This window comes from Prunus persica, chromosome G7, assembly GCF_000346465.2.
Source record: "Prunus persica cultivar Lovell chromosome G7, Prunus_persica_NCBIv2, whole genome shotgun sequence".
NCBI lineage: Eukaryota > Viridiplantae > Streptophyta > Magnoliopsida > Rosales > Rosaceae > Prunus > Prunus persica.
Window position 1 is genome coordinate 5,408,295 of NC_034015.1, and position 63,305 is coordinate 5,471,599.

Sequence of the window (63,305 nt, forward strand, 5' to 3'; positions counted from 1 at the left end):
TGAATGATATTACCACGTCGAAAATTTTTTAAAAACGTCGTTAACGGTCTAAATAGGAATCACTACTCTGTTATCTTTAATTATAGCATAAGACGTCGGTTGTTTATTCATTTCGTCGTTTTAAATAAATAACCACGTCGGTATAACTACCGTCGTGATAAGTTATAATAACGTCGGTTTATACGTTATTGCGTCGTGTGAAATTATATAATACGTCGTTTGTACATAAATAACCGTCGTGTGTTTTTTTGTTTATCTTTTTTTAGGATGAATTGCAGAAACAAGTCTCGGAAGGCAAAGTCAGAGTAGATGGCAGCAATGATGTGCTGACCATGGCTTTGGGCCCCGAGCATCCAGGCAGACTGAGGGGAGTTGGTGCTGGTGTTTCCCCAAGGCAATATTTCAATTTGCCCAAACCACAGAGGGTGAGCTTTGACGACCGTTTGAAGGACAGTTTAAGAGTTCTCCTTCAAGAAGAGACTAAAAAGATGGAGGCTAAGGCAAGGGAAGAGGCCTTAAGGATGGAGGCTAGGACAAAACAATTGGTAGAGGCTGAGAGGGAGCATTTCCTGAGTCAGCTTTCCCAATTAATTCCCAATTTTGATCCAAGCATGCTTAAACCAAGAATTAGCCAAAGCCCCAAAAATCCAATGTCTGACAAAGCTAGCTGCTCTGGAGGTGATGTGAGATCCCTACATTTGGAGGATGATACTGCCAAAATGGGGAAACATCAGCCAGATGAAGAGAAGGAAGAAGAAAAAAGAGATGAAGAGAAGGAAGAAGAAAAGGAGAAAGAAGATGAAGAAAAGCATGACGACAAGGTATGTTCACATAACTTTGCCTTTTTTATTTGTTTTTCAAAATTTCAGACGTCGATATTTTTATTTAATCCGTCGTTTGTTTAAAACTTAGACGGCGGAATTTTTTTAAGACGTAATAAAATATTTAAACGACGGTTTTTGCACCGTCGTTTAAATGGTTTCAGACGACGCTTTATTCATAAAACCGTCGTCTTTATTGAATTACCACGACAGTTTTTTCACCGTCGTTTAAATACTTTTAAGACGACGTTTTATTACTTAAACCGTCGTCTTTATTGAATTACCACGTCATTTTTTTAATTTCTTTAAACAGGTTATTGAAGTTGGTGCTTATTCAAAAATGGAGGCGCCATCTTCTTTAAAAACCCTTTGTCGTTTTGTGGAAACGACACTCCTGCCTGAGGATAAGACAGTCCAATTTACAATTGATAAGGAGGTGTTTGGTGGTGAGCGCGATACCTTCCTCCTGCCTGAAGATATTACACAATTTGCAGGCATGGAAGAAATTGGAGCTACTGTATTGGCTGTATATATGAGGTTTGTACTTCTAAAATAATAACTCGTTGGTTTATATATGGCGTCGTCTTAACTAACTAACCACGTCGTCTTAACTAACAACCGTCGTGATAAATATATTATAACGTCCTCATCTATTTCAGTACGTCGTGTGAAATATTATAATACGTCGTTTTTTTATACATAACCGTCGTGTTTTGTGTGCTGACTTGTTTATATTATTTTATTTGTTTAGGTACTTACACGATGTTTTGAAAAAAGCCAATATGTGCAGTATGGTTGGCTTTATCGACCCTGCTACAGTTAGTGCCAACTCTGGCACAATAACTGAAAGATCACGACTCGTAGCAGCTCGACTTCAGAAGACAGACGGTGAACAGATTTTCATGATGCCTTACAATCCAGGGTTAGTCTCCTTAGGATTTTGTTTTTATGATTTTCAATAAATGACAGCTTATAAACTAACCACGTCGGTGTTTTATTTTATTTAGTCGTTTGAAACTACTAACCACGTCGGTATTTATTTATCGTCGTGATAAATATATAATGTCGTCGTTAGCTACTTTACTTCGTCGTGTGAAATACTATAATACGTCGTTTTTGTAAATAACCGTCGTTTTTATATTAATTTTGTGCAGCCGTCATTGGATTTTGCTGATTGTAAGAGCAAAGAGAGAAACCGTCTATTTTCTGGATCCTCTGCCAGGAAATCGTGTGGTCGATAAAGAGGCCAAAAACATCGTGAACAGTGCTTTAAAAATATATAATACCCACATAGCCCGAGCAGGACGTAAAAATGTAATTTGGAAAACTCTCTCAGGCACACCAAAGCAACCCAGCAATGTCGAATGCGGGTATTATGTAATGCGCTTCATGAGGGACATCATCATGGATCCTTCCTTGGGGTTTGAGAATAAGGTAAGAAGAAATTACCTTCATACATTTCACGTCGTTTTTTGTATTATCAACGACGGTCGTGTAAAATTAACGTCGTTGAATGGATATACTACGTCGGTTATGAAAAATATCGTCGTCTGTGATTGAATTTCTTTTTATTTATAAACCCTAATAGTCATTGTTTATGCAGTATGCCAAGGGAAACCAGGAAGCTTCATACCCCCAAGAAGCCATTGATGAAGTCCGGAATGAATGGGCAGAGTTTGTTTTCCAAATTATTAAACAGGGCAATTATTGAACACTTGATATTTATGTATAATGTACCAATTTTCTCTATAATATGTAATGTAAAAATTTGTTGAGGTTTTCTTAAATTAAAAAAAAAACAAACATACAAATTGCTTAACCGACGTGTAATACTTTTCCAACGACCTAATAAAGTCAATAACCGTCGTATTTTGTTGTTGCGTGTTTTAAACAAATACGACGTAAAAAAATAGTTAGACGACGTTCTTTGAACAATTGAGTCGTTAATGGTTTACAATATCTTCAATTTCTTAAGGGTTCAGGGTATAATCGACGACGTTTATGTAACGACTGCGGTTAAGTCGTAAAATATATATTTTACGTCGTATAGTTAAATAGCCGCCATGGTTTCTCATTTTAACGACGTCATTTTAACGACTTAGTAGTCTATTACAATTTACAACGTCTACAATTTATTTAACACCGACGTGGTTTGTTGTATGGTAAGAATATTTTATTATTTTTATATCAAAATATTCAAAATAAATATAAAATAAATCAGAAAATTGAAAAGTCAACTCCTATGAAGTCATTGATATATTTTCTTCCACATAAACCTTGAAAAAATTCATTTTGAATAACAAAAATTTAAAATGACCATCCAAAACAAAATTGTTTTGATGAGTCATAAAATCACTTCTAGTTTTATGGTTTAGGGTTTAGAGTCTAGGGTTTAGAGATTAGGGTTGTTATTTATTGGGGTTTATTTTTAAAGTATAATTTTTGGGTAGTCTAGGGTATATGTTAGGCTTTAAAACCATAAAACCTTTTATAAACTTAATTTTTTAAATTGTATAATTTAATTTTATGGGTTTAGTGTATTAATTTTTAACGACGGTGGTTGGGTCGTGGAATACATATTTTACGTCGTACAGTAAAACATACGACATGGTTTACGCTTTAAACGACGTCATTTTAATATGTAAGTCGGTTTATATAATTTACAACGTTTTTAATTTCTTAACACCGACGTGGTTTCTCATTTTAACGACGTCATTTTAACGACTTAGTAGTCTATTACAATTTACAACGTCTACAATTTATTTAACACCGACGTGGTTTGTTGTATGGTAAGAATATTTTATTATTTTTATATCAAAATATTCAAAATAAATATAAAATAAATCAGAAAATTGAAAAGTCAACTCCTATGAAGTCATTGATATATTTTCTTCCACATAAACCTTGAAAAAATTCATTTTGAATAACAAAAATTTAAAATGACCATCCAAAACAAAATTGTTTTGATGAGTCATAAAATCACTTCTAGTTTTATGGTTTAGGGTTTAGAGTCTAGGGTTTAGAGATTAGGGTTGTTATTTATTGGGGTTTATTTTTAAAGTATAATTTTTGGGTCGTCTATGTTATATGTTAGGCTTTAAAACCATAAAACCTTTTATAAACTTAATTTTTTAAATTGTATAATTTAATTTTATGGGTTTAGTGTATTAATTTTTAACGACGGTGGTTGGGTCGTGGAATACATATTTTACGTCGTACAGTAAAACATACGACATGGTTTACGCTTTAAACGACGTTATTTTAATATGTAAGTCGGTTTATATAATTTACAACGTCTTTAATTTCTTAACACCGACGTGGTTTTTCAGTCGTCGTTATATAAAAAATTCAAAATAAATTTAAAATTAATCCGAAAAATGAACGGCCTTACGTTCTTAATCCGAAAAATGAAGTTTCCGTCGTGGAATATTAAATTTACGTCGGTACTTGTAGAACTTTCGCCTTGGTTTTTCTTTCGACGTTTTATAACGCGCGCGCTCTAAAAATTTTCGCGCGACCTAAATTTTTTTAGATTTGGCTCTTATTCTTATACTTTGATCCCTGAAACCTAAAATTTCAGATTTCACGCGACATAACATTTCGCTCTCTCACTTCTGCTCTAATTAAAAGTTGCACTCTCCAGGCTCGTCGAATCTGTGAGCTCGTCCAACCTGTAAGTACAAACCCTATCTTCCCCTTGTAAATTCATTGAATGATATTAGGTTGTTTTGTTAAAGGGTTTTAGGTATATGCTTTGCGATCTGTTAATAATGTGCTTATAGGTATGGGTTCATGGATTTTCTGTTTAATGGGTTCATGACAAGATCAAATAAAGGTGTACTTTTGCTGGAAATCAACACAAAAAGACACATCACCAACTTCCAAATGATTTCCAGCAAAAGGACACCTTTATTTGATCTTGTCATTTTCCGCTCTGGAGAAGGTGCAAAGTGCACCAATGCTTATAGGTATGGGTTCATGGATTTTCTGTTTAATGGGTTCATGGATTACATTATCTGTTATGTTGAATTGGGAATGGATTTAATTTTGTCGTATCTTTTAATCACCCTATGTTATGTTGAATTGGGAATGGATTTATTGTTTTCATGCTTGGTTTCATGTATATGTTGGTTTCTTGCTTGGTTTCATATATATGTTGTGTTCTTAATGGGTTTTGTGTTCTTGAAAATAAACTGAGACACGACGAATTTTAAGGCGTACGACGACGATTACACGACGGTGTTTTTAAACTACCGTCGTTGTATTACTTATACACGACGGTTTTTTCATAAACCGTCGTTTGTATTACGTATAATAGACGACGTCTGTTGAAAATCCGTCGTCTATATATGCCAAATACGTCTGTTTTTGATTAAAACCCGTCGTCTCTGTTGTTTATTACTTGCGATTAGATCATTGTATAATCTGCTATAGTGATGGTCATTGCCTGTATTTTCACTTTATTATAGATAATAGGTTATAGTGTCGGAGATGGATAAGTCATGGATGCACTCGGATAGAAGATCGAAGGCATATGAGTTTGGGGTGGAAGCATTTTTGAACTTTGCTGTAGAAAATCTTCTAACTACAACACATATCCGTTGTCCATGTGTTAAATGTGTTAATTTGAAGTTGTTTGGGGTTGGAATTATAAGGGATCACTTATACTTTAATGGAATTGACCAAAGCTATAAGAATTGGACATTTCACGGAGAACCTTGGGAAGCAACTACTAATGCTAGCAGAAATGTTGAAGAAGATGATGGCCATAGTAGGTACAGTTTTGTGTCTGAAGAAATTGATATGGATGATAATGATTTTGGTGATTTTGGTTCGGATCCGTATGAGTTTGCCAATGTGATTGGGGATGGAGATCAACCAGTGTACCCTGGTTGTAGAAAGTACACGAAGTTATCGGCATTAGTGAAGTTGTATAATTTGAAGGCAAAACATGGGATGAGTGATGTCTGTTTTACAGAATTATTGATACTTCAAGGCGATTTGCTTCCAGAAGGAAATACAATACCAACCTCCATGTATGAGGCTAAAAAGACTTTGTGTGCATTGGGGCTGAGTTATGAGAAAATGTACGCATGCCCCAATGATTGCATCTTGTATAGGAAGGAGTATGAGGATTCAACTAATTGTCCTACTTGTGGTATTTCAAGGTGGAAGGAAGGCAAAGATGCAATCTTGAAAGAGGGTGTGCCAGCGAAGGTGGTGTGGTATTTTCCCCCAATTCCAAGGTTTAAAAGGATGTTTCAATCACATGAGACAGCTAAGAGTTTGACTTGGTGGCATGTTGCTAGAAAATCAATTGACGGTCAGATGTCTCATCCGGCGGATTCCCCGTCTTGGAAACTTCTTGATGATAAATGGCCTGAGTTTGGTAATGAGCCGAGAAACTTGAGATTGGCTCTTTCATCTGATGGATTCAATCCCCACAGTTCTCTAAGTAGCAGATATAGTTGTTGGCCGGTTATCTTAGTTACATATAATCTCCCTCCATGGCTGTGCATGAAACGAAAGTTCATGATGTTAACCTTATTGATTTCCGGTCCTAAACAACCCGGAAATGATATAGACGTCTACTTGGAGCCTTTGATTGATGATTTAAAATCCTTGTGGGTTGGGATTAGAGGAGTGTATGATGCACATAATGGAGAATACTTTACACTCAGAGCTGCATTAATGTGGACAATTAATGATTTCCCCGCCTATGGAAACTTATCTGGTTGTGTTGTTAAAGGATATAAAGCTTGTCCAATATGCGGCGATGATACACCTAGTCACAGGTTGAAAAATGGCCACAAAATTTGTTACATTGGGCATAGAAAATGGTTACCAATCAATCATCCATATAGGAGGCAACGTGCAGCTTTTAATGGGAAACCTGAATATGGCATACCTCCAGAGCCATTAACCGGAGAAGAAGTGCTGCATATGGTTGAAAATGGTGACAGAGTTTGTTGGAAGAAGAAATCAATATTCTTTGATCTCGAGTATTGGAAATACCTTCCTGTGAGGCATGCCCTAGATGTTATGCACATTGAGAAGAATGTTTGCGATAGTATCATTGGTACATTGCTGGAGATCCCTGGAAAAAATAAAGATGGGATTGCTGCTCGATTAGATTTATTGAACATGGGGGTCAAAACTGATTTGCAACCCGAGTATGGAGAAAGACGTACTCGTTTGCCTCCTGGGCCTTGGAATTTGTCAAGAGCAGAGAAGAGAGAGGTTTGCAATTCTTTCTATGGTATGAAGGTCCCTGAAGGTTATTCTTCAAATATTAAAAATCTTGTATCTGTACAAGATTCAAGACTTCTTGGCCTTAAATCACATGATTGTCATACCTTAATGCAACAATTGCTCCCTGTGGCAATTCGTTCTGTTTTGGAGAAGCCTGCAAGGTATGCAATAACTCGTTTGTGCTTCTTCTTCAGTGCTATATGTGCAAAGACTGTTGATGTTTCCAAGCTAGATAAGTTGGAAGAAGATGTAGTAGTTACTCTGTGTTTGCTTGAGAAGTACTTTCCCCCTTCATTCTTTGATATCATGGTTCATCTAGTAGTACATCTTGTCAGAGAAGTTCGTCTATGTGGGCCAGTATATTTTAGGTGGATGTATCCGTTTGAAAGATATATGAAAGTGCTGAAGGGGTATGTTCAGAATCGTACTCGTCCCGAAGGTTGCATTGCTGAGCGGTATATAGCTGAAGAAGCGGTAGAGTTTTGTACTCAGCATTTATCTGATGTTAGTACAGTTGGAGTGCCTTCAAGCCAAAAGATGGGAGTTTCAAAGCCATTATCAGGTTGCACAGTGAGCGTAGTTGATCAGGACCTGTTGAATCAAGCACATCTATATGTCTTGGAGAATACGGAGGAAGTCCTACCTTATATCGAGTACGTATGAGTTTTATTCTTTAAGTTTCCATTTAAAATTATTTCTTATGTTTATCTTATATATTTGGGACCGTAATGCTTGAATTTTTCGTGTCATGTAGGCAACATATGATCCACATCAAGACTGCTTATCCAAAATTTAGAAAGAGAACAAAGTGGCTGCAGGATAAGCACAATAGCACTTTCATTCAATGGCTACGCTTCAAGGTATATGTTGTTGAATAACGTATTTCTCTTTTAATTTTCTTCTTATTTATATGTTAGGATGAATTAAGATATGATTAATTTGCAGGTTCAAAGTGAAGTTGAGGAAGACAATCATGGCGTATCAGAAAATTTAAGGTGGCTAGCAGCTGGTCCAAACATGTCAGTGCCATTATATAGGAGCTATCTTATTAAAGGTATTAAATTCAATATCAAGGCACAAGATGATGTGCGGACAACTCAAAATAGTGGAGTTTATTTACTTGCACATACCATGCAAGTTGCTAGTGCCAAGGATAAAAACCCAATTCTCTCAAATATGGGTTTCTATGGTGTCATTCAAGAAATTTGGGACCTTGACTACCAAAAGTTTACAATCCCAGTCTTTAGGTGTGATTGGATAGATAGTTCTGGTCTTGTAGTCGACGAACTTGGATTTACCCTTGTAGATTTGAGTAAAATTGGACATAGGAATGACCAATTTGTTTTGGCTTCTCAAGTCAAACAAATATTTTTTGTTGACGACCCGATGCATCGTGGTTGGTCGGTAGTGTTATCAATGCCTAGTAGAGAATATAATGATGTTATTGGTGATGAAGTATTAGGTGATGTGATAATTGAGTGTGAGCCATTTACTAGAGGGATGCCAAATGTTGACACATTTGATGAACTGGTAGGTGAGTTAGGCGGTCAAAATATTCGAGATGGGTGTGAAGATATATGGATTGAATGATGCTTATGTAATTGGCAGTGTATGACATTAATTTTGTAATATATTGTAATGTGATTTCTTCACTTTCTACGTTCAAATAAAACACGACGTTATTGTGAATCAGTTATTCAGCATATTTACCGACGTCTTAAAGCAACGTAACAATGAAGAACCACGACGCTATTGTGAAGCAATTATTCAGGATATCACGTCGGTGAAGGATAAAGAACCGCCATGTAATTCAAAATAACACGACTCCAATCCCATAATACCGACGTCTAAAAAACGAGATATGTAATCTGAACGTTAAAAAATACGACGTCATCATACATTTTCCACGTCGCAAGTTCTTTTATAAACGAAGAGGAACGAAATTAATTCCGACGGAAATTCATTATAACCGCCGTCTAATAACAATTAAACAACGTTATTTGTAATACGGCTCCCATCATAATCTACGCCGTCTATATGTTCTGTAATACGGCTCTCATTTATTTGGAACCGACGTTGTTTAGACGTTCAACGTCGTCTATATTATTAAGTGCGTCGTGAGTAATGAATACATATAAATACAACGTCGACTATATAAATGTCTACGTCGTAAATAATGACACTGACAACTATTTCCACGTCATCTTTTTTAGAAAAATCGAAGTGGAAAATTTATTTCACGACGGTTTTTTGTAAATAAGAGACGTTGTAGAACTTTAGCAGACTAAACACGTCTGTTTTTATTGTTTTCCGACGTTGTTGTATTTAACAACGTCTAATATTTATGGTCGTTGTTTGTTTCTGAAAATAGGACGTATAAATTTTTTAATACGACTCTCATATATTTGTAACTGACGTTGTTTAGTTTTTCAACGTCTACTATAGAAACACATACGTCGTAAATAATGACACTGACAACTATTTCCACGTCATCTTTTATCGAAAAATCGAAGTGGAAAATTAATTGTACGACGGTTGTGTTTATATGTGCGACGTAGTAGGTATCAATAACGTCGTCTTCTAATGTATTTAAAGACGTCATATTTTTTATTGTCGTGAAAATTATATTTAACGTCGGCGTATTTTTATTGTCGTCGTTGTATGTCTATCTTGCGGCTTTGTTCTCTTAATATGTGTCATATTTTCCCTTTTTAACGACGGTGTTTTTAGAGAATTGGTCGTCTATTATCATCCTCGATTGCTTTTTTTAGATCTTTTTGCAGTACAAAGACGTCGTTTTGTATTTTTTGATGACGTTGTATTGTTTAACAACGACGGTTATTTAGCGTCGTGGTTTATGAGGGAAAAGATGACGGTGGATTCCACGACCATTGAAAAACCAAATACACGACGGTGATTTACCGTCGTCTTTTTGCTTTTTTGTAGTAGTGTGCTTATGCATAATCTCTCTACTTCGCAGGAGTTTTTTATTTTACTTTTATCTTTAGAGCAATGATGCAAGTCTAGGTGCTCAGGCGAGCATCTCAAGGTTGCCTGAGAAGAATGATGATGATGAGGAGGTTATGAGGTACAAGGGAAATGATAGATTTCAAAGATGAGAAGATATGAGGAATTGCATGAGGAGGCGATAGTTGTTGGATGTTGCAGGTGGAGAATGGATGAATGTAGAAAAATATGCTTCCAGCACCTCTTATTTTATTTTTTATTTTTCACCAGTACCTCTCCAGTGTCTGTATCTTTTTCAGACTTGATTTGTTAGGAACTTGACAACGTGAAGGTGAGTTTCGGTTGCTTACACCTTGACTTGCAGTATGAATGCTTCTGGAGGATTTGAATTGCTTGACCAGGGAGACTTTGGGTGAGACAGAGAACAAGCTAGTTGTTGAGGTCACTTTGAGTGTTCTTTTAGAGAAGCAATGAGTTTGTTTAATTGTTGTAAGGATGGATTGAGTTCTTGAGGTTATGAAGAACAGACACTGGTAACATGTTTGAAATCGGGCATGTGCTAGAAGGATGTTTGAAATAGCGCAGGTGCTAGAAATTCTTTGCTTGTGGAGTAGGTATTGGAAGAATGTAACTTGGCTTGGAATGATATAGCTTAGACTTGCTCTTAGGATGTAGATAATCTAATCAAGACTTAGCTTGTTTTGGCATGAGAATGAAATGAAGTTGAGACATACAATTCCTTGGAATCAAGGCATAGCCTGGTATGACATGAGAAAATTTGAAGTTTCCTGAAATTTATGTGCTAGATGCTTGAGTTGGTTTTTCTTTTCTTTTCATATAAATTTGGCTTGATTGATTTGCTTGGCATGTTGCAGAGGTCCTGTTTCATCACTTATAGCACGAGGTTGCATGAGTCTGAAATGGCAGCATGTTTTAACATGGGTAAGCCTATTTGGGCCTAATTTGGCAAACCAATCCAAAATCAAAAAGCCCACAAAACAGAAAAAGAATGGGCCTTGATTCCAGAAAAGCAACCCAAACCAAATAAAAGAGACCAATGTCTTCTGCAAAATGGCAGAGGTGTAAAAAACACAAAATAGGTCAATAAAATTGTCAATTAATGGCAATTCATCACCAAAACATATCGATAGATTTCTAAAGAAAAATTGGATTAGGCCTAGCTTCTAAATTCTCACCATTTATCTAAAAAAACCCATAGTGCAAGTTAGCATATCTTTTTGGAAGGCCTATTCTTAAAACCCACGTGAACTACCTGACTTTGAAAAGTCAGCAATTTCAACTATCACAAGGGAGTTGATTGGGAATTAATGAAAGCAGGTCATTAGCAGAAAGATTTCTCTGAAACTCTGCAGCTAAAAGATCAGAATCCTTTTTTATATAATTCTGCATCAGAGCAAGTGATCTTTCCAAGAGATAAGCAAACTACAATCTCAAAGGATAAGTGGGAAGCATGGGAGTTGTTCAAACAAGAAAAGCAAACTAACCATCACGTCAGATTGTGTTCTTTCTCCTTACTAAGAACAAACAGAGAACAAAGAAGAGTTGGTTTTTCTTTCAGAAAAGCAATGAAAAGACCTCTATGAAAACTGACTACTGATGGTTCTTCTCTGCCAGAATAGATAACTTCCTTTTTTCTCTGCATTTTAAAATAAAAGATCTCGTTTTTGGAAAATCTGCCGCCCATTATTAAAAGATTAGAAGCCCAACTCCAGCATTTTCTATAAACATGAGAGGAGATGAACAGATCAAAGGACAGCCAAAAATCAATCAAAAACAAAAACTCAGAATGATCACTTGATCTCAAAAAGCCTTCAAACAAACTGAAGCAACCAAAAGCTCATTGTGCCACAAGAAAGAAGCCAACTACAAATCAAAACCTCCAGTTTCATTTCAGACTTAGAGAAATAAGTCATTCAAAACGAGATTTCTTTCGTTACAAAAGCCAAATCAAACAGAGTTCAGGATTTTACAAATATGAAAACCTCAACAAATTTATGGAGAGCCCTGATCAAGCAGAACAGGTACCACAGTGCAGTTCCAGCTCAGTAGTCCTCAAGTCCAGCCACTTCTGTCCCTTTCAGACTGAAGAGACTGCAATTCTACCCGTTCAAAAAGCCTTCCAGGGCTTGAAATAGATTAAAGCTCTACCAAACTACCAAACTCGAACGTTGGTATCTATTTACAACTGAAGCTTAGCAATTGAAGTTGTTGACAGTCCAATCCAGCACATGCATACCCAGTCCAGCCCGGATCAGAAGCTTTTACTCAGGCATAAATGGAAGTCCAGCCTTCTTTTTGTCTTTCTAGAGTTGGTTTTTTCCTTTTGAGTCTTGTAAAAGGCAGTTCTGCCTAAAAATAGTTCGTTTTCTTATCATTTCTTCTGGCCAGAACTACTAGTTTTATATTGTGAAAAATTGTGAAGTCCTCACCGGTCTAAGGTAACAAAAGAACTTACTTGGGAGATATTCCTCACCCAAATTCACAATTGCTTATTTAGAGATTGGTGACTTGGGGCGCAAGTTATTTATTTTTAAGAAGTTTGCTAGGATTTTTTGCTAGCAGTGGCACGCTTGCACACTAAGGAAAGTTGACTTGTTGACCAGTCAATGGTTTTCAAGGAAATAGGGAACTTTGCCCTACCATCACAGGAACAAACATAAAACGGGTGAACAATTTGGCACTCCCAGTGGGACTTCTCAGTATACATATTCCTAGGAAAATCTTCTGAAGTATATGAATATTGGAAGTTCTAGCCAGAATCCACGCTGTGCCGCAGAAAGAGATCAGGCAACTCTCCGAGAATGGCTTGAGTCAGAAGAAAGTGATGCTAGGCAATCAACCCATGGCAGTACCAGGAGTAGACGTTCCAGGTTTATTTCTAGAAGGCTAAACCAAATACAGGAGGCTGTGTTCCGTCAAAAGGCCACAACATAAAGGAGCCAAGATACTCTAAACAACATGACATCCATGATGCAATGGCAAGTTAACAGGCAGTTCAGGAAGGACCATGAGGCTGCTATTGCCAGAATTCCAAATCTAGATGTTGTGGTCCAGTAGCTAGACCTCCCTTATGGACCTCCACCAGGACTGGTATGGCCATACCAAGAGAACCCTCTCATCACACAGATATTTGGAATACCAGGACGTGGAGAAATCCAAGCTGGACAGAGGGGAGGAGTCCTTCCCATCCAAGAACATGAGGCTCCAGTTCGTCCAGAAGGCCCTGTATTAGTTTAGGTCATCTAGAATCAGCTGGAATCTCCACCTATTCACAACCTATGGCCCTGCGTGATCAACCCTTAGCACTTCTGCCTGAGGCACTGGCTATGTTGCCCTACAGTCCCAGAAGGATGGACCCCAATCCATTCCCTCCACTAGGAAGAGGCAGAAGAGGCAGATGGGGAATTAACCCCTTTGCCAACAATGATAGGAACAGACCAGGGGCAAACTGCAAGAACCATCCGAACTTCAAAGAAGAGGAAGAACACAGGAAGGAAGTTCTACCCAGGCCATTCAAAATGGAGCATAGGATTGAGAACAACCAGCCAGAACATGAGCTAAATCTGCATCCTATCAATGCTTTGAATGACATGAGGGCACTTCAAAGAATGATCAGGGAGATGACGGAGCCTGAAGCCAGAAGAGGAGAAAGGCCCACCTACAGAAAGCCATATCCGACTTACATTGATTAGATACCTCTATCCCTAGGTTTTAAAGTACTAAACTTCACCTTGTTCAATGGAGAAGACCCCCATGCTTCATCCGTTGAGCATGTAGGCAGATTCTCTGTCCAGTGCATAGCCATAGAAAATAATCCTCTGTTAAAACTAAGGCTTTTTGGAAATTCTCTCTTTGGACAAGCCTTCACCTGGTATACTAGCTTGCCAGCCAATTTTGTTCAGACAGAGTGATCTTGTATATTACTATTTCAGGATCCAGCCAAAGGTCACCATCAGTGATCTTGCTGCCCTCAAACAGAGTGAAGATGAGCCTGCTCAAGACTTCATCACCAGAGTCAAAAAGCTCAAGATGAAATTTCGGATCCCTATGGAAGAAAGGCACTTCATTCAGATGGCTCAAACCGCCCTTAAAATATCTATGAGGAAGAGATTTGATGGGATGCTGTTTGGAGATTTGGCAGAACTGGCAGACAAAGCATCTAAATATGACGAGCTGCTCAGGGAAGAACAACAGAAGTGGAACTCTTCCAAAGACACGTATTACAAAACCCCTTCTTCTTCGGTGCATCTGGTTGAGGTAGAATCAGAAGAATGCACAGAAGGCTCGGAAGAAAGAGAAGTTGCAATGGCAGAGATGACAAAATTAAAACATCACATCAGTTGCAAAGCTCTTACAAAGCCACCAAAGGACCAGAAGCCACCACCGTTCACAGGAGGGTTTGTTCCAAACAAACCAACACAGAACAAGGTATATTCCTTCGATCTAACCAAGGTTGATGTTTGGTTTGATGAGATGCTGCTACAGAAGGCAATAGAGACACCCCACAGATTGCTCAAGCCAGAAGAACTCAAGGGCAGACAGTATTGCAGATGGCACAACTCTTGGAACCACTCCACCAACAGTTGCGTTGTTTTCAGAGATGTCATATAGGAAGGAATAACAGCAGGAAGGTTAAAACTGGCAGAGAAACCTCCCTCAGTTACAACAGATCCCTTTCCCCAACCTCAGGTCAACATGGTCAACTTAAATTAGCCAGAACAGAAAAGAGGCAAACTAGCAACAGAAGCTAGCTCCAGCAGAGGCAGAAGAGTCACAAGGGAGACTAATCAAAAGCCAAAGGCAACCATCTCGGCTGTGGTAGTTCTGTGCAGCGAGTGCAAATATGAAAGTGAGTTAGAAGTAACCCTGGGTAGGCAAAATCAATCCACACCTAGCATTTTTTACAGGATTGGAACATCATACCAGCAGAGCCCAGTTCCGGCTCCATCTAAAGACATAGCTAGATAGAAGGACTTTCTAGGGTTTGCCCAGCGCAGCAGAAGAGTGATAGAGCAGCCAAAGAAGGAGATACCAATTAAAATGCCCATAAATGACAAACCCTTGGCAACTATCATAGAAGGCAGATGGTATTCTGTTGTAAAAAGCGGTAGACCAACTCTAGAGCTAACCAGAACTCAGAAGAGGAGAGTTCAAAGGCAATACTGCATCTTCCTTAAAAACAAGGGTGACACACAGGTACTTCCAGAGACTAATTCTGCCAGAAGAGGGAAAGTAGAAAACTATTTGTCACCATAATGTAGGATTGTCTAGGCTTGTTATAATCAAAGAGATGATTTATACTGTATGGAAAAAAAAGGTGGATGGGTTTGCTAGTTTGGATGGCATGGTGTCCTTTGAATTTGCTTGGCATGAAGCCCCCAAGTTAGCTTGTTGGGCTCAACAATTGGTTACAGAGTTGGGTTATGTTCTCTTTAACTTACTCGAGGTGGAGAAACAGAGTAGAGGTCTGCTTTTTTTTTTTTGGTTCTTGTGCAACTTACTTCCAAGAAGATCTCTGGAAGTTGCAAATTGAAGATGAGTAGGAAGAGGTGAAGCGAGTTGCTGGAAGACATACATACAACTAGTTTTCCTCCAGATAAGTAACAAATAGTTTGTTTCTTATGGATTCTTGTCTCTCTGTTTTGCTTGACATTTAGCCCCCAAGTCATTTGGAGTTTGCATGTGCAGTTTGCTATGATGGATTTGCCTAAGCCCCCATAGGCCTTTCTAAAGATGTTTTGTCTGAGAAGATATATCTATTACATAAAAGAATATTAGAAATGCTTTTGCATCCTTTTTTTTTTTAAAGAACAATTGAACAAAGAAAAATCGAAGAGAATGCTCTTATCTTTAAATTTTGTTATAGTGCAGTTGCATGAATACTAATTTTAAAGCTTGTGATTTTTCAGGAGCCACTACAAGACTAATGGCATAGTCCCCAGCAGAGTCACCATTTATGTTGGGGTCTTTTTTTGTCGGAAGGCTCGTCTGACCTTGTTGATTCTTGGACCGTCACAGAGTGGTGAATCAAGCTTTCGTTGCCCCTTTTTTCTGAGTTAGCCAGAACTAGGCCCAAAACATCCCGAGAGAGAAGCAAGTCCCGGGGAAGTACTTTGTTCTTCTTCCAGTGGCTGTATGTTTTGTGCTGATGTTTCTAGCAGCTAGACAAAGAGTTGGAGACGGTGCATTGATGTTGCACAAGCTTGGCATGAGAGTTTACTTTAGTGAATCAAGATACTACTAGGCTTGGTATGAGAGGCTTGTGGTGTGAGAGCTAAGAGAAAATGAGCATAAAGAAAGGATTAAGGCTTGAGATTTTGGGTGTTTTCGGTAGCTTGGCGAAGAGCTTACGATGTCCGCATTTTCTTACCAAAGGTAATGACTATGGTTTCAAAGCTTGAGAGGATGGGTGTTTCAGATTTGGGATGAAGCTTTTTGTGTGTGAGAGAGAGAGAGAGAGAGAGAGATCTATATATATATATGGAGATAAAGGATGAGTGGATTGAGTAGATTTCCAGCAGCTTAACGAATGCTTGGTCTTGCTTTTGCATGGTTGAAGATGACTTCAAGATATTGAACCGAGATTGTACGAGCTTGGCATGAGAGTTGGAGTATGGGAGCTAAAGACCCGCAAGTTTAGCAAATGAGAATGCATGTGCTTAGCTTGGTGTGGATAGGCTTGAGTTTAGGTGTTGAGAACTTGTTATTTGTGGCTATGGCTATGGTGATTTAAGAGTTTCAAGAGAAGGATGATGGAAGGAAAAGCTTGAGGCTTGAAAGCTATGGTGTTTATAGCTTGGAAGGGTATGAGGAGGAAGGAAAAGCTTAGAGTTATGCTTGGTAAGGCTTTATATGGAAGATAGAGGATTTCAAGTCAAAGAAAGTAGAAGAAATGGTTGTGATAGTTGAGGAATGGCTGGAATGGCTGCTGAAATACTTGCAGCAACCGAAGGGAGGAAGGAAGGTGGTCTGATGATTGTTGGGGTGCTTGCAGCAGCCGAAGGGAAGAAGGATGGTGGTCTGATGATTGCTGGGCAGCAGCCAAAGGATGAAGGTTGATGGCTCAGGAATAACTGTGATGGCTGCTGGAATGCTTGCAATAGCTGAAGAAAAGATGAGTTCTTAGGGTTGCTTAGAGGCTTGCAGCAACCAAGAGGAGTTGGTCTTTCCTAGGCAATGTCTTCCAATTTATAGAAGGTGAAGGCTCTCTTTAGTTTCTAATGAGTAAAATGAAGTGTTGGAGCTAGTCTATTTCCAACAGGTAAAAGGGTGCATTGGGACATTCTTATTTCCAGCAGGTAAAGCTCGGCATTGGAAAATGACTATTTCCTATGAGTAAAAGGAGGTGCCGGAATTGGCTTGTTCCCAGATGATAATAGGGAGTGCTTGAAGGATATCTCATTTGCTCACCCACATTGGAGAACTTCAAGCAATGGACTTGGACTTTGGTGCTTCCAAGTAACTAGCTCAAGTCTCCATTATCCAAGAGCTTCCGTGGGCCTTGTGGACCTCCGTAACTTTCCACACCACAATCCCTCGTGCAAGCCCCATAAACTACATGACTTGGGTTCATGTGAGCTTGGTAAGTGATTGACATTTGAAAAATGTATTATTGGCATGGCATGCACACTATTTCTATATTTATTTAATGAATTAATTCCCAAAATACAACTTGAATTAACACATAATCAACATTATATGTTATATTGGGCTTTAAATGTCTTTGGGCTTCTCGTGACTTTTTGGGCCTCAACAATATCAAAAAGTAAAGGTAATGAATGTAATGGTGGTCATCTACATTCTCTCTATTTATAATACACATACAAAATTTATGAATAATCTCCTCAATAATAGTGTACAAATTCCAGTCAACATTTGCCTACAAAACAAGTTTGTGTACACATGTAGGGAGGGTGATTTTTATTTTATTTTATATCTTGGCCTGACGTGGGGAGGATGATTGATATTAATAAAATCTCTCCCCATAATCTCGAAGTTCCTAAAAAACAAAATGTTTGTTTGAATATTTTCTTTGTTAATAACCAAATAACTGGAAAAAAAAAACAAAATCCAATAGGATATAGTAAATATATAAATATCCTATTGGCTTGATTTTGCAAAGTCGTTATTAATTAAGACCTAATATATATATATGGCCATATATAATATGTAGAGAACCTAACTTCATTAACGTCACCCTTTGACTGCATGCAAACCAATAGGCGGGGCATTGCTCTTAATTAAACTGTTCTAAGATCAGCAAAACACCAATAATAAAACTCTAATGGATAGATCCAAAAGAGCCGTCGAGAAATTATTAGAATCAGATTTGCCACTAAAGAATCCAATAGCTCACTCGCTCTTGGGAACCTATAGCCTTTCCTTTTATACAACATACAAATATATATATATATATATATATATATGCGAGCATGACGGATTTAGGATTTTAAAATGGGGTGGGTTAGATTTTAGGTTCGGATAAATCTTATAGGGAAGCTTATGAAATTGATCATAATATTATACTAACCTCTCCGCACGCGCTTCCGCACATGCGAGAGGCTTTTTTTTAAAAAAAAACTTTAAATTTATTTGAAAAAAAGATAATGGGTAGTTGTTTTCCATGAAAATAGGATCAATTATCTGATTATTCTTTTAATTTTAATTTTTTTTTCTAATATGAGAAGTGTGAATTTACCATATTATTCTCATTTAATTAATAATTTCCAATTCTTAATGTTTGCATTATCCAAGGGTATTTTCTGGTATTTTAATGTTTCACAATTCTCTACCTTTTGCTTTATATATATATATATATATAGATAAACTTAATTTAAGAACATATCATTTTTATTTTATTTATTTAAAGAGTCCAATTTTACACCAACAATGCCAGCAACAATTGATTATATATGCTTAAAAATTAACATTAATTGAGAACGCACAACTTATATTGCAGCTTATTTAGTATATGTCATTTATACTAACAATAAGAGAAGAAAAACACTCGACTGGGCTATAGCCCAGTTTGTACATACTGCAGGTCCGTCCCAGTGTGTGAGAAGCACCCAAATCTTGCACCAAAGTTGTAGATTTTGATTAATTGTCCAGAAGGGAATACATGATTTCCTCATCAATAGGCTTCTCTAATTTGTTCAAGTGTGGTCCGAATTAACCACAAAAACTTTTACGAATCATGAGACACCTTTGAAAAACTGACTCCTTGAAATCTGTAGGATAATATTTGTTTGATAAAATTGTCCTTACAACTCCTGAACTGCCAAAAGACTTGGTTTTGAACTTTTGTTATATATTAACATATAATTGAAACTTCAGGTTCGAGTACATATATCAAATTTAAAAAGAATATTTGGTTTGGAACTTCATATCCAAATTTGTGTTAATATGATATTGTTAAAGTTAATAAAATAAAACGATAATAATTCAAAAATAAAAAATAAAAAACATGAAATCCAAATAATGTTGAAACTTTAGATTCGTAACATGATGTATATTTTTCAGCCCAAAATCATAATACATATGCACTTGTTGAAATATCAATTTGGAGGTTGACACAGTTAGAGGTTCTATAATTTACCTATTTTAATGCATATGTGGTCGAAACTTATAGTTTAGATTATACATAATTAGAACTTTGGGTTCTAAGATTTTTGAACTTCGGTTCATATTAGGAACTTCAGGTCCTTAAATGTAAATTATTGAACTGAAAACAAATAACTGAATATAACAAGAAAAATAAATTAATAATTAAAATATTAAAATAAAATAAATTGTTGGAACTTCTGTTTCCAATTAAAGAAAAATCAAAGAACTCCAAGTCTTGATTTTCTTTCTGAGAATTGCATAATTCCAAGTCCTTGTATAGATATTATATGGATTGAGAACTATGAGACTTTAGGTCTTTATTTAATTATATAAGAATAATTTAGGGAGTTCGGGTCCTTGCATAAAATAAAAATGAAACAAAGAAAATAACTAAGTAAAAATAAAATACAACAAAAATTAAAATACATCAATAAAATAAATTGTTGAAACTTCTAGTTCCAATGAAAAATGAATCAAAGAGTTTCAGGGCTTCATTTGCCTTTTAAGAATTGGGGAACTTCAAGTCCACAAATATTTATATTATAAGGATTGAAATATAAGGATCTTCTAGCCCTTACATGATTGAATAAGAACTGAGGAACTTCTAGTCCTCCATTAGTTGTATAAGAATTGAGATTCTTGAGTCTCTTACTTTGCCCCTGAATGAAAATCTTTGATTTTCGACAAATAACAAAATACAATTGAAATCTTGTAAGTAGACACACAAGATAGATATCTATAATAAAAACACAAATTCATCATAACTCATGCATATGTAAATGAGAAATATAATAAAACAATTCTCTATTTGGAATCTTGTCATTCAACTTCTTTCCATTTGATAAGCCTATGTAACAAGAGCTTTTATACTTGAGACGAAACTATGCTATCTCACGTGGTTAGAGATTCGTGCTGATAATGTGTTATGTAACTAAAGGAATTTGTAGAGAAAAATGAGGAGTAGAGGAAGACAATAGAAATTAGTCTCTAGAACTTGTCATCTTCTTCTTTGATAATCATCTATTTATAGGCTTACAATGATAGGAAGCTAACCTACAAATTATGAGTTAAAGGCCACTAATTACATAAGTTACAATATATCAAAAAGTAAAGGTAATGGATGTAATGGTGGTCATCCAAATTATCTATTTATAATACACATAATTTTTTTTATGAATTATCTCTTCTATAATAGTGTACAAATTCCAGTCAACATTTGCCTGCAAAACAAGTTTGTGTACACATGTAGGGAGGGTGAATTATTTATTTATTTTTATTTAGGCCTGAAGTAGGGAGGATGATAATATTAAGGGTTAATTACAGTTTAGTACCCTGAACTTACAACATTAAGGCATGTTAGTCCTTGCCTTTTTAATTTTTACAATCGCATACCCCGAGCTTGTAAATTTGTTACAATCCGATTCCACCGTTAGGGTTTCCTTTAGTTGTACCGTTAGTTGCTGATCTGGCACTGATGGGGCCCACTTGTCTGCTAGTTTCGAAGTCCTTCCGAGGGCATTTTCGAACTTGAATTTTTCTTTTTCCCGCCCTCACGCCCTCCAACCCTTGTCTTCAGATTAAGCCCACGTGGCATGCGGTGATTGGCTTGCAACTCATAAATTTTTAAAATTTCTATTTCAACTCGTCGTCCATATAGCTCGATAGGAACAAGAACCCTAAGTTCCCAAATTCTCTCACACCAAATATCTCCAAGTCCTCAAATTTTCTTCATGAAGTTATGAGAGCTAGAATGAGTGAGACGTGTCTATGCTTTTGTAGTGGGTTTGCTCGACTGGAAACCTCTTGGACCAAAGATAATCCAGGGAGAAGATTCTAGACATGCTGCCGCAAGGTAATTTCAGTAAATTCTTTGTTATTTGGGTGTAAGGGTTTGAAATTGTAAGAATTTTTGAATTGGGCGATTATTTAAGTTATTTACCTCATGTTAAGCAGAAAGGGTGTGGGTATTTCGACTGGTTTGATCCTTAAATGTGTGCCCAATCAAAGATGTAATTCTTGGGTTGTTGAAGAGGATAGATAAGGCTAATGATGAATTGAAGAGTTCGCGCAGGAGAGAGAAGCTATGTTGGTTTTTGATTGTTATTGGCGTCCTTGTTGCTATGCTCTCAGCAAATGCAACTCAACATAACGGTTCAAGTGGAACAAAGACAGTACTGGAACTTGCTTGATGGTTTCAATTGCTTTTTGTGTACTGTAGGTTTTTGTAAGACCATCAACTGGTTGTAATGAAATGGGTTGTATGAAATGTGAAATTGGAAATTCACGTTCCTTTTGCAAATTGGCATATCACATTCGTTTTGCAAATTTTTCAAAATGAGTGCATTGATCTTAGCCTGCCAACAATATCCCTAATGATACAAAAGAAGAGAAATAAAGACAAAATGCATTAATCTTAGCCTGCTAACAAAATTATAAGACTGCATTACACCAAAATAACAATGCATTACATGAAGCATTTCATACCCAAAAGGTCAAAACAAACCAGGCTCTAATACAGTTTGTCCATAACCCAAAATACAATTATACCAACTGTTGCCAAGAACTATAATGTAGTTTCTCCTTGGCCAAAATACATTACCAAATATGAGTCAGACCAAAGCCAGCAAACAACCATATATGCCTGTCCATACAAAACCCTATTTGATCCTATACACCTTCCAATACAGTCTGTCCATACCAAACACATTGGCCAAAACACCTGCAAATACAGTATGTCCATACAAAACCCTAATTGATCCTACACTCCAGTTTGTGATTCTTGGACAGAAGCATAATTGTTGTCTGTGGTGTTGCTTCGTTTAGTCCTTTTCCTCCCTCTAGTTGGATTGTTTGAATCTGTTGTAGACTTTGCTGCATTTTTTGCCTTTTTTTTGTCTCTCTTTTCCCAAAAAAACAAACAAAGACAGAATGCTATCACCTATGTCACAGAACCATCATTCCAACAAGCAAATACAATGTGTAAAGTGCAATTACCTTCAGTACTTGAGCTCTTTGCTTTGCCTTCTGTCTCATTTGATTCTTCCTCTCCATCTCAACATCATAATTGTCAGGTATGGGAGCTAGGATAGAACTTCCAACAACAGACTTAGCCTTCTTTTTCTTTCTAGATTGGGTTCTTTCATTTGATGGCTTATGTCTATGACATGTTACTGAATTATGACCCTTTTGGCCACATGTACCACATTTGAGAGAGTCTTGGTATCTTCCTAGCTTCTTCCCGCCTGTCTTGGTCTCTTTTTCACCAGACTCTTTCCTCCTAACCTTAGGTGGTCTGCCTGGTTGTCTATTGTACATAGGAGGTAAGATTTCAGGGAAATCTATTCTTTCCTATAGGTCCATTCCATTCACAGGTTGTATAATGTTCTCATATGCCTTTAGGAATGTCTCCTTCATGTAACACTTGTCTATATAAGTGTAAGGCCCATTCCCTCTCTTATGGTTAATAGCTGACACAACATGCTTACATGGGACACCAGATAAATCCCAATTCCTGCATAAGCAGGTCCTGTCATCCAAATCAACTATGAACTGCCCACCAGTTGCAGTATCTACTTGGAACTTGGGTCCTCCAGACATAATAGCAATGCAATCAGTAGCTTGTTTTTTGCTGGTTTCAAGTTTTGCTAAGGGCCTGGGACATATTGCACGCTCTCATCTCATCATCAAATCTCTTTTCATATGTATCCTTCTCATCAACTTAACCCTAATCTCCTTCATCATTGAAATTATTGGCTTACACCTAGCTGACATTATCCAAGAATTAAAAGACTCACATAGATTGTTCAATAGTATTGGACACTTCAAAGTAGTGTTGAAATGTGACCTTGACCAATGTCTTGGTGGTCTCTCTGGAGCTGTTTCACCTAAATAACATTTAGATTAGTAAATGTAATTTGAGTTCAATTGCAGAAAAATAATTGTGGTTGCAAATGCTCTTAAAACATTACCTGTTAGCAATGTATAAGCTTCACCATCTAATGTCCTCAACACTTCCATCACCCTTCTAAACTCTGGAACTGTGGTTGCAAATGCAGCCCTCCACATTGCATCCTTCAATATTTTTTCCTTGTATACCAAACTGAAGTTTGTAGATAGGTGCCCTGCACAATCACAATTAGGCACGACTTCCTCAAAAGCCTCCACCAAGCCTTATTGCTTATCACTTATGAATGTAAACCCATATTGGTTTTCCAACTCAATATCCTTCACCAGCAATTGCAAAAACCATATCCATGAATCCTTGGTTTCTATTTCCACTTGAGCATAAGCAATAACCCATGTCATATTATTGGCATCTAGACCAACAGCTGACAGCAACTGGCCTCCATAAGGACTCTTCAAATGGCACCCATCTAGTCCTATTACAGGTCTGCATTGAGCCTTGAATCCCTCCTTACAGGCACCCAAGCAAATGTACATTCTTTGGAACACAGGCCTCTGTAACAATGCATTGAAATCACATTTGATTTGCACTGTTGTTCCAGGATTTGTGTTCCTCAATTCTGCAGCATAGTCCTAGAGTCTAGCATATTGTGCAGTAATGGAACCTTCTAGGATTTTCAAAGCTTTATTCTTTGCCCTCCTAGCCTTGGACAGTGATATTCCACTGTTAATATTCCTCTACATTGTTGCCTTCATGGACACCACTGGTACAGTGGGGTTTGTCTTCACCTCCTCCACAAATGTTTGAGCCAACCATGAAGATCTTATCCCTTTGTTTTCCCATACCCTGCTACAAGTGTGTTTGGGATCTAGTCTATTCACTTGTAGTGTGTTTTTATGTTGCATCTTGGATGCATAAATCTTAAAAGGACAGTTCTCAGCTACACAAATTGCCCTAATCCTATACTTCTCAGACTTCATCCAACATATTTCCCATCTTTCTTTGATTGAAATGGCCTTCAGAGCCTTTCTGAAGCTAGGACTATCTGCAAACTGCATGCCACCTTCAAACTCTACAGTTCCTATGTCACAAGAAGGATTAAACTCTGGGAATCTATAACCAGTGCTCTCCTCATCTGATTGTGGTGTTCTCCTAAGGTGTTGCTCCTCATCACTGTCTGCATACATGTCTTCATTATCCACAAAGTCTTCCACAATTGAAGGCTTTGGTACTGATTGCTCAGCATTTGCTCCACTCCACTCACCATCCATGTCAACCTCATGTAAGAAGACTTCATCATCATCATCCTCATCAATACCATATTCATTATCCACAAAGTCAGGGTTACTCTCATCATCAGTTTCTGAAGAATCGTCAGCATCATCAGCTTCTTAATGAATTGAGGGGTTCCTCATCCTAACAGATCTTCTTACTTGATTGATCTCAGCATCTACAAACCCTTCATCAACTTCTGCCACCTTTTCTTTGCCTTTGGAAGTAGCTTTGGTGGTATCATGTTGTACACACCCTTCATCAACTTCTGCCACATTTTCTTTCCCTTTGGAAGTATCTCTATTTGTCTCATGTTGTACGCTGCCTTCATCAACTGTTGCCACTTTTCTTTGCCTTTGGTAGTAGCTGATTTCATTGATGGAGTTGGTTTCCTAGTCTTGTGTATCTCATTGGATGTAGCTTTATCCAACCTATCATGTACAACAATTGCTTTATCAAACTCTGGTAGCTCTTGAAGGATAACACCTGGACTTCTCACATCATCAGCATAATGATATACTTGTGAAGAATAACGGCAATACACATTAGAATCAGTCTGGCTATTCAGAACATCATCAATGTTGTCCTGATGATCCATGTACATGTTAATCATCCTAACCTCAGGCACATTTTCACACATTTGAATAACTTCTGAGTCAAACTCCACCCTCTTCAAAACACCCTCATCTTCAACCCTATACCAGTAATCAATCCTACCAATGTGCCCCAAATACACAGCCATGCAGTCTATTTTAGTTAAAGACATCTTGTCTTTATCCACATAATCAAAGTATGTAACAGTTCCATCAACGTAGGACTTGTGTATCAGTCTTCCACCGTGGTGCATTCGAATGCTAAATAAGCAATCATCGTCTGCATACATAGATGATCCAACATTAGGCTACTGTTACACATTGCATGGATTTATAGACATACACAGAAATCACCAACTAAACAATTACCACACAGAAAAAGCCAAGCAAACACTTTTACAATGCACTTTATTATACCACCGGGTTTGAATTATTAAACATTGTAAAGTCACTTTCCACACCAAAAGCCAAACATCACATGGGTTACAGTAGGACCACAGACCAACTTTCCTTACATAAAGGCTACTGACAACAACCAGAAAACCCCAAATATGCGAATTGGGAAACCCTTATCCCCACAACTGTGAACTTAGAAGTCTAGCACAAAAAAAACCCCATATTAAAACCCTCTTCCCCAAATATGCGAACTTTGAAACCGTTTCCCCAAAAAATTGAACTCAGAATCCTAAACCCCCAAATAAATCAATATTAAAACCCTAATATCCAAATATGCGAACTTCGAAACCTTTATCTAGAAAAAAATTCAAACCAAACCTCTATCCCCACATACCGTAAACTGGGTCGTCCTCTCCAGGTGGTCGTCGATCCCAACTCATCGTAGCCTTCTCTCAATCGGCTCTGCGTCGTCGTCCTCTCCAGCGTCTGACGGAAATCAAGTGGAAGATTTACAAGTGTGGAACATTTTTTTTGGTAATCTGGAGATTAATTTGTTGAAGACGCATTGGAGGCCGTGAGGGCGGGAGAGGCTGATTAATCCAAGTTCGAAAATGCCCTTGGAAGGACTTCGAAACTAACGGACAAGTGGGCCCCATCAGTGCCAGATCAGTAATTAACCCTTAATGTTAATAAAATCTCTCCCCATAATCTCAAAGTTCGTAAAAAAAAAAAGAATGCTTCTTTGAATATTATCTTTGCTAATAACGAAATAATTGCAAAAATACATATATATAAAATTATATAAAGAATTCTTCAATGAAAGGAGACTGTATATATATATATGTGTGAGAAGCACCCAAACTCTGCACTAAAGTTGTAGATTTTGATTGATTGTCCAGAAGGGAATACATAATTTCCTCATCAATACTAAAAAGGGTTCTCTAGTTTGGTCAAAGTGTGGTCCAAATTAAATTTCCGCCCTTCTAGAGGAACTAAGAATGTTCCAATTTCCAACCCTCTTGGTTAATGAACAAAGTTGAGGATAGAATGAAATTTATCAAGAAATTAAATAATAAAATAGTAATAAGATTGAGTCAATTGCCCTTACGAAAAAGGATTTTAAATAATAATAATAAAATGGAAGTTAGACTGGGTCAATTGCTCTATGTGTAAGATTGGTTTACTTACTTGGACGGATTCTAAGTTTTTTATTTTTAAGCGTATGCTTTTATACATGCATGTTAGACTCTTCTGTTATATCCAATTAATGGCTCAACCCCCGATTTGGTTTTGCTTCAGTCAACACTTCCGTGCCCCGTATAGGTTTCAACAATGTCAATTTCTATGGAAAGAGGTTTGTTTTTTGTGAACTCTAGCTTCACTGACCTGGACACAATGTTAGCTACATGTTGTTGTCCAGTTCAGTGAAAAAAAATAAAAGAGATTTGTTTATAAGAGTTTCCTTCACGTATTTATATTAACGACAAACGTCATGTCACTATATGTTGTGTAATTTAGTAAAATTAAAATAAAGAGATGTTGTTTTCGAGAGTTTCGTTCACGTCTGTATATTGATGATTGATAATTATCTAAGCATGTGCTTGAACAACTTAAGTTTCATTAGGTTTCCACAAATGAAAACGCATGTATCTTGTATTGAACAAAGACTATAACATACAAATTTGTTCTGCAAATTGATAGGGTAACTAAAAAGCACATTATACTTTATTTAGCAATGACGTGTTAGTAGGTTTGATGTGTCACAACAACCATGCAGGTTAGCAATGACGTCTTATAGGAAGTATTTTTTTCATACCAGAAACTGGAAGTACTCTTTATACATACCCTTAAATGTGATTAATCATAAAAACACATTAACATATTCTGTTTCTCCAACCGACGTCTAAGTACTATATAAATAGTATAAAAGGAAAACTTCGATAACATTAGACGACGATTTTAGAAAAATAGAGACCTCTAAAGACTGTTACATGTCAAGAACAACATAAACACCGACGTAAAGAAAGTTATCCACGTCTCTATTTGAAGGAATACCGTCGTGTATAACCTAGAAACCGCCGTGATTAACATATACTACATTCACTAAACTAAAAAACTGACATCTAAAATATATAAAAAAGCAAAAAACAGAAAACTTCGACAAACTTAAATGACGCTTACAGAAAAGAACAAACGTGTGAAGTATATTACATGTCAATAATCATAAACTAACTGACGTAAAATATATTAACTATGACACGCGCATGGAATGACCGTCGCTTATAAATTTTTCCATGTTGCTATGGAGGAAAACACCACCTTGTTAAATATATTTCACGTCTGTTTCTTACGAGAATCGACGTTTAAATGATAAAAAAAGCCCCTTGGACAAAATTAGACGACGCTTTTTTTATAACACTGACATCTGAAAGATTTAACATGGCACAACTTTACTGAGAACCGACGTAACAATTCCTAACCATGACTCCTGTGGTTATCCGTAGACATTAAAAATTATTTTGACGATGTGCACAGGAAAAGAAACACCTTGGATTAGAGCTTGAAAGGCAGTTCACGTAAAATAACAGACGTGGTTAAATCCTTCATTACGTCCCAAGAATCCAATTTGTCAACGCTGGTATGTCACTTACCACGTCGGTTTTTGTATAGGCCTTGACGTGGTTGGCCTTTTAAAAGTCGCTTTTCGCTTTTTATAACCCTCTTTGACGTGTGTATTCTCTGAGATGTCAATTGTTTTAGATGAACTGATGTGCAGAAGAGCTATCACGACAGTTAATGAAACTGAGTTGCCTTTATTTCCCTCTTTAGACGACGGTAATTATTAATCGGTGGGAGTAGTGTTTTCCAAATTCGTCGGTTGGAGAACTATCCTGTCGTGTTATTCTTAAATATACGATGTGCATTATTTTTATGACCGTCGTCGTGTTATTCCTAAATATACTACGGGTGGTTGCAGTTCGGTAACCGCGAATTTTTACCTAAACCGCAACTCAACCAACTATTTGCGGTATGGTGATTTTTGAAACCGCAAACTGACCGCATTACAGTGAATTAGCGGTTTAAAACCGCAAGTTCTTTTTGTGCCATAAAAATTCAATCTTCCACATTTTAGGCATAGTTTTGATGCTTCTTTTGAAGCCTTTTGAGTTCAAGCATACTTTAACCCAAAAATATAAATTCACAACCTCAACTTCTCAAGCATATATAAATTCACAACCTCCTCAACTTCTCAAGCATTCACAACCTAAAGAAAATTAAAGTTTCAATTCCAAGCATTCCAATTAAAGTTAAACTTCTCAAGAATTCACAACCTCAACTTCTCAAGCATTCCAATTCCAAATCCTTTAAAGTTACAAACCAAAAGGAAAATGCAATGCAAAATGAATTAAAGTTACAAACCAAGGGAAAAATCCAACTCAAAGTTAATTAAAGTTACAAACTAAAAGGAAAATGCAATGCACCAATGTTACAAACTCAAGTGTTGGTGGTGGTTAGTAGATTTGAAGGACCTGTTGTGTTGTTTGAGCACCAATGCTATCTACAAATAAAACAATATAAGTTTAATACATTTTATTATAAGAAGAAGCATAAATAACATAAGCATAAATAAACTAATTACTTACAAGATAAGTGGTCTTATTATACAACGGCTATGATTAAACAATAAAATGCAATTTTTATTTTTTTAAAAATATAGTCGCAGTTTGCGGTAACCGCAAATTGTGAAAATCAAATACCGCAACCGCAACCGCAAATGCAGTTTGGTTCTTCATACCAAATATGCGGTTCGGTTTCTCACGATTGTGGTTCTATTGCAATTAAATATCGTTTGATTTTTGCGATTTTTCGTTCTAAAATGCCACCCCTAAAATATACTACCCGCCACAAAATCACATGCGGAATTGCGAACCACGACGCCTATTCCGCCCACTGTATTATCAAAAGATTTTGGCCAATAGCTTTTCCACCATACATAGAAGTGCAAAAGTTTGCTACTTAGTTTGGTTGTACTAGGGACATCAATACTCAAATGAATCCAATATAAATAAAAAAGCAATCCGTTCCAAAAGATTGAAACTCAATACACTCTCTCTAATATTTTATATGACATTTGATTACAAACTAGCTATTAGTCTGGTAGTATTTTTCTTCATGCATGACACCCAACTTATTTATTTATAATCCACGGGAAGAGATAATTCACACCTTTTTCACATATTAGATTTCAACTTTATTGAAGACTTGATATCAAACATTGTTTGTGCTGGGGTTGAGGGAACCAAATATGCAAGGAGCTCTTCGTCAGACTCCAATATGGCCATTTCTTGTTCATCAAGGGTCACCCAAGCTTCAATTCCATCACAAAACTTTGTATCCACCAACGCAATTACGTTCTTATAGCCGCCTTTGCTGGTGACCCACGTAGGTTTTCCCCATCCGAAGTCCATTTCATACAGAGGGAGCTTGCACAGACTTGTGGCCCAATAAAGATTGATGTCCTTAGTGCTCTTCAGAAGTTGGCCCCTCTCTCTAATGCATTCAAACACTGCCAAGAATCCCTCCACACCTTTAAATCTGTTTGCCTTCTCAATGACAAAATCTGTCAAACCTTTCCTCATCGTGCTCACCAACTCGTGTAATTGGGTCTCATCCTCTTTGAACAAGATTGGAAGTGGCCAAAACCAATTCCCCATGGCATTTTGTGGCAGCTCCGGGAGCATTCTCCTTCGCAAGTTTACCATTTGGAACAAAACTGTTGGCCTGATTGGAGTCCCAGGCTTGGACTTATGAAAAGCAGCAATAGCACATTTTAAGATGATTGCCAAAACTAGTTGTACGTTTGTGGGGATGAAGTTTGGGACAACACCCTCAATTTTGGCCTTGAGACTTGCCATCTTTGAGACATCAAACACAAATTTCCTAGTGGTTAAATTTTCACTAGGCGTTTCCAAGGTCTTTGGGATGGCCGGTAAGTCTCTAGACGGCAACAAATTTCCTCCATTAAACTCCGGCAACGCTAATTGCCCTCCAACTCCATCATCATATTGATCTTCATCACGATTTATGGCGGCCCATGTTCGTGCGAATGTGTAGAGCGATGTTACATCTGCAATTTTGTGCGAAGGAGATACTGCAATAGCAATTCCTCCGCAGTTAAAAAAATTGATTTGAACAAGCAAAAGAACAGACCCCAAGGCTACTTGAGCTGTTTCATAATCGGTCTCGGGGATCAAGTGATGGATTAACTTGGGCTCTGGTTGTTGAAGAAAATCTGCAAGCTGGCAGTTAACCCTAGCTTCCAAGAAATGAGCCCCTTCGTCGTTGCACTCGATGAACGCAGGACCTTTGAGCCGGCCAGCCAATGGATAGAAGAGAACCAAAGTTTTGGATAGAGACTCTTGCAAGCGCTTAGAAGCATTGGAAACAAAACCGGCACCATGCCAATGGTTGGTGTACAAAAACACGAGGGTTCCATATAACGTAGGAGGTAAAATTTGATCCAAAAGAGAGAGCTTGAGAGCTTTAAGGTGATAAGGAGTCGGAGATAATGGCTTAATGATCTTTCTTGAGGTGATTTCGACAAGAGAACGGATAGAACTACCCATTTCCAATTGAATTAGAAAGACTCCCTCAAACTTTGGATTGGAACCAAGATTATATGTGTGTATATATAGATATACAGAGAGCTTCCATTGAGGGATCCCTCAAATAAGCTTATTTGAGGGACACTCCTTGTAGGCCCCACTCCGGATTGTATTTCACTAATCCAAACCGTCTATTTTGTAGATACTCATTCAAAGATCATCTCTACAAAAAATCACTTGAATCCGATATCATTTGACCACTCAATTAAGTTATTGAAATTTTAGCATTTTCTTGAAGTACCGTGTTCATTGATTTTGTAAGACACAATTGGATGTCGAAACGGTTTCCGATTTGTCTAATTTTTTGTTAGGATGATCTATGAATGAAGACCTAAAAAATAGATGGTTTGGATCATTGAGAAAAAAATTGTAGGGTACCCTAAAGGGCGTCCCTCAAATAAAATTATTTGAGGGATCCCTCAATAGAAGGGGACTGTATATATATATATACCAATAATTTTAGCCCAAGGTTGTCTTATGCTTCCTTGTTGGTCCCCCTTGTAGTGCTTTTCTGTAGAACGCAACAGAGTGGACACGCAATAGAGTTAACCCAAGTTAAATAATTATTTTGGTCCAGACTTATATGATTCATAATTTGTATATGATGCTTTAGGATCTCGAGCCTCTACATTTAGAGTTTATTTATTTATTCGTATTTTGTAAAATCTTCACCATCCTAATAATCTAACCATTTAAAACCAAACACATAATCAAACCTTTAAAAAATAATAATAATAAAAAATCAAATAACTTCAAATATTTAAAAATAATATTTAAAAGTCACATAATCTAAAAATTAGAAAACCAGAAATGCAACTTCCCCTCTCCACCCTTACCCTGGCCGCCACCACCAACACCATCCCCCATCTTTCTCCCCCAGCCCACCCAAACACCACCCAAGCCGCTATACCGTTCACCATCTCTCTCTCCCCTTTAATAATCTTTCTCCATATTCTTCACAGCCCTGCCTTAATTACCCCTAACCTTTCGTGAAGAAGCCTATAGCCTCCCTCCCACCCACCTCATGGAAAGGGAGTGGATTTTTCTTTCATGTTTTTTTATTTAAACAAATATTTGTTAAATTTAAATAAATTTTCTGATGAAAAGGAAAATTAAATTCTTATATTGTTGACATGTCATGCCTTTTAAATAGTTAGATTATTAGGATGGTCAAGATTTTGCGAAATGCGAGAAAATACGTAAACTCTAAATTAGGAGCTCGGGATTCATATTTCAGTACTAACTACTAATGATGATTGAAAATGGAGGCTTCCATCCGTATCTCCCTCATATATGATAACTAAGTTATTATCAGTTTATAATCCAAACACAAAATGCAAACTGTGCGAGTTCTTAATTAGTTCATTGAACCGTTTCTCAAGAAAATTTGGAAAATGGTGTTACCTCCTAAAATTAAGAATTTTTGTTGATTTTTTCGTTCAAAATAAAGTAAATACTCGGGATAAGCTTTTTTATTATTATTATTATTTTTATTTTTTATTTTTTTGGGGGTCAATAGGGATAAGCTTTCTTAGGTTATGGACATAGATAATATTTGTCTACTTTTGTAATAATAACACTGTCCACTTTTGCCAGGCAAATCTGGAATGCTTTGCGAAGCTTTCTGGATATTTCTATTCCATTAGGAAGATTTATGATTAAAAATGAGTTCTTATGTTGAAAACGAATATGCCAGCAAATAGTTATAAAAAAAAATTCCTACAAATAAAACGAACAAATGCTCCCAATCATGCAAAATCCAGTGCACAATATTCCTTTTTCAATTTTAAAAAAGCGGTAATATTTTATTGATAAAACATAATAAAGTACAAAGTAGTCATAGTGTCAAATATGAGGAAACTGAAGAGCAAAAAGGTAACTTAAGTTTCACTATTAAAACTGAACCTTGTCTAAAGGAACAATTGCTCCAAACCACTACACTAGTTGGTCATTTACAAGCATATAGATTTTTGTTATATAGAACTTTGCTTAACCTCTTCCTCACCATTTTTTCTCTTATAATATTCGTTTTCTTGCTACGTAATGTAATGCCCAAAGTTTTCTCTTATAATATTCATTTTTAATTTTTTCTTCTAATAAACAAAGTAGGACCCAAGATTTGTACGTGATGCTTCAGTGCCAACTGATAATTATTAATGGACCATATTTTTTTTAAGAGTTAGGCAGCTCATTGACCCATTCTTCAAATTAGCTACCCTTCTACACACCCACCCATCTACTGGTTTACAATTTCTTTGTACTAATTTGATGAATATGCTAATTGGTGTCACCAAACAAACAAAAATATAAGCAAGGATATGGAATAGGTGAAGAATCTGGCACACGGTAAAGATAATAAAGCAAAGAAAAACAAAAGAAGTTGCAGCACAGGAAGTTCGAGCCCTAATGTATGTATTTCTTTGCCTGTGCCTTCTAACATTAGAGATAATGCAAATGTCCAGTCAGATATCCAACTCCAAGTTGAAAATGTCAAGTGTTGGATTATTATAGCAACCTCATATAATTCTCTAACTTGGACGCAAAATCCCACAATAACCAAAAACAGTTCTGCATCTTCCTATCTGAACAAAACAGATTTTAAACTTACAAAACTTGAAAAACACCAGCCGTAATGCAAACTAGGGCATCATTTGAAGTGCTCTCTTTCCCCTCCCTATTGTGTTAATCAAAACCACCCAGCGGCGCTAGTTCTGGTTCAGGGAAGGGTCAATGCTAGGATCTTGCTTCAAAGCGATTTCTGCAGTTGTTCCTTATCCAAGCGAGTCTTGCAAGAAAATAGGAGTTCATATTGAGCTCCAAATATACGTTGGCGCTTTAGCCAAAAACACTTCTTCTGCAATTCATGCGGTTGTGTCTTTATGACCAGATATTGTTTCTTGATTTCCATTTCAAACTGCTCTCTGGACTTTTTATCAATATGAGGTGATCGCAACACAGTATATAAGACTTGTTGATGCTCAAAAATGGTTCGACACTTTTGGGCCCAACTTAGTGATGTATTTGCCTTCGGAATGTCCTGGGCCTCATTGGAGCGGCTGATCTCCACAAATAAGAACGCTCGGTAAGGCCTAGGGCACCGGTTGAAGCCTCTCCGATGCTTAAGTGAGTATGGAGTGAATAGCAAACTGGACAGGGTAATGGCTAAGTATGCCGAAAGTTCCCGTTACCTCCATTTTGGGACTTGTGCCCCTTTTATAAGTCTTGAGATGTGTGCATGTTGTGTATAATTTCGATGTGGGACTGTAGACATCCATTATGGGTGTTCCTCGTGTCCAAAGGATGCTTTGGGGTCTGGCCTTGCGCTTGGCAGTCAAGGGTGCCAAATCATTCCTTACCGATTCCTTCTTTTGTCTACGTGTCGTTCCTCTGTTGGTTAGTTAATTGTGGTATAAACAGGAGTCCGCCAAGTTCCCATCTGAGAAAGCTTATTAGTTGGGGACTTTCTTTTTTTTCTTCGGTGCCTCTGGCTTGCCGAAGGCCTAACTCAGCGCTCCGTTCGTTCGCACAGTGCCGTTTGATGACCTTGTCTGGGGCGAGGAGCCTGGGCTTTTCTTAGGAGGTGTTTGGTCTTTTTGTTTGAGGCATCCTCCAGGTTTCCTAAAGGTCACCAAATTGGTTATGCCATTCGGTAGTCATGTTCTTCTGAATGGCATGGCCTAGTTTGTTCTTCTGGGTGCTCCGATGGCGTTATTGTCGCTTGGGCTTCTACATGTGGTGTGTTCATTGGGAAGCGGAGACGACTACACAGAATGGCGCTTAGCCTTATGTGCTCAGCATGCAGATAGTCTCCTCCTTTGATTGGTGCCACGTGTCGCCACACACATGCGTAGCAGGGTAATTATGGCTTTGGTTGGGTTTTGGAGTTATATCGGTCACTCATTTTCCTATAAATAGGAGTGACTCCAGATGGAGGAGTCCCTTGTGTCCGTGTGAGCAATTTCGAGAGCTTTGCAAAGGCGATTTCCTGCGAGTACCTTCGGCAGCCAAGGCAATTTTTGGCAACATTTTCACGGGGGAGTGATTTCTGGCGAACTTCCACCATCTTAAAAACAAGGTATTTCCGCCTTTTCCATCCTTTTTTTTATTAAATGCACCTTTATGGCTTAAACTAGACTATGAACATGTATGAACATGAAGAACGTTCGGTAGTTTAGTTGTCGTAGGTAGCGATAGCCGTAGGACTCCATAGCTTGATCTTTTGCATGGCATTTAGTTTCCTTTTTTCTTGTTTGTAGATGTCCAATAGCGAGTCTTGGTATGATAGTAAATAACCTTTAGCAACGGATATGATATAGTCATACGCTTCGGATATTATCCGTTGCTGAAGGTTATTTACGAGATTGCCTTTGACATAATCTCCGATGTGTAAGTTGTTACCATGTGCCAAAAGAGTGTTGACCTCCGATGCCTAAACCTTTAACAACATCGAGGAATAAATTAGCACTGATGCTAAATACTCATTATGGCATCAATGATTTTGATTATACTGATGCATATTATGACTCACCACATCAAAAAAGATGCTACTGACAGGACCCGCCCCGGATTTCCTCAAAAATCGAGATGAATCCCGTCTTGTTATCGACATCACCCCGATTCCGGGACCACTTACTAAAAACCGAGACTTCCTACCAAAAATTTGGCAGAGTCTCCCTTGTAAATTGAACATTTCCCCAAATTTCAACCTGCTCAAAATTCACAGTTTAATATCCCAACCAACAACATGCTTCTAAACGAATAAACAGTTTACTACAAAGGCCTCTGGCCTCATAACTCAAATCCTAGCACGGGCGATAACAAAGCATATTGGAGAAATTCGATTACAACAAAACAGAGTTTAATGGGAATTAAATGATGAAAGATTCCTACGAAAGCTCAAGATTTGGAAGCACACGATCTGGCTCGGCTGGGGAGCACAATCAACTACTGGTTGGGGAGCGCAGACCAGAAAAGTGTGAGTGGACAAAAATAAAGTTGAGTTCAGTGTAAACCAACATAATATAACCCCCACCATTTAGAAAACCATGCAAGAAATCAAAATGCATCTCAAAACCATCATAGTCAAGTATATACATATCAAGTTAAATCAATACCGGATACCAAGTCCGAAATCCATAAAGAACACTTTACAAACTCACCATTCAAATATTATAAGTCCCGATACTAAACTCTCGAAAGCGTACCCATTGGCACGACCGGCAAGGAAGTATTCTCACCGAAAAACAAGAACGAATGAATAGTCGTATATATATACATATAAACATATAATATAAGAGATATATATAATATAAATATGACAATCACCTAGTTGTATCGGGGATTGGATTGTTTGACTAGTCCACATGGAAAAGCCCGCATAAAAGAATTCCTCAATTGACCATGTGGCTAGGGAACGAGCCGTCCAAATGGAGGACTAACTCTCAACCAACACGTACGGCCGAGACCCTCAAAACTCGTACGCTTATGACCAGTCCTACGCGCGCAGACTACCCAATCAAGGGTCTACAGCAACACCCCATCAAGGATGCCCCGGTTTCCAACATTTCAAAGTATCTCAAGTTTCCGTATCCAAGTTCCAAATCCGGGGAGGAACATAGGGTAGTGCTTATAGCACTCCAAACTGACATTCTATACTCAATTCTTTCTACAATCTCATCTCAAAAACCCAAGTACTCCTCACATAGACAATTATAGATAGAATTTCTCAAAATCCATAAATACATACTCAAGATACTCAAAATATGTCAACCCAAAATATATTGCCAATGCATCATAAAAATATCAATCTCAACAATTGAATAAATAATATATCCAATACACCATGAAAACATTATGCATACTTTTTTCCCATCATAAAACCATGTATAAGATTTGAAACCAAAGTCCACTCACAGGTAATCCCATGCTGCTTGACCCTGAGAGGGTCCCGCTTACTGCGTGTGTGTGGTTGGAGTACATATTTCAGAATGTGAATACAAGATTAATACAAAGCGTTTCGAACGAGAACTTTGAATTAAAATCCTAGTTTCCCGGGTTTCTAGTGAGTGTACGAGGAACGGGACAATCTAAAAGTTCCTAAGGGTTCCACAAGGTTTAGGATACACATCTCGTAAGTTTGTTCCGAAACGGACGGTTAGATTACTCACGATCCCAAGATCGAACGTTTATCGTAAAACGCAAATTTTAAGTTATTGAATCGGAACATGCGGGGCTCCGATTTACAATCCGCGAATTCCTACACGATCCTAGGAATGTCTAGAGTAACATATATTGGAATGGAGTCGATCTAATGGTCTGAACCTATCGAACCCGGATAACGCACAATAGGCATAAATCCATTCGATAGTCAACCAACATCGAAATTGAAATCCGATCACACCTACGCACTCGTGAGGACCAGGAGAACACATTGGGATAAAATGCACCTTTTTCTACAGTGACCATGAGCCACCACATGCGCCGGCAGTGCGTGGGTGTCCCAAGCGATAACACTTCGTCGAAAAATCTCAAATTAAGGCTCAAGACTCTTACCCTAGGTGTAACACCTTATTTGGAGTCACTTTTGTTCTTGGGCCTACCCCAAAAAGTGACCGAAAGTGGCCGGAATCGCGATCCCAAAACCATCCGAACCCTAAATCCAAAATTAACCCACTTACGCTAGAAATTTCTGAAATCCTACCTAACCATCAGCTAGATCATGGAAAATAGGTGGAAATCCATACCTTACACTACAAATTTGGTGGAGATTTGAGAGAGAACGAGTGGTGGAAATTTTCTGTGAAAAACCAGCTCGTTTTTTACGAAATCTGACGGCTGGCTGGCGGCTCACGACGAGAGGTGGGCTGGGGAATGACGATGAGGTCTGGCTGGATATTTTGGTATCGGCCTTGTGGCCCGAGTTGGGATGTGGCGAAGGTGGTGGCTCGTTGAGCCACCGGCTGGAGAGAAAAATCGAAGGGGAGGGGGAAGCTCGTGCGGGGAGAGAGAGAGAGAGTGAGGAGAGAGAGAAAATCAGATTTTTAATCAAACCCTTTTTGAAATATTTACAATTTTGACACTGAGTTTCTTTTGATTGTAACTTCTTCGTTACAACTCCGAATAGAGTCCACTACGTGTCTACAGACTCATCTCAGTACGATCTACCGAAACATACTAGTCTCTACCCCAAACTTTTTCCGGGTAAGAAAATGACCAAAATACCCCTACCCCAAGGGTAAATTCGTAAATTCATATTTAGGGTTTAATTGGAGTCGGGGTGTTACAACCTACCCCCATTATAAAAATTTCGTCCTCGAAATTTACGTACCTATCAATGGAAGAGATAAGGGTACTTGGCCCGTATCTGCGCCTCGGGCTCCCAAGTAACTTCTTCAACAGTTTGACTTCTCTACAAAACTTTCACTAAAAGAATGGATCTGGAGCGCAACCTTTGTTCTTTCCTATCTAGGATCTGCACAGGTTGCTCTTCATATGTCGAATCTTCTCTCAACTCCACGGGTTGATGTTCTAGAACATGAGAAGGTTCGAGCATGTACTTCCATAGCATGGATACATGAAACACGACATGGATTCGAGATAGTTCTATAGGTAGGGCAAGTCTATAGGCAACTGGTCCAATGCGTTCAGTGATCTCATAAAGTCCAATATAACGAGGGCTTAACTTCCCACATTTACCAAATCTCATCACACCTTTCCAAGGAGATAGCTTCAAGAATACCCAATCTCCAACAGCAAACTCAAGATCCTTGGACCTGTTATCCGCATAACTCTTCTGTCGGTCTTGTGCGGTTTTCAACTTCTCCCTAATCATCTTCACCTTCTCGATTGTTGCTCGGATACTGTCTACCTTTTCACTTTCTTGTCACCCACCTAATTCCAACAAATAGAAGTTCTACACTGCCTCCCACACAAAGCCTCATACAGAGCCATCTCAATGCTCGAATGATAACTGTTGTTATATGTAAGCTCCACCAAAGCAAGGTGAGTATCCCAATTATCTTTCAGCTATAAACACAAGATCTCAACATGTCTTCCATGGTCTGAATGGTTCTTTCCGACTGTCCATCAGTCTGTGGGTGGAAAGCAGTACTAAAACGTAACTTGGTACCCATAGCCTCATGTAAACACTTCCAAAATCGATACCAGCGCTCACACAATGGATACCAGCGCTCCATGCAACCTCATTATCTCATCCAAAAAGAGTTTAGCTAATTTTGACAAGGAATAGGTTTCTTTTGTAGGTAGAAGATGGGCGAATTTGGTGAATCAATCAACTATCACCCAAATTCCATCATGCCCTTTAAAAGTACGTGGAAGTTTGAAAATGAAGTCCATTGTGATATGCTTCCACTTCCATTCAGGGATCGAAAGTGGCTGCATAAGTCCAGATGGTTTCTATCGCTTCGCTTTCACTTGTTGACAAATCAGACATCTGCTCACATACTTAGCAATATCACCCTTCATATGCGGCCACGAGTAGTACTCACGTAGAGTCCGATACATCTTAGTACTACCTGGATGCATAGAGTAAGTGGAACAATGAGCTTCCTCCATAATTTCTTTTTTCAAGTCATCCTTGCTCTTGGGTACACAGAGACGAGTTCCAGTCACCAAGGACCCGTCTTCTCTTATTGCATAATCCGTCTATGTACCGTTCTCTACTTCCAACCTTATCACGCACAGATTAGGGTCTTCCAATGGGGCTGTAATCACCCGCTCAGTTAGAATAGGCCTCACATGCAAACTAGCAAGTATTCCTCCCTGTTGAGTCATTTCCAAACCCACACCGTCCTTCCGCAGTTCCACCAATAATGGAAGATAGGGCATTCTGAGATGAGCTAAGTTTCCACTGCCCTTCCTACTCAGCGCATCTGCTACCACATTTGCTCTGACGGGATGATGCTCAATCATACAGTCATACAGTCATAATCCTTAATCAATTCCACCCAACGCCGCTGTCTCATATTCAACTCCCTCTGAGTGAAAAATTACTTGAGGCTCTTGTGATCAGTGAAAATCTGACACGTCTCACCATACAAGTAATGCAGCTAAATCTTGAGAGCAAACACCATTGCAGCAAGTTCCAAGTCATGGACAAGATAATTCTGCTAATGCTTCTTGAGTTGCCTCGAGGAATAAGCAATCACCCAATCATGCTGCATCAGAACACATCCCAAGCCTTGTAAAGATGCATAACTATAGATCATAAAGTTCCCCGAGTTATCCGGAAGAGCCAAAACAAGTGCGGTGGTTAACTGCTTCTTTAGCTCCTGAAAACTCTGTTCACACTCCTCCGTCCACTCAAACTTAACATCTTTCCTTGACAACCGAATGAGAGGTGCTGCTATCGAAGAGAACCCTTCCACAAATCAATGATAGTAACCTGCTAACCCCAGAAAATTCCGTACTTCCGTCACGCTTGTGGGTTGCACCCAATTCACAATAGCTTCTACTTTGCGAGGGTCCACATAGATTCCTTCTGCATATATCACATGTCCAAGGAAGTCCACTCTATCCAACCAAAATTGACACTTATTGAACTTGGCATAAAGCTGCTTCCTTCTCAAAGTATTCAACACCAACCTCAGATGTTTCTTATGACTCTCCAAAGTTTGGGAATATACAAGGATGTCGTCTATGAACACAATCACAAAGCGATCCAAGTAAGGTCGGAACACTCTGTTCATGAGATCCATAAACACTGCTGGGGCATTTGTCAATCCGAAAGGCATCACCAAGAACTCATAATGGCCGTAACGAGTCCTGAATGCTGTCTTGGGAATATCTTCTTCTCGTACTCTGAGTTGATGATATGCCGATCTCAGATCAATCTTGGAAAAATACTTGGCACCCTTCAACTGATAGAACAAGTCATCGATTCGAAGCAAATGATATCAATTACGAATTGTCGCCTTGTTCAACTGCCTGTAGTCAATACAAAGTATCATGGTCCCATCCTTCTTCTTTACAAACAACACCGGCGCAGCCCCAGGGGAAACATTAGATCAGATGAATCCAAGATCAACCAATTCCTGCAATTGAGTCTTCAATTCACGCAATTCTGCTAGTGCCGTCCTATAAGGAGCTTGATGAATTGGATTCATGCCTAGAAAGAGTTCAATAGTGAACTCGGTTTCTCTCTGAGGAGGAAAACCAGGAAGATCATCTTGAAAGACATCCGGAAATTCACGAACAACAGGGACGTCTTCCAGATTCAGAGTGACTCCACGAGTATCTATGATGTGGACTAAGTATCCCACACATCCCTTCCCGAGTAACCTTTTTGCCTTTATGGCTGAGATGAGACAAGACTGGAGAACTCTACGCTCTCCACAGAATACAACTTCAGGTTGTCCCGGACTTTTAAGTACGACCCTTTCCGAAAACAATCCATCGATGCACGTTGTTTCTCCAACCAATCCATTCCTAAGATGATGTCCAGATCAATCAAGTCCAAGGGGATCAAATCGGCTTCCAACATTGCATCACCCACTTGGACATAACAACCCCTGAAAACCATGTCCGCAAACAGGACATCCCCCGTAGGTAAAGAAATGCTAAAGCTTCCTGTCATGGTTGTCAGTTTAACACTGGCATATGGTACGAAACTAGGTGCAATCCACTAACCAGTAATCAGTCACATGGGCATTTGTCTAAATAAATTGTCAATCTCAACCCAAACAGTTCCTTTGCTAACTGTGATGTACTTGTCATCATCTAGTTAGCAATCTCTCCTACCCTTCCTTGGTCACTCACAATACATTCCTATTCCAACTTACTACTACCCAGTCGAACCTTCTCTAAGGGTTCATCGTAACTTCCCAACAGGATTAACTTCGGCCTCACACCAGCCAACCCAATAGGCATTCGTTAAAGCCGTTTCGAGATCACAAGAATTACCTTATGGTCTCATCAGAATAAGAAACAGAATCTTGTTACAACCAAAATCGCTACTCCTTAAAAGAGTTAGTCAACTCTCACAATCAACCCAACAACCTTACTAATCGGAAGTAAAAATTCACAACGTGTTAGAGGAAACGAACTCGTGAAACGTACTTGGAACGTCTTATGAGGTCAACCACACCAAAGAGGCATTCTTCTAGAATGGAACACTAGACGCTTAACACTACTAAGGGAACACACAAGGTATGGACTCCACAGGAAATTGAATCTAATGCTCTGATACTAAGCTTCACAGGACCCGCCCGAATTTCCTCTAAAACTAAGACGAATCCAGCCTTGTTACCGACATCAACCCAATGTCGAGCCCACTTACTATAAACCGAGACTTTATACCAATATTTGGCAGAGTCTTCCCTATAAATTGAACATTTTCCCAAATTTCAACCTGCTCAAAATTCACAGTTCAATATCCCAACCAGCAACATGCTTCTAAAGGAATAAACAGTTTACTACAAAGACCTCCGGCCTCGTAAATCAAACCCTAGCATGGGCGATAATATAGCATATCCAATAAATTGGATTACAACAAAATAGAGTTCAATGGGAATTAAATGTTGAAAGATTCCTACAAAGGCTCAAGATTTGGAAGCACACGATCTGGCTCGGCTGTGGAGCTCAGTCAACTACTGGCTAGGGGGCGCAAACCAGAAAAGTGTGAGTGGACAAAAATAAAGTTCAGTTCAGTGTAAACCAACATAATATAACCCCACCGTTTAGAAAACCATGCAAGAAATCCAAATGCATTCCAAAACCATCATAGTCAAGTATATACATATCAAGTTAAATAAATACCGGATGCCAAGTCCGAAATCCATAAAGTAAACTTTGCAAACCCACCATTCAAATATTAGAAGTCCCAAAACTAAACTCTCGAAAGTATACCCATTGGCACGACCGGCAAGGAAGTATCCTTACCGAAAACAAGAACACATATATATATATACATATAAATATATAATATAATAGATATATATATATATAATATAAGAGATATATATATATAATATAAATATGACAATCACCTAGTTGTATCGGGGAAACAATCCAACTGGGGGATTGTTTGACTAGTCCATATGGAAGAGCCTGCATAAAAGAATTCCTCAATTGACCATGTGATTAGGGAACGAGCTGTCCAACTGGAGGACGAACTCTCAGCCAGCACGTACGGCCGAGACCCTTAAAACTCGTACGCCTGTGACCAGTCCTATGCGCACAAACTACCCAATCAAGGGTCTACAGCAACACCCCATAAAGGATGCCCCTGGTTCTGAATTTCCAAGTATCTCAAGTTTCCGTATCCAAGTTCCGAATCCGGGGAGGTACATAGGGTAGTGCTTATAGCACTCCAAACTGACATTCTATACTCAATTCTTTCCACAATCTCATCTCAACAACCCAAGTACCCCACACATAGACAATTATAGATAGAATTTCTCAAAATTCATAAATATAAACTCAAGATACTCAAAATATGTCAAAACCCAAAATATGTTGCCAATGCATCATAAAAATATCAATTTCAACAATTGAATAAATAATATATCCAATACACCATGAAAACATTATGCATACTTTTTTCCCATCATAAAACCATGCATAAGATTTGAAAACAAAGTCCACTCACAGGTAGTCCCACGCTGCTTGACTATGAGAGGGTCCCGCCAGCTGCGTGTGCGTGATCGGAGCACCTATTTCAAAATGCGAATACGAGATTAATACAAAGCGTTTCGAAAGAGAACTTTGAATTAAAATCCTAGTTTCCTGGGTTTATAGTGAGTGTACGAGGAATGAGACAATGTGAAAGTTCCTAAGGGTTCCACAAGGTTAGGATACACGTCCCTTAAATTTGGTCCGAAACGAACGGTTAGATTGCTCACAATCGCACGATCAGACGTTTATCGTAAAATGCAAACTTTAAGTTATTGAATCGGAACATCCGGGGCTCTGATTCTCGATCCGCGAATTTCTACACGATCCTAGGAATGTCTAGAGTAACATATATTGGAATGGAGTCGATCTAACAGTCTGAACCTATCGAACCTGGATAACGCACAAAAGGAGTAAATTCATTTGATAGTCAAACAACATCCGAATTGAAATCCAAGCACACGTACAAGCTCGTAAGGACCAGGAGAACACATTGGGATAAAATTAACTTTTCTCTACAGTGCCCACGCGCCACCACACGCGCTGGCAGTGCGTGTGTGTCCAAAGTGATAACACTTCGCTAGAAAATCTCAAAATTACGGCTCAAGAGTCTTACCCTAGGTGTAACACCCTATTTGGAGTCACTTTTGTTCTGTGCCTACCCTAAAAAGTGACCGGAATTGCTATCCCAAAACCAGCCGAACCCTAAATCCAAAATTAACCCACTTACGCTGGAAATTTCTCAAATCCAACCCAACCATGAGCTAGATCATGGAAAATAAGTGGAAATCCATACCTTACATGACAAAGTTGGTGGAGAATTGAGAGAGAACGAGCGGTGGGAATTTTTTGTGAAAGCCCGCTCGTTTTTTACGGATTCTAGCAGCTGGCGGGTGGCTCACAACAGGAGGTGGGCTGGGGAATGACGGTGAAGTTTGGCTGGATATTTTGGTATCAGCCTTATGTCCGGAGGTGAGTGGTGGCGAAGGTGGTGGCTCGGTGAGCCACCGGCTAGAGAGAAAAATCGAAGGGGAGGGGAAAGCTCGTGCGGGGAGAGAGAAAAAATCAGATTTTTAATCAAACCCTTTTTGAAATATTTACGGTTTTGCCATTGAGTTTTTTTTGATTGTAACTTCTTCGTTACAACCCCGAATCGAGCCCACTATGTGTCTACGGGCTCATCTCAGTACGATCTACCTAAAATTACCAGTCACTACCCCAAACTCTTTTCGAGCAAGAAAATGACCAAAATACCCCTACCCAAGGGTAAATTCGTAAATTCATATTTAATTAAATAAAATAATTTAATTAAGGAATTTAATTGGAGTTAGGGTGTTACAGCTACGCTGTAGCAAATTATGGTCTATGCATTCGTTTTTTGTGTTTATGCTGAAGTGGAAATTCTACAAATGGTTTGAATTTCTACAAATTTTATTGACCCTTCTAATTATAGGCTTCAGTTTTCATGGACTGCTGATGTTGTTTTTAATTTTTAACATCAGTTGTTATGGCAAAACTGAGGTTGTTATACATGATGTAAATATAGAAACATCACATCCATTTCATATATATTACCATTACAACATCAAAAAGCATATATATATATATAGGTAAACTTATGAGTTCTCCTGCCATTAAACCAAAATCCATCCATCATCCATACATATATAAGCAACATACTATCAAAACAACAAGGAGAATATTCAAACTCAAATCCATTCTAGCACATGACATGCCCATTCATCTCGAACCTCGTCCAATTGCGTTTAGGTGTAAAATTTCTTCTTTTTCTCACTTCTCACATATTGAAATTAAATGAAAAGAGCAATGTAAAGAATCCATCAAATACCAGCTTTCCAGTCAAGCCAAATGTACCTAAAGAGAGATCTCTAAAATTTGAAGAAATTGATGCCCAAAGTGAAGACTATAATCAATTAAGCAATTCACTGAAAAAATTTAGTTTCCATATTATAAAAGAACCTTCCATATACTAATTGCCTAATTTTTCCAGTCATGCTCTAAATCAATCTGTATACCTTTAATTATATCACAACCATACCTTCAAAAAATCTCTCAGCAAGACAATAATCACCCAACAAGGTAACAATTGCAATAATATCCACACTCCATAATCATATTACGTCATGCTAAAAACAAAAGTTGCATATAATTTGTACAAGTACCTTAGTTCGAAATGCAAGAGTACAAGTCCATTTCCCCATTGGTAACTACATATTGTAGAGCAGAACCCATTTTTGGATAACAAGAGACATTAATGTGTTTATATGTATATAGTACAATCCCTACCAGCTGTACAAGTCCATTTCCTTATTGGTAACGACATACTATAGTTCAACTAATTGATGCTTAAACTCAGTCCAGCATGATAAACTAAAGCTTTTGAAGCCATCAAGTTACACTAACAATTTATAAACCAGGGAAAACAATGATGGGAGCCCAACGAAGGAGAATCACAAAGAGCATTGAGATTGGGATCTAGGGGTTTGAACTATGATGGGAGGCCAACAAGGGAGAGATCACTGTCGGGCATAAATGATTGTGCTACTTGAAAGTAATTATTAGACTCATATTGAACTGAACATAGTGTTACCTTACTGAATAACTAACAATCATTTCAGTAACTAAAAACAAAAATAGTGGTTTGCAGATACCTTTTATCTTCCCTGCACATGCAGGCTGTTCATAAAAGTGCGTCGGTGCATATTGTAAACAAAAAGAAAATGACAAACAAATAGTTGTCACATAGAAGCTTTACTTTTCTTATTACTTTATGTGCTAAGTCTTCCTTTATGGTTAGAGCCTCCAAAATCATGCCAATCTGCCAAGAGGCACATATATGTATTAACAAAGAATGACTATGTATTAAATAGCATGCTTTCATTAGTCAGCTGTTCGCAAAAGAAAGGGGAAAAAAGGCAGAACAAAACTATGCAGATTAGAACATTAGCATGCCCTGTACAACTACCAAAGGGCAGGGTGCATAAAATAGAACGCTAAAAACTTTTCTCATGTTACTTCAAATAGAGTAAAGAATAGAAAAACATTGCACCATGCTTGTTGAATTGATACGCTACAAACGACATTTAAGTAAACACTGCAAATGTTGGGCAGTTGTAAGTAAAGAAATGATTACTGTATTTCAAAGAGATTATGATGACTACCTGTTGCTAGCGATATTAACAGTGTTCTTTAGCAAGGATGCCTGCATAAAGCATAAAGGGGATGAAAGAGAAGGTAAACATGTATATGACAAAACAAAGATGCTAGACTAAGTAGAGAACGGAAAATACTAAGTTTGTGACTGATGCTTTCAGGGGAAATGCCCGGCATATCGTCGTATGACTAGGCAAACAGTTTAGAATGATGGTGAAGAAATTATGTGAACTCGGATCGGAGGTCTGCCGTAAGTGTGGTGCCGATCTTCACACATCGATCCAGTTGGTTCTCATGTAAAACAACAGTTTCCAAGTCCTCGGCTTGCTGGGCTTCTGGCATCGACGCTTCATCCCTGGGATCATGTGGGGGTTCTGTGCTGTTTAGCACCCTTGCTAAGGTGAATGTCTCCCTAGGGGGTTTGAGGGAGGCCGATTTGAGTGCCGTCGCATGGCAAGTCTGTGTATTGAGCAGATCTCCCTTGATTACCCCTGTGCTGCGGCAAGTAAGGAATTTCATGAGCAACATATGGGGGGAGAGGTGCACCTTGATTCCAGTGAGTGCCGTTCGGCCTACTATAACATTGTACGCCGTTGGGCAGTCAACAATAAGGAATTGATCGTACACCATAGTCTTTCGTGGAGCCATGCCAAAGGCGATGGGTAGGCTAACACTACCGACTAGCCGAACTAGATCTCCTGAAAAACTAAGGAGGGGGTGTTAGCTAGCCATTGAGATGGCTGTTGTTTATCCCCAACTCTCCGAATGCATCGACGAAAATGACATTGATTGAACTGCCCGTATCAATCAAGATTCGTCCTACATCAAAATTGGCAATTTCGACTCGGACAATCATCAGATCGTCATGTGGGTAAAGGATCCCATCTTCCTTTTTTCATGGAAAGTGATGGGTTCCCACCAATCTTCGGCACCTTATGATGTCGGTTGCTTTCAATGTCAAAGACCTGGGGGTATTGTGCTACTCGGATGTACTGCTTCCTCGATCGGTTTGATATGCCTGCTAAGGTTGGACCTCCACTTATGGTGCTTATTATATTAATTTGTCGATTGGTGTTCAGAGCAGCTACTTGTTGCGGCCTAGCGATGTATTGATCCAACTTGCCCTCTCGAATTAGGCACTGATTGATTTTTCTCAAACTTATGCAATCTTCGATATTGTGGCTGTTGTGCTAGTGGTAATGGCAGAATTTACCGGTGTCCCGATTATCTTGTCAATTAGGTTTCTAATTGGTCAGTTTTGATATAATTTCATGTTCGTTCATCAGAACAACCTCGTAAGAAGTGTTGAGTAGAGTGCAAATCTCTTGCCTTTGGTTATGATTCGGCAGGGGTGCTCAGTGATTATTCCAGGTGTATTTGTCTCTACCCTTCTTAATATGCTCTTGTCAAGAATTGGGAGCATTCTTCCGCTTGTGGCTAGTTTGGTGCCCACCAGACTTGTCTATTGAGGCATACTAGTGTTCTTGTGCCGAAAATTTTTGCTGTCGAGGTTCATCTTAATGAGCCGAAGGCTCGATTTTCGAGTAGAAGTTTCGGCCTTCCCGTGGATGGTGGCTTGCTTCATTAACTCATCGTAAGTAAGCCAGTTGCTATTGTGTACCAAGTACCAGAAATGGGATGACCGAAGGCCACTTTTGAAGGAGCCGAAGGCTGCCCTATTGTCCATCTCCGGGCATCTTAGTAATCATGACTAAACCGTGCGGCATATTCTCGTAGGGGCTCGTCGTCCCTCTGCCGAATGGTGTATAGGTCGTTGGCCGAGTACAAACGGTCTGTTTGTATCATGAAATGATTTAGAAAAATCTGCTTTAGCTCATCAAAGAAGTCTACTATTCTAGGTTCCAATTGGTAGAACCAGTTAAGGGTTGCGCCTGTAAGTGCAGATGGGAAAGTAAGCATTGTCCTTCGTCACTAAGCCCCTTGCACCCTAGAGTCTATTGAAAAGAGTGAAGATATGGCAGGGGCTGCACATCCCTCTCTTCCCGGGAGTGTTTTATGCGTTTGGTGAACAATCCCGGTCGAAGCTTTCCGCATTCTGCTTCTTGGGAACGGGTTCTGTCATCCTTCATTTTCTGAACTCTTTGGAAGAGGAGTCGGATGATGGGGTCTCGGCTAGGAATCTCCTCTGCTTCATGATCCGCCGAATGTCGTGGGAATCTTCTTGGGTGTACTTCAGAGTGCCTTGTCGATGTTGCTGAACGATAGGTGGTTTCACAAGGTCCAGATGGAACATACTCACAATCTGAGTTTGCTATTGATTATAGACCCTGTACTCGCCGAATTGGAGATTTGTTACCCAGGACTTGCATTTTTGAGTCGTTGAGTCGTGCCTCAATCCTGATCTGTGATCTGTTCCTTTCTTCATGTCGGTCCAGTATATGGTGGCGACAATCGGAGTAGACTTTTTGCGGCACATGGGGCCTTTTTTTTTTTTTTTTTTTTGTAGCGGGACGACTAGATGTTTGGAAGGTGTGGATGCTACCTTAGCCCAATTTTTTTCCCTTCTTCTACCCATAAAGAGCCTGCAGACTCTGGGAAGATTGGTTATTCTAGATGTTCTGTGTCTGTTGCTGATTGAGCTATTGCTGTATTTCATCCACCTTGGACGAAAATATGTTGTTGTGTTGCTATAATCTAGCCATGTCTTGCCAAAGAGCTGTGATTTGAAATAAGAGCTCAGCTTCAGCAATGGTTTGGATAATGGGGGAATTACCGACCAGGTTGCATGGGGGTAGTGCTGGGCTAGCTCTGCCTTGCTTTCCAAATGACAACCCTTCTTGTTTTAGGAATACAGGTACTGATGCAGTCCCCATGCGATAGAGACGGTGGGTCGATTATTGTCGTTTCCCACAGACGATGCCAAACTGTTGATGTTCAAAAATGGTTTGGCACTTTTAGGCCCAACTTAGTGATGTATTTGCCTTCGGAATGTCCTGGGCCTCGGTGGAGCGGCTGATTTGCACAAATAAGAATGCTCGTAAGGCCGAGGGTAATGGCTAAGTACGCCGAAAGTTCCCGTTACCTCCATTTTCGGACTTGTGCTCCTTTTATAAGTCTTGGGAGGTGTGCATGTTTTGTAGAATTTCAATGTGGGACTGTAGACACCCACTGTGGGTATTCCACATGTCCGAAGGATGCTTTGGGGTCTAGCCTTGCTCTCGGTAGTCAGGGGTGCCGAATGATTCCTTACCAATTTCTTCTTTTATCTACGTGTCGTTCCTTTATTGGTGTGTTAATTGTGATATAAACAAGACTCGTGATTCAGGCAATGCAATCCTCTGTGTGGAAGGTGGAAGCCCCCACAAAAGGCTTGGGCTATGAAAAGATCGAATCACTATGCATATCTTGGTCGCCATTACTTTTGGTGCTCTTTCTTTTTGGCTGACTATTTTGACAATTTATGATGGATTACTGCCTAAAGATACACAATTTATTGAAATGATGTGCAATTGAAATTTCATGAATAAGGATCGTGATGATGCTTTTGATTTCTTTGATGAAATCACAGAAAAATCTCAAATTTGGACAACTTCCAACAGTTCTGACATCATTATCGAAAAACCCAAAGTTTCTACCAACGCTTCTAGTGGTATTTGTCAACTTAAAGAGGAAGATGGTCTTAAAGAGCAAATAGGGAAAATGGCTAGGGAAGTTGAAACTTTGAACTCTAAATTGTTACGTGAAATTAATTCAGTTGCAAATGAAGAAAATTTTAATATTTATGAAGTTTGCGAGGTCATGGGACATGCAACAAAAAAGTGTCCAACACTCCCAGTTTTTAGAGAAATGTTGCATGAACACGCAAACTACATAAATCAATCTTCATCATCGCCTTTTTCTGGAACTTAGAACCCACAATGGATAAATCATCCAAATTTGAGTTGGAAAAATAATTTTAATGATAATATGCCAAAAAAGGAGCCTAATTTTACTTCTTATTCTCCATAGTGCAAGGACAATCTTCACAATTACAAAGTTTGGAAGGTGTGTTGAAGCAATTCATGCAAAGTCAGAATGCTACTAACGAAAAACCTGCACAAGAAATTGGCGAGATTAAGAATATTCTTTCGAAACTAACTTCTGCAAGGACAATCTTCACAATTACAAGTTTCCTGCTCAAACTCAACCTAATCGTGTTGGACAATTTGAGGTAAACATTCCTTCAACTTCAATCTCTTTCCATGATAATAAGCATGATCAAGTTAAAGTTTCACTAGTCTTCAAAGTAGAAAAATAACTGGGCTAGAAAATTAGAAAAATGTGGAAAAAGAAAAGAATTTTGGAATTCTAGAAGATTACTAGTGACAATCTAGGCACTCAGAAGGACCTGTCACTCTAGGCATCCCCTGTGCTTGCAACAACTATGGTGAAAGTATGTGAAAACATCATAATCAAGTAAACAACGAATAGCAGATAATGATAACTAGTCAACCGCAAGAACAGAAACCCAAAAATGTATGAACAGCACACAATGACTAGTCAACTATCAAGAACACAAACCCAAAAAATAACGAAGCTGCAAACCAGAAATTATTCACCCAGAGACCTATTGTAACAACCTGATCCTAAATTAATATTTAATTATTAATTTATTCAAGTAAAAGATAATTTTACCCCAAAATATTTTAATGGTTTAACAGTTGACTTTTTATTTGGGAAGGAATTGTAATTTTGCCAAACCGGTTTTTAAAACCAGAATCTCTCTCTCTCTCTCTCCCTCTCTCTCTCTCTCCCGTGAGCCTTTCCCCTCCCCCCCCCCCCCCCCCGTCTGCACAGCGCCGCCCTCCTTGCACCATAGCTACCACCTCCAGCCACTAGGGGCCACGACACAGGAGTCAAACGGATCGGACCGGCCCCGCCGTCATACCCCAGCCCTTTTCCTGTCGGCATCGTTGCTCCTGTCTCCAGAATCTGCCGAAATCGAGCTGGTTTGACAAGATTTTCTCACCGTTTGATTTCTCTCCTCCGGCCGCTATTTCCCATAATCAAGGTATGGATTTCGACCTATTTTTCTTGCTCTAGCTGATGGTTGGGTAGGATTTGAGAAATTTCTAGCCTAGGTGAGTTGATTTTGAATCCAAAGTTTGGCCAGTCTTGGGATCACGATTCTGGCCACTACTGCTCATTTTTCGGGGTACGTCCAAGAATAAATGTGTCTCCAAATGAGGTTTTACACCTAGGGTAGGAAGCTTGGCACTTAATTTTGAGAATTTTTCGGTAATCGTTATCGCTTTGGGTACCCACACGCTGCCGGCGCGTGTGGCGACGTGTGGGCACTATAGAAAAAGGGCATTGTGTCCTAAAATGATCTCCTTCTCCCACGAGCGCATAGGTACTTTCGGATTCTAATTTGGTTAACGTTTGAAACCCGAACGGATATCGCCTATTGTGCAATTCCCAGGTTCAGTTCGTTCAAACCGTTGGATCGTAGTCAATTTCATATATGATGATCTAGACAATCTCAGGATCTTATAGAATTTGACGGATCGTGAATCGGAGTCCAGGATTCCTCAAAATCGCGAACCCTAGGCAAGATAAATTGTATTCACCCAATCCTGCGACCGTGATCAATCTGAACGTTCGATTTGGACAAAACTTGCAGGGTAGGTTCAGAAGAGTGCGTTGAACCTATAAGGACTCCAGGATTTTTGATCTAAGGTTGTGGGCCCCGCAGGGCTGGTTGACCAGGTTTTGGCGGTTTGACCCCTCGGTTGACTGTGAGTCTTTCGAGGCAGTTATGTCATTTGAGAAGTGTTAAAATCACCGTGTAAAGGAGCCTGACCAAGAATGAGTTATCTGGGTCATGTTACGGATTGAGTATAGATAGTTATTTATAGATTGCTAATGTACCTTATAGCTGAAAATGATGAATCATGGCCCTTGGTTTTTATCAGATTGTGATATATATATATATTCTAAATATAGTTGAGAATCAATTTATCAGAAAGTTGATATAAAGGTCGGGAAATGAATTGTGAAATAAAGGGGAAATTATTGATATAAGTTTGGGATGTGGTTGTTCAACCCACCACGAGGGTACCCTTAGTTGATTGAAACAGTGTCATTTATAAATAATGCCCCACGTGTTTTGGGAACCCTTAAACTGTGCGGAGCGAGGAATGCGGCTCATGTTGACCGACGGTCCCCTGAGGCCTACGAGGATTGCGGCTCGGATAGAAGTGGTATCTCCGAGGCCTGCAAAGATTAGGGCTCGAGTAGACTTGGTGTCTCCGAGGCCTACAAGGATGGAGTTGATTGTATTAATGGAATTCACAGATCAGGAATAGGGGTACACCTCGGTGGAGAGAATTTCAGTTTTGAGATGTTCTTAAACTAAAATAGAGGGCGTTCAGTGTATGACATATTTATATTCAGTATATGACTGATACGAGTACTGGGAAGTTACAAAGTATTGCTTTAGAGTTGTGAATATGATTGAGTATAACACACACATGAGAATTCAGTTTGATTTGCAAAACACATGGCAATATGATGAATGAATAAGATATTCAATTACATTATTAAAGGGAAAGAACTACGTGTGGCTTGATCCCTCAGTAAGGGTGCGTAGGCAGCCTAAGGTTACAAGGTGCAGCCGTGAGTTGAAGTGTTTGAGATTTCTAATGTACTATTGATGTTCTGAAAGCTGAGATGAGTTTTATTAGCATAATGATTTATTTGATTTTGTTTAGGCTTGAGGCCAGAATGATATGATGCTTGATTGCTTGGATATAATTTAATGCATGCTGAACAATTGGGATATATAAATGTTTGTTGACAAGTGGAAACTTTTGGGAAACGAGCAAATTATAGGGGAGGCTCTGCCGAATTTTCTGCAGAAGTCTAGCTGATAGAAAAATTGGTTTCTAATTAGAAGGGCAATTTGGTCATTTGTACCTAGCATTCACCATGTGTCGGACACGCACAGGGTTCGGCTCGGATTTCAAAGTAGAATTTGGGTCGAGTCCTGTCACCTATCACTGGGAAAAACTAGAGGTCATCAACCGACTAGGCAATCCACTAAGCAAAGAAGATTCTTACAAAGAAACACAAGCAAGCTCAAGAAATCCTAGATCTATTTAGGAATATAAGCTATACCTCCCTTGTGCAATCTTCTTCTCCAACTTAGCAATGCTAGCAGCTTAGTCCTTCATGGCAATGGCAGCTCTTTCTTCAGCTCTTTCATCCCATGTCACCATCTAGCCAACTCAAACTTGAACAGAAACCAACAATTTGGATTCAAGGAAAAATGACCAATTTCTTTAAGGAACCAATCTTGAATCTGACCTAGATGTAGTGTTCATTCTAGCTAGATGCAGATTTCATATTTCAAAAGCAGTTTTTGAAAATCAATTTAGAAAACTCATAGATGACAATGGTGGTTTTCTCTTGAGGAAGAAGAATAACAAAAAGTTAGCAAGAAACTTTTCAAAACTTCACCTCAAAAGTGACGGCTGCCAAATGAGGAATCAATGGGCATTTACCCAAAAATTCCTAGGAGAGAATCGTACACATGGAAACTAAGAAAGTTCGTAAAATATGACAAAAAGGTTTGTTAGGATCCATCCGGAAATCCGCAAAGGATGACTAGTCATGTGAAAACAAGATGACTAGTCACAATCTTAAGAATTCTAATGAATGCAATGTGATCCAATGCACAAATTACCTTTTTCAAAATGATTGATCTTCCATAAGATAGCAGCCAGATAAGAACACTTAGAGAAACTATTCTTAATCTAAACTTGAGCTTAGGTAATTACAATATTGTCAAGGGAAGCCAAAAGAAAATTTTTAAAAAACATAAACTTAACAAACAGGATGGTTTCAAGGAGGGAGAGATAAGGTTTTCACAGACACAAGTAAATTTGGATTTTAGGTCAAGGGCGAATTCACTTAAGTGGCCCCTTTTGTTTAGCGTGTTTTAAAATACAACACTTGTTAATTGACAACCGCCGTGTTTTAAAAATCAACCCAACGCAACTCCATTTTACTAGTGTATAAGATGATATATCACGATGGTTACAAAACCTTCATATTTTAAAGCACAACAACGGTTTAAGGTGCAACGTCGTATACTTTGAGTCGTAGTCTAACTAAATTGTAGTAGTGAATACTAAACCCTAAAGCATGGGCTGAGGAGTCATATTGTATTCAACCATCCAATTATAAATGTGTAACTGCACTACTACAAAAAGTGAAAAAGACGACCAGAAAACAACGATTGTATGTCGATCCAAAAACCGTCGTTGTGTTTGAAAAGATGACGGTAATATAAAATCGTTGTGGATGAATAACTTAAACGCCCAAAAAATGGAAATTCCCATGGACGTTTTTAAAAAACGACGCACCAAATTAAAAAAGCGTCGTCTTATGTTTTCTTCAGAGTTAAACTCTGAGCCCAAAAACAACGACAGCAGTTATGAAGCCACCGATGAAGAAAGTAAAGACGACGGGTTTCAACAACAGCTGCTGTTTTTACTCCTAAATAAATGCGACCATATTTTCTTAGTTTGTGTCGTATAATTTCAAAGGAATCCACTTCGGTATACTACAAAACAACACTGTATTAAGTGAACCTACCACGACGGTAAAAATAAATTTAGCGACTTTTTATTCAAAGTGTACTATGATGGTATCTATTACTCTAATGTCCGAGTAAGTTGTACTAACCACGTCGGTTTGTTCAATTAACGACGTATAATATTTCTTTACCACGTCGTGAACTCAAAAATACCGTTATATTTATTTAATTTATACTTGAGACCTTATCTATAAATCGACATCTTAATTTTTCTTTATTTTTAAGATTTATTTCTGGGTTCTTTGTAGCCTACGACGGTAGATCAACAGAATGACATGATCAGAATTGTAATAACAAGAACATTAGAATGAAATCTTACCAAATGTGAGAGAAAGACAATATTTTAGACGTTGATGATGTATGTGTATTTGTGTCTTTGAGATACACAAAGGCACATACACATCAAAATCCAAAAAAATTTGCCTCTAAAATCTGACAACGGCAACCACACATCAACATCCAAAAGATTTGCATTCAGAAAGACAATGTTTTAGAAGTTGATGATGTATGTGTGTTTGTGTCTTTCAGATACACAAACGTGCACACACATCAACATCCAAACTATTGCCTCCAAAGAGGTGAGATAGAGCCAAGGGCAAGAAGAAGTTGGAACCCTAATTGAAAACTGAAAATGAAAGAAAGAGTGAAAAAAAAAAAAAACCGTATTTATAAAAATAATCTTCAACATCCACGTCAGTTAGATTACACTTACTGACATCTAACTAAAGTAATCCACGTCGGTACGTAACAACAGTGCGGTCGTATAAATATAATAACCACGTCGATCGGTAAACTAAACTCATTGATGTTAAGACAAACAACATCGGTTATTCATAACACGATAATGTGGTAACTTATAATATAACTGCTTCAAAATTAAACTTTTGACATATAGTGCCCAACTAACCATGTCATTTTCGGAATACCAAAAGTCAATTGGCTTTATTACTAACCACGTTGGTTTCTATTGTTTTAATGACGTGGTAAGAACATCCTACGGCGGTTTTTGTTAGAACCGTCGTCGTATTGATTTTTGGGACTTTTTCATTACCTGACCTAAACTTTTATGTTCTCTCTAAAATTTTCAGTTTTCTTTCAGTTTCCCTCTAATTTCCCAAACGCTGCGTGTCTGATTCTCTTTATCTTCCTCGTATTCGTCTCCAAAACTCCGAAGTTTAATTTCAAAGAAAACTTTCTTCGCAAGCCAAAGGTACTTTCTCACTCTTTTTTTTTTTTTCAATATCATTTGAAGTTTTGTTTTAAAGAATGAGTCCCACTGAGGTTTGAAACGAACTCATGTTTGAAAAGGACAAAATCTTTCACTAGTCCCACCCTCAGGTCTTGTGAGGACAATGGGTTTGTCTTGTATTTGACCTTTTTATTAACACACCACGACAGTTTTTGTAACACCACGACTCCAAATTTAACCCTTATTTAAATTATTTAATTATTTAAGGGAAATTACAAATCTACCCTTGAGATAAGGGCATTTTGGTCATATTCTTAACTGGAGAGAGTTTGGGGCAGTGACTAGTATTTTTGGATAGGTCGTACTGAGACGAGTTCATAGACACGTAGTGGGCTCGAATCGGAGTTGTAACGAGAGAGATATGGTCAAAAGAAACTTAGTGGCACAATCGTAATTATTTCGAAATAGGATTTTTTATAAAAATCAGATTTTTCTCTCTCTCTCTCTCCCTTCCGCGAGCTCTCTCTCTCTCTCTCTCTCTCCCCGTCGGCCTCTCTTTCTCTCTTCGTATCTCCGGCCACCGGCCGTGGCTGCGGACGGGACCGGTGCCAAAAGGACTGGCTCGGCCTTGGCGTCACGACCCAGCCCTCCCCCGACATCGACCGCCGCTCCAGCCGTCTGAAAAAGGCGATTTTCGCCCGGTTTTCTCCCGAACTTCGTCGGCTCCGATCTCCTTCCTCCGGCCGCCATTTCTGGCGATCAAGGTATGGAAATTCATCCCTTCTTCATGCTCTAGCTGCCTGTTGGGTAGGATTTGATCGATTCTTAGCGTAGCCAATTCGATGCTCGAATTGAAATTCAGCCAATTTTAGGATCGTGATTCCGGCCACTTCCGGTCAGTTTTTGGGATAGGTCCAAGAACAAAAGTGGCTCCAAATAGGGTGTTATACCTAGGATAGGAGTTCGGAGCCGTGGTTTTGAGATTTTCCGGCGATGCGTAATCGCTTTGGACACCCAACGCTGCCGGCGCGTGTGGCGGCGCGTGGGCGAGGGTAGGGGAGTAGCACTGTGTCCCGATGAGATCCTTAGGTTGTCATGAGTGCGTAGGATTTTGTGGATCTCAATTCGGACGTCGTTTGACTACCGAACGGACAATCGTATATTGTGCGTTATCCGGGTTCGATAGGTTGGAACCGTTGGATGGTCCCAAATTTAATATATATTAATCTAGGTATTTCTAGGATCGTGGAATTCACGGATTGTGAGTCGGAGCCCCGGATGTTCTGAATAAATAATTTAAGTTTATATTTTGTATTAACCGTCAGATCGTGCTATTATGAGCGATCCGACCGTCCGATCTGGACCAAACTTGCAGGACAAGTGTCCTATACCTTATAGAACCCATAGAAACTTTCGGATCGGAATATGTTGAGGTCGCACGTGGCGTAGATTATCCGGCGTGTCGACAGACCCCATACGTGGCGTTGGTTGTACCGGCGTATGGGGAGATATGTGATATGATGTGCAGGTCTCGCGTGGCGTAGGTTATCTGGCGTTGAGACAGACCCCATACGTGGCATTGGTTGTACCGGCGTATTGGGAGATTATATGATAATATGTTGAGGTCGCACGTGGCGTAGGTTATCCGGCGTGTCGACAGACCCCATACGTGGTGTTGGTTGTACTGGCGTATGGGGAGATATGTGATATGATATGCAGGTCTCGCGTGGCGTAGATTATCCGGTGTTGAGACAGACCCCATACGTGGAGTTGGTTGTACCGGCGTATGGGGAGATATTGTGACAGTATGGTATGGTCGCACGTGGCGTAGGTTATCCGGCGTGTTGACAGGCCCCATACGTGGCGTTGGTTGTACCGGTGTATGGGGAGATTATGTGAAATACAGAGAAATGAAATAAGGTATCGCCTATGTGTGGAATTGGGTTTTATGGAAGAACTACGTGTGGCTTGATCCCTCAAGGAGGGTACGTAGGCAGCCTAAGGTTATTAGGTGCAGCCGCAGACTAACTGTTAGTCATAATTTATTGTTTGCCTTGTTTAAGGCATGAATTGTTTTGTTAGCATGTTTGGTAGTAGTTGAGAATTATTGGAAGGCCGAAGGCCGTTTATGTGAATTTCATGAAATTATATTGTGCATGCTGCCAGTTGTGGATATTAAATGCGTTTTATGCAGGTTGTAATTTTTGGAAATGTCCAATTTATAGGGGAGACTCTGCCGAAATTTCGGCAGGAAGTCTCGGCCTTTAGTAAGTGGGCGTGGCATCGGGGTGATGTCGGGAAATTCCAAAGGGTTCGCCTCGGGTTTTGAGAAATTCTGGGCGGGTCCTTTCAGTTTTTAAATTCGTGCTATTTCAATAGCACGGCTGTTCTTAATAACCGACATGGTGTGTTAACAAAACGTTTTAATGATAAAACCGTCGTCTGATTTGAGACAAACGTGGGAGAGAGAAATATGGGTGGTTTTTTTATGTAAGAACTTATAATGAGACGACGTTTATATATAGTGTCGTTTTATGTCTTACCACTGATGTGTTTGCACATCCACGTTTCTATAGATTAGCACGACAGTTTTTTTTTTTTTTTGCCGATGTTAAACTTTCATATTACATCATTTTTTTTACCTAACCATCGTTGTTTTTCTTGCAGTTTGTATTTGTCTCTAAAAATGGTTTCGAAATCGCAAAGTAAGGAGGCTCAAGTGTCAAAAGGTCAGAGCACGTACATTGCAGTTTCAAAGGCACAAATGAGTGAAGCCAAATCTGTTCAAAGCAATCCCACAACGAATATGAGATTTACTTCAACCTCCGAGAAAGACCCAAGCTCTGCGACATTTGATGAGGAGACAAAATTGACTCGCAATATCAACACAATTAGCCGTGTTGTGAAGAGGAAAATCCAGAAGATTAAGCATGTGGTTGAGTATAGTAAAAGTGGCAGACCACATGGCAATGCTACTATTGAGATGCAGAGTTATATTGGTGTTTTGGCACACACTAGAGTCCCTCTTGTGGACAAGAAATGGACAAGAAGATGGTGTTGTTGTCTGCAGCCAAAAAATGGAAGGATTTCAAGTCTACCTTAACTAGGTAGTTTATCCTTCCATTCGCAAATGAGAAGGAGAAGTTAAAAGAACCCCATCAGCTTTATAACTTCATAAAGAAATCGCAATGGGATGCCTTTGTAGCTTCAAGGTTATTCTGAGCAGTAACAGAGAAGGGAGAAATGCGAGTACAACCATAGGTTGTCTCGAAAAGGGTATGCTAGTTTGGATGATCAATTGGAAGAAATCGATTGATCTCTACTATTGAAGAAAGCAAGAGAAGATAAACAGGGAAACATCCCTGATCCAAAGGTTGCAGAGAAGGCAAATTAATCGTAAGTCTCACTGACCCTGTTCTAAACTTGTAAAACAGAGGTTTTATTTTTCATTTAGACATCGTTCGTTTAAGTAACCGTCGTTAGATATGAAACACCACTGTGGTAATTATTTATCACCGTTTAAAATAGATATAACATCATAATTTTTTTAAAACCGATGTCTGTATTGAATTACCATGATGGTTTATGTTTCTGAATTAACGTTTTAAATTAAAGTAACTTTCTTCATATTCATTCAGACGTCGGTAGTTTTAGTAACCGTTGTTAGACATGAATACCACGACGATCGTGTTTACCGCCATTTATAGAACTATATGACGACAATATTTTTCTGAAACCAACGTCTGTATGAATTACCACGACGGTTTATATTTCTGTGTTAGACGTTTTAAATTAAAGTTTCAAACTTTCTTCATATTCACACGCACACACACTCTCTCTCTGTCTCTATGTCTATCTGTCTGTCTGTCTGTCTGTCTGTCTCTCTCTCTCTCTCTCTCTCTCTCTTTATTTCTCCGCAATTGGTTTGTACACTTTCTGAAAACCATGATTATTTTGGTTAAGATTTTTTTTCTCTGGATGTCAAATATACGATGGTTTTTTCATGCACCGATGTTAGAATGCATACACAATGATGACATTTTGTTACCGACATGTTAAATTATTTACTACGTCATTTTTTTAAATAAACCGTCGTCTTCACTGATTTACCATGTCGGTTAATTTTTTTTTTATTTAGTTGTTTATTTTACCTGTTTTACTATCTGTTCACTCACTAACATTCTCTCTCTCTCTCTCTCTCTCTCTCTCTCTCTCTCTCTCTCTCTCTCTCTCTCTCTCTCTTTTAGGATGATTTATAAAAACAAGTCTCCTAGGGCACTCCGATTGTCTCTGGGAGCAACGATATTTTGACCTTGGCTTTGGGAACCCCTGGTCAGAGGTGTTGGAGCTAGGGTTTCCCCAACTCAATTCTTCAATTTGCCGAGACATCAGAGAGTAAAATTTGCTGACAAATTGAAAGAAAGTGTTATGGAGGCAGTGAGAGAAGAAACCAGAAGGATAGAGGCTAGGGCAAAGGAAACGGTTTTGGAGGCAGTCAAAGCAGAGAGGGAAATTTTGTTGAAATAATTTAGTCAACTAATTTCTAACTTTGATCCCAACTTGCTCAATAAAACTCCAATTACTCCAATTCCTTTATTGCCTCAAGAGCAAAGCCCAAAAAATTCAATGCTAACAAAGTAAGCTGCTCTAATGTGAGAGCCCTTGTTTTGGAGGAAGAAAATCCCACGAATGATGCTAATGCTGCTAAAAAACGGCAAGATGAAACGGTAAAATCTCTGACATTTGATTTTTTCTGATTTTTAAAATTTAAATAGACGTTGCTTTTAACCGTCGTCTAATTATTTTACTACGTCAGTTTTTCTTTTATAAACCGCCGTCTATTTCATTAGACGACCTTTCTATTCTGTAGCGACGTTAGAACTGTTACACAACGACGGTTGTGTATTTACCGTTGTCTATAAATTTTACTCCGTCAATATGTTCTCAAAATCGTTGTGTAAATTATATATCACTTCGGTTTTGTTGGTTTGTTAGAGTGATTCATTTTTCTTGATGTACAAAAGAACTTATATTTCTTTATTTATTTCTTGTAACAGGATCTCTCAAAGCTAGACATGCCACCACCTCTGTTAGCCCTATGCCAATTTGTCCAGACCTAGTTGAAGCCTACTAAAGAGACCATGAGAGTTCACATTCCAAAGGAAGTGTTTGGCACTAACCATGATACCTACCTCTTGTGTGAAGATATTTTACAGTTTGCTTCCATGATTGAGATCGGATCCACAGTTATTGCAGTATACATGAGGTAATTCTAGAAATCCTTTTTTTATTATTTTTATTATTATTATTATTATTTTACATCTCCCTTTCTCTAAATTAAAATCTCATTTAATTGAATTTCATATATTTAGGTACCTATTTGATTATTTAAAAATGGCAAATATGGTAAACCTTGTTGGCCTCATCGACCCTGGAAGTCAGCTCTCAATCTGGAATGTTATCTTACCGTTCAAAACATCTCTCAGAGCGCCTGAAAAACGCAAATGGGGATCTATTTTACTTGGTGCCTTATAATCCAGGGTTAGTCCCCTTAACTATTTAACCTGTTTTCCTATATGGATCATTATGTGTAGGGGTCATTGGGTGTTAATAATTGTGAGACCAGACTGTCTATTACATGGATTCAATGCCAAACCGCTCTGTTGACGAGGACATAAGAAATATAGTGAATACGTAAGTTCATTTTCTCTTTTTTTTTATTTGTGCATTTTGATTTATACAACGGTTTTTTATAATACCGATGTTATAATGACAACACAATGACGGTAATTTCTTACTGACGTTTGAAATCATTTACTACGTTAGTATTTTCTGTAAACCGTTGTCTTCATTGAAATACCACATCGTTTGTGTTTTTCATTTAAGGATGTTTTAATTTTTCTGTTCAACTTTCATTTACAAACAACTTTTGGTTAGACGACTTTAGAATTCTACACAACGACGGGTTTTACTTACCGCCCTTTGAAATTAAATATTACGTCACTTTTTTGAAAAAACCTTCGTCTTCACTAATTTACCATGTCACTTTTTAAATATTTTTTATTTAGATTTTAATTTTGTCATTAACACTTTTTTGTTTTCTTGAAACAGTTCAATCAAAATGGATAACTCTCACATAGGTAAACAATCATCACGTAAATCAGCCATACGGAAAAATCTACATGGCACTCCTTGACAACCAACAAATGTAG

At 38.6% G+C, this 63,305-nt stretch overlaps 1 protein-coding gene and 1 pseudogene across 1 annotated transcript; both read right to left on the bottom strand.

The window, feature by feature from the left end:
* On the bottom strand, window positions 29,279-31,502 carry LOC109950141 (vinorine synthase-like). The gene is made up of 2 exons (XM_020567764.1): window positions 30,060-31,502; window positions 29,279-29,391 (listed from the first exon to the last, which is right to left on the bottom strand). Exon 1 carries the CDS (start codon window positions 31,457-31,459, stop codon window positions 30,065-30,067), a length of 1,395 nt encoding a protein of 464 aa, XP_020423353.1. The 5' UTR covers window positions 31,460-31,502; the 3' UTR covers window positions 29,279-29,391; window positions 30,060-30,064.
* LOC109950326 lies at window positions 38,829-39,329 on the bottom strand (annotated as a pseudogene).

Bases quoted from the DNA above. Each gene is read 5' to 3' on its own strand.
- LOC109950141 (XM_020567764.1), bottom strand. From the start codon at position 31,459: ATGGGTAGTTCTATCCGTTCTCTTGTCGAAATCACCTCAAGAAAGATC.